At 40.3% G+C, this 56,682-nt stretch overlaps 1 protein-coding gene and 1 pseudogene across 10 annotated transcripts; one reads left to right on the top strand and one right to left on the bottom strand.

Annotated features, from left to right (window-relative positions):
- Positions 1-7,679: 7,679 nt before the first annotated feature.
- On the bottom strand, positions 7,680-15,854 carry LOC306646403 (suppressor of SWI4 1 homolog; annotated as a pseudogene). Its single transcript, XR_013766916.1, has 9 exons — positions 15,684-15,854; positions 15,159-15,317; positions 12,905-13,050; positions 10,062-10,258; positions 8,713-9,374; positions 8,488-8,611; positions 8,208-8,416; positions 7,974-8,134; positions 7,680-7,894 (listed from the first exon to the last, which is right to left on the bottom strand). The product of XR_013766916.1 is annotated as a suppressor of SWI4 1 homolog (transcript).
- LOC306646085 (uncharacterized protein) lies at positions 15,202-47,426 on the top strand. Of its 9 annotated transcripts, none has more exons than XM_079114520.1 (14): positions 15,202-15,336; positions 15,629-15,705; positions 28,043-28,176; positions 30,584-30,643; positions 30,896-30,978; positions 33,630-33,728; positions 34,217-34,302; positions 35,036-35,162; positions 36,001-36,087; positions 37,203-37,285; positions 38,052-38,178; positions 39,119-39,202; positions 39,868-39,950; positions 40,187-47,426. In XM_079114520.1, exons 6-14 carry the CDS (start codon positions 33,704-33,706, stop codon positions 42,491-42,493), a joined length of 3,009 nt encoding a protein of 1,002 aa, XP_078970646.1. In that variant the 5' UTR covers positions 15,202-15,336; positions 15,629-15,705; positions 28,043-28,176; positions 30,584-30,643; positions 30,896-30,978; positions 33,630-33,703; the 3' UTR covers positions 42,494-47,426. The 9 variants fall into 9 exon arrangements, with proteins under 9 accessions (XP_078970646.1, XP_078970649.1, XP_078970653.1 ...); XM_079114523.1 differs by lacking the exon at positions 30,584-30,643 and adding an exon at positions 25,494-25,605; XM_079114527.1 differs by lacking the exon at positions 30,584-30,643 and adding an exon at positions 25,491-25,605 and having other exon boundaries at positions 28,043-28,093.
- The last annotated feature ends 9,256 nt before the right edge of the window (positions 47,427-56,682 follow it).

Raw genomic sequence — 56,682 nt, 5'->3', positions numbered from 1 at the left:
AAGTAAGATCATAAGACAGAGTAAGATACTGAAATTCCTTGATAAAGTTCACGGAGTTGGAAGTGAAGGAGCCTAGTCACTTCTTTATCTGGGAAAGAGTGAGAAAGGAAGATGGAGTCTGATCACTCCCTCCCCACCAGCCACCTCCTGTAGGGGGACTAGAACATGTCCGCGGGACTGCATGACGGGAGGGCTGGGTACACTGGGCAGAAACAGAGCAGGGCAAAGGAGAAATAGGAGTAGGGGCTGCAAAGACCTCTGCCACAGGAGACCAGTATGGGGATGGTTCATTAGCCAGGTCAAAGTCGGAGAAGGAGGAGGGATTAAGAGGGGGAGAAGAAGCCAATAGGAGGTGTTCGGGCTTTCAGGAAGAGCAAAGATCAGGTTTAGTGCACAAGAAAGAGAAAGCTTGAAAATAAAGAATTTCTTTCCACTTGCCCGCTCACTCACAGAAGTTGTATAAGTCCCGTAAAACATTAGTATCCAAAGTGCCATTAATTGGTCATCTAGATTGATTATCCAAAGGATACTGTGGCCAAATATCATTACACAAGCAAATAAGTTTTGCTGACTCCAGGTCAGGGATTTAAGATTTTCTAGTAGACATCCTAAGGGTGAATCTGCTAGAATGGAAGACCTAGGTCCCATGGTGGAGACTGATACAGCCAAGTCAGTGTCCAACGCATCCCGAGGTCACAGACTAGTTGACTGGCGATGAGGAGGCAGCACAATGATAGGAGCCATCACCCCCGTCAACGTGTGCTGGGCAAAAGCTGAGGGGGTTGAAGACCTGGTGACAGGATTTTTGAGAGGGAAAATGAAGAGGACCCTCAACCCAGAGAGAGAATTTCCACCACAAAGATCAGGGACCCACCCATCAGATAAGGTTGACTAAGGGGGCCAGCTGTAACTGTAAAAGTCGTGGCTGGGGGAACCCCCACTCCTCAACCACTTTGAGGGCGCCGGATGATCAACAGTCAAATCTCATGTCAACAGAGGACTATTTAAGTTGACCTAGGGGAAAACTCACCAATCTGAAGGCTGGTGGTAGATGTGCAACTGATCTTCCAGGCAAATGGAAAGTGAGACCAGTGTCCAGGGGTCTGGGGAGTCATGTGGGATTCCACTCCCCTAAGTGGTGGTAGAAGAGCCCATCCGAGTCACAGCACCAATGAAAGCAACCAGAAAACCAGTCCAGATGCGGGAACTCACACAAGAGGTTTTAATAAGCAGAGTAACAGAGTGTCCGCCCTTAAGGACAAGAGAAAGAGAAAGAGGGCTAATAGTTGGTCAGCCACCCTTAAATAGCGGAAGCCCACAGGATAGTTGGACCAATGACTAATGAGGAAGTTAACAACCTAGATTGAAAAATGGTGTGTGGGCAGGGGGCGGAATCAGGGGAGAAATGGCCACAGCCTTGTTTCCTTCACTATTGGTAGTAGCATTAAGAGATGATCTGTCATCCCAGCAACTTGAGGCTGAGGCAGGAGTGCAAGTCTGAAGTCAGTGTTATCAATTTAGTGACAGCCTGTTTCAAAAAATAAAAAGGGTTAGGGATGTAGCTCATTGGTACATCAGTGTCCCTGGGTTCAACCCCAGGACTCCCTCCCTGCAAGAAAGTTGATAAATTGAACAGATTTGTTTGCAACCTCTGTTGGTCAGTGATTGACAAGAGTGGCATATTCTTATAAAATTCACACGATGATATAAGAGCCCAGGGTGGATTCTTGAGAAACTCCCATCTATGTTACTGAACATGCCAAAAATGTAAGGTCTTTTCTGGTCTTTACTAGAACTGTTTTTTTTTTTTTCAGTTTTAGTGAACAGCTCTAAGGATGAAGTCTCTCATCCCAAATCAGACAGAGCAGACTCACTTATTACTACTTGCTCTAAAATAGTTGGTTTCTCAACCTCGGCATTCCTTTTCTCTACCACAATCCACTATGTAAAGAGACATCACAAGGCTGGGATGTGGCTCAGTGGTAGTGTTTGCCTCATATGCACAAAAAACAACAACAGAATATGGGCCATTTGTGTTACCCCTGAAGGACTTAGTAACTAAGGGAACTATGTTAACTTTCTGTTACTGTAGCAAAATATAGGAATCAATCAACTTTACACAGGAAAGGTTTATTGTGGCTTAGAGTTTTGGAGATTTCAGTTCACAGTTGATTGCTTTGGGGCCTGTGGTAAGGCACTAACTACATCATGGTGGGCAAGCTTCTCACCTCATGGCAGTTGTTAAGCAAAAGAGGTTGGGGTCCCAATATCCCTTACTAGGAGACATTCCCAATGACCTAAAGCTTCCCACTAGGCCCCACCTCTTAAAGGTTCCACCACTTCCCAAGAGCACTAACTTGGAACTAAGGAGCTTTCAGCACATAGGATTTGGGGAAACATTCCAGGTCCAAACTTAAGTAGGAACCAACACAAATGTGCTAATGCTCATGTTTCTTGCTATGCACTGAGTAATAATCTCTTATGTCTCTGGCTCCAAAGGCTCAGGTCCCCTACCAACATTCATAAAGTAGTAAGACGCTAATTTCTTTTAAGTTAAAAAAAAAATCTTTATTTTGCAACATGCCAACTTTTGCCTGGGAAGATTGGGCTAATCGAATCACAGGTCGTGCCAGGCATGGTGTGTACACCTGTAAACCCAGCCATTCCAGAGGCTGAGGCAGGAGGTCTCAAGTTCGAAGACAGCCTCAGCCACTTAGTAAGAATCTGTCTCAAAGGCTGGGGTTGTAGCTCAGTAATAGAGCCCTTGCCCAGCATGTGTGAGGCACTGGGTTTGATCCTTGGCACCACATAAAAATAAATAAAAGTGCCGTGTCCATCTACAGGTAGAAATGAAAAATAAATAAAGAACCTGTCTCAAAAAATAAAATGGGCTGAGGCGGTACTCAGTGGTAAAGCACCCCTAGGTTCAATCCCCAGGACAAAAAAGAAAAATACAGGTTTTACATTCTGGCAGAGGATGACATGGTCACAGAAATGAGTTTCTGGCAGAAGGACAAGGATGCTCTGGTTGGATTTGGAGATGTAAGACAATCTGGAACCTAGTAAAGAAACATCTTTTTCCTAAGATGTTTTGCCTTGTGGTAGATAAGGGGAGGGGACTGAGGCCCCCTTTTGTCCCACATATTCAGGCAATTGAGTGACTAGAGGTAGTATTGGAACCCAGTGGTGCCTTAGTAGTTGTTCACTCGGAATACGCCAAAGAAGGAGTGAGAGCCGGACACAGTGGCGCATGCCTGTAATCCCAGTGGCCTGGGAGGCTGAGGCAGGAGGGTCGTGAGTTCAAAACCAGTCTCAGCAACTTAGCGAGGCCCTAAGTAACTTAGCAAGACCTCGTCTCTAAATAAAATATACAAAAGGGCTGGGGATGTGGCTCGGTGGTTGAGTGCCCTCGGGTTCAATCCCTGGTACCAAAAGCAAAAAAAAAAAAAAAAAAAAGAAAAGAAAAAAGAAGAAGGAATGAGGAATGGGTAAAGGGATGATAATGGATTAGTAAATTCTCCTGAGCAGCCAAGGTACAATGTGACTCTGGCTACTGAGTAAACAAATCATAGTTGAAATAGATGATGTCAGCAGTAAAGGCCTATTTGAATTGTAACTTTCTGTGTCCTGAAAAGAAGTTTCTTTGGTTGAGGTTGGTGTGAGCAGTCACAGGATGCTGAGAAGGAATGCGATGTCTTGCTCATTCCTGTGGCTCCGCTCTTCATGTATGTGGGATGGGCTTTAACATCATATTGAGTCAGAATGTCAACCCAGTTCAGTACCTTCAGTATGGCATACGAATTTCTGAAAAGAGAAAGGAGAGCCGGCCTGTAATTTTGGAAGAGGTGAGAATCTTTGTAATAATCACTCTTTGGACTCAGTGAGTCCAGGGTGTGGAGGGTGGCCTTAGGGTTAGAAATGGTTTAGGGGTCATCAGCATCATGATCGAACATGCTGGGCACAGTGGCACACGCAGAGAGCCTCTTAAAAGGCTGAAGTGGAATGATCTCTTGAACCCAGGTTGTTCAGGCCAGACTGGGCAACATAATGAGACCCTCAAAATAAAAAGGAGAAAAGCTGTGCAAGGTGGCACAGACCTGTAATCTCAGTTACTTGGAAGGCCAAGGCAGGAAAGACTGCTCGTTTGAGGCCAGCCGGGGCAAATTAGTGAGATCCTGTCTCAAAATAAAAATTGAAAAATGGTCTGGAGATCTAGCTGAATAGTAGAACCCTTGTCAAGCATGTGTGAAGCCCTGGGTTAAACTCCCAATAGGACACACACACACACACACACACACACACACACACACACACACACACACATTCTGCATAATCTCTTATATACAGGAAATCAAAAAAGGTGAACTCAGAGCCAGGTGCAGTGGTCCCAGTGGCTCAGGAGACTGAGATGTGAGGATCACAAGTTCAAACCCAGTCTTAGCAATTTAACGAGACCCTAAACAACTTAGTGACGCACTATCTCAAAATAATAAAAAGGATTGGGAGCCAGGCGCAGTGGCTCACACCTGTAATCTCAGTGACTTGGGGGGCTGAGGCAGGAGGATTGCGATTTTGAAGTCAGCCTTAGCAAAAGTGAGGTGCTAAGCAACTCAGTGAGATCCTGTCTAGAATAAAATACAAAATAGGGTTGGGGTTGTGGCCCAGTGGCCGAGTGCCTGAGTTCAGTCCCCAGTCCCCCCCCCCCCCCCCCCGAAAAAAAAGGATTGGGGATGTGGCTTAGTGGTTAAATGTCCCTGGTTCAATCCCTGACACCAAAATTAAATAAAGCTGAACACAAAGAAACAGTGACTTGAATGTGGACTGCAAGTGAATGGTGGTTGAGAGAGGGCGTTGGAAGATGTAGATCAAAGGGAACAAACTTTGAGTTATGAGATTAATTCTGGCTATTTAATTTACAGCATGATGACTTTATGTAATAATGTTGTACTACATGTTTGGAGTTTATTAAAACAGTAAATGTTAAGTATTTTCACTTATACTCAAAAAGAAGTATCTATGTGAGGTGCTGGATGTATAAATTAGCTTGATTATCATCGTTATTTCACAATATATATGAATATCAAATCTTCACATTGCATACCTTTTTTTTTTAAAAAAAAAATCAATGATACCATTATAAAATTTGGGGCCCAGAAAGATGGTGCTGGAAAAAGTAGATATTTACATGCCAAAGAATGGAGTTGGAACCTTACTTTGTACCACATGTAAATACTAACAGAAAATGGATCAAAAAACTAAATGTAAAAGCTAAAGGTACAAAACTCTTTGAAGAAAATGTGTGTGTGGGGGGGGCATGGAACTTAATGACATTGGATTTGGAAATTATTTCTTGAATATGACACAAATGTACAAGCACCAAAAGCCAAGTTTATACTGGGCATGGTGGCATATGCCTATCATGCCAGCTGCTCAGGACACTGAGGCAGGAGGATCACGAGTTTAAGACTAGCCAGTCTGAAAATAAAAAATAAAAGAGCTGGGCATGTAGTTCAGTGCCCCTGCATTCAATCCCCAGTAAAACACACACACACACACACACACACACACACACACACACACATACACACACACTCGCATACAATGAATTGGACCTTATCAATATTACAAGAGTGAAAGGCAACCCACACGATGAGAGGAAATATTTATGAATCATATATTTGATTAAGGATAATATCCAGAGTTTATAATAAAGAACTATAAAATTCCAGAATAACAGCTGGGAATGGTAGTGCACACCTGCAATCTCAGTGATTTAGGAGCTGAGTCAGGTAGACTGCAAGTTGGAGGCCAGCCTCAGCAACTTAGGGAGGCCCTAAGCAACTTAGTGAGGACCCATCTCAAAATTTAAAAATATTGAAAAAGGCTGGGGCTGGGGATGTGACTCTGGTTAAGCACCCCTGGATTCAATTCCTGGTACCAAAAAGAAAAAAAAAAAAAAAATCAAGAATAACCAAAAAATCAAATTCAAGTATGGAAAAGAACTAGAAGAATTTCATCAAAGAAGATCTAGAGATGACCAGCAAGTACATGAAGAGATGCTCAACTCACTAAACATTAGAGAAATTAAAATCAAAATCAAAAACACAATGAAGGACTGGAGGTGTGGTTCAGTGGTGGCGTGTGTGCTTAGTATGCAGAAGGCTGTAGGTTCAATCCCCAACCCTCCAAAAATAATCACAATGAGATATCACTTTATTCCAATGGTAGCTATTTTTTAAAAAGGGAGATACAGCAGAAGGAGGAGTAAGGGAGCGAGGAGGAAGAAGAAGAAAAAGAAGAAGGAGAAGAAGAAAAGAAAAAAAAAAAAAAGAAAGAGAAAGAGCTGGGTGTAGTGGTACATGTCTACAGTTACCTGGGAATCTGAGGCAGAAAGACAGCAAGTTTGAGGCCAGCCTGGGCAACTGTTCCAAAATTTTAAAAAGACTGGAGATGTAGCTCAAAGGTAGAAAGCTTGCACGCATGACAGGTCCTGGGTCCCATCCCCAGTACCCCTCCGCCAAAAAGAAGAATTAAAAGAGGCTGGTGGGAGACAGTAAAATTGGAAACGATGTGTATTGGTGGTAAGACGGTGCACGAGGCCTGCAAAACACTATGATGTTTCCTCTGAAAATTAAACAGAATTATTAGGCAATTCAACAAAACACTGCAAAATAACAACAACAACAACACAACAACAACGAATAAGGGCCCGCATGTCGCTCAGGGGTAGGATGCTCCTTTAGCATGTGCAAGAGGCTCTAGGTTGAATCCCCGGTACCCAAAAGAAAAACAAAAACAAAAAATCATTCCTCCAAAAAACAACAACAACAAAAAAACCCACTCAGTGTTCCAAGCACACTAGGCGAGCATTCGAACACTGAGCTACATCGTCAACCCTCCCCACCTTCTCAATAGTGGTTCTCAAGAGAAAATATGGATATTCTCTGGTTGTGGGACTGCCTCCACCCACCAACTTCTCCAAGCGCGGCCCAAATAAAGCTTGTGTCCTACTGCCACCTCGTGGTCACATTCCCCATTACTCAGTCTAGAAATCACTTGAACACCTTGTACATATTTTCTTCATTTAGATTCCCAATTCATTTGGAGTTTATTGTTGTATATTGTGTAAGTTGTAAAATTTTACTTTCATTACTAAGAATTGAAACTGGGGGCGCTCTACCACTAAGCTACATCGCCAGCCCTCTTTATTTTTTGAGACAGGATCTCCCTAAATTGCCCCAAATTGCCTCACACTTGCAGTCCTCCTGCTCAGCCTCCCTTCTACTTGGACCTCCCAAGTCCCTGGAGTTACAAACATGTGCCGCCCGCACAGACTAAGGTATAGGTTTAATTCATCTTCTCCCAGATGGCTAACCCGTTGTTTTAGCACTTTTCATTCCAAACTGCATTTTTGCTCCATTGATCTGAAATATATTAACAACCCAAATTTTCATTTTATTGAGTGTATTTGGAAAAACTGTTACCTGTCCATGTGCCAGTAGCACACAGTGTTAATTACTGAAGCTTTATAGTATATTTTAATATCCATAGGCATCAGTTGTTTTCAGTGTTTCCTTGGTTATTATCATATGTTAGTTTTTCCGTAAGAACGTTAGTATAAATGTGCCTAACTTCATGAAAAAGTTTTTGGCATCCTTATTGGGATTATGACACTTTTCTCAGTTAATCCTTGGAAAATACTCGATGATTTCAGTGCTATTTTGGGAATCATCACATAGTTGGCCCCAGGCCATATGGGGTCTATCCTTGGGCTTCGGAGGCCTCTGGCCACCATCCTGACCCCTGCCTCGGTCAGGCCTCTGCTCCTTCACCCGCTGCTTCTTGCCTGGAGGCCCAGTGTGCAGTCTCCACTTGGTCACCCTGGGAAACATGTCTGTGGGAAGACAGTTGTCAGGGCCCCCAAGGACCAAGGACATGCCAGAAGGGTCCAGCTGCAGGACCCTGTCACGCACCCTCATCAGGTTCCTCGCCCACTGCCCCGCGTAAATACTCAGCTTCATCCTCTTCCTCCTCCTGCTGGGCAGCCCCCTCTGCCTTTGGGGGCGCCCCTGGGTCCTCGGCATCACTGTCACCGTCGGCCCGTGCTCTCTTCATGCCCGCCAGACTCTTCTTCCTGCAGGAGAGGGTGTCGGTCAGCTGTCTGCTGTTGGGGACCCCAGCCCACTGCCCACCTGCCCACCACAGACTTGTGGGCCTCTCGCCGCTCCTGCTTGCGCTGGACGTTCTGGGCTTGCTGATCCTGCCTCTGGGCCTTGAGCCGCAGCTTCTCCTCCTTGGCTGCCAGGATGGCCTGCAGCTCCTCCTCCGTCTTGTGCACGAAACTGTGGAACAGCACGCTGCCCTCCCCAACGCCCTCTTGGATCTTAATGAGCTGCAGCGTCATCCGGGGACCGATGGGGCGGGGGAAGGGTTCTTCTTTGGGGCTGGGGGCTTCCAGAGAAGGTCGCCCCTGCCATCAAGCATCACCTCAGTGAGCCGCACAGCACTCTGCTGGGCCCGCATGTTGCCACGCCCCGTGACGGCCTGGGGCAGTTCGGTAATGTTGTGTTCACCATCAGGCTCCGCCTCACTCTCCGAAAGCCCTGCGCCCCTGTGTGGGGACACAGGGGACTTAGCAGGTGGTCCCAGACTCCAGGGACAGTTCTAGGGCCCCTTGGCTTGCACTGACTTCCCACCCTGGGCCCTCCTCACGTGGCCAGCAGCTCACTGATGTCCTGCAGGCGGCTCATGTTGGGGAACTTCTCCTGCAGGAGCTTCTTCATTCTCGACTTGCACCCACTTTGATGTTATAATGGCGGAAATCCAGCTTCTGGGAGTCGGCGTTGATGTTATAATGGCGGAAATCCAGCTTCTGGGAGTCGGCGTTGTAGTTAAAGAGAAGGCAGCGCTTGATGGTGTTCAAATCCACCTTGTGCATGTTGATGGAGGGGAACAGGTTCTGGAACATGGTGGCCATAAGCTTCACATGCATGCCATGAGGGCCAAAGCTGTTGAGCAAAAACTGCTGCTCATGCATGCAGTGCGCAGCGAGGAGACTACATCACAGCACCAGTGTATACTTGTTGATCTGGAAGGTCAACCTGGGCCTCCTGGGAAGCACATCAGTTTAAAATAGACACTGGTCTCTGTTTGGCTCAGGATCAGGAAGTGTGTGACCCCACGGGGCCCCACCACTGCCACACAGTCCTTCAGTGAGATCTTACGGATCTGTGGGTGGTGGGTGAGCAGCGGGTGAGCAGCTCCATGACCCGAGGCATGTCCAGGTTGAGCTGCCAGATGCTGTGAATGCGGTTGTGGGGCGTCAGCCTCGAGGTTGCCGAGCAGCAGTTTAGCAAGTTGTTTGGGTAAATTAACTAGAAAAGGGGCAATAAAGGCCTACAGAGAGACTATATGGAAGAGAGAGACCATACCATGTATTTTGGCAGGCTCATCAATATGAAGAATCAACTCTGGGCCCTGTGGATGTGGGCAGCCTGGCTCTCAACCTAGACCTGGCCTCTGCTCCTGGTTCTTCCTCCTGCTGTGAGCCCCACCTGTGTATCAGCCCCACCCTTGCAGTGTAACAGTGGTCCACTACACCTTTTTTAATATAGCTCTGAGGCTTATTTTTAAAAGGGACCGTGTTTTCCTTCCTTTTCCTCTTCTCCCTCTCCCCCTCCCTAACCTGAAGGCAGCAAACAAGATTACCTTGAGTTATTTGTACTCCACAGGAAGGAGATATCTGCCCAAGGATCTAGGAGGTGAAAATCTCCCAAATTATCAAGTAAATGTTAACACCCCATCTGGGCACTCCTACCTCCTGTCAGGGCACACCTTGAATGGGGCCTTTGAAGAGCTCCTTTGAAACCTCCCTGTTCCTCCTGATGGGCTGACAGATTTACAGTGTCTGGGACAGGAGTCCCCTGTGCTTCTCCTTTGCTAGCAAAGCAATAAAACTTAATTTTCCTTTTTCTCAAGACCGTGTCCTCCTTCTTGAATTGGCATCAGGGACAAGGACAGAGCTTTCGGTTACACCAGGAGGGATACTCGAATGTCTGCACCTGGCCAACCCAATGTGGTTCGAAGTGGCTGAGGCCTGAGGCCTGAGTCCTGTTGAAGGCAGAAGCCGCAAGTGGAACTGATGGCCAGTGGCCTGCTGCCATCATTTTCTGCTCTGGCCTTGCCTGTTTGAGTCCCTTTGTCCTTCCTGGTGGTGAGGCCCACACTGGCTTTGGTGGTTTCTATGTGCTTGTGGGTCCTGGAGTTGGAGGGGGGGAGCGTCAAAGGGCAGGTGTGGCCCTGGCTGCTGCGTGGGTCTGGCCCTCCTGGTGGTCTAGTCAGGGCGGTCCTCCAGTGGGAAGGACTCCCTAAGGTGAGACTCCCTAAGGGTTGTGTTCATCTGCTCTGTGCTCCTCAGAGTCCTGCAGAGCAATCTTTGTGAATTGTTCGTGAAGGAAATTAATTTCTGGCTTTCGAGTCACGTTGACTTGACCTCAGGGTCCTCCCACCTCACAGACTTGAGCATTTGAGCATGTTCAGTGACCACTGCGTGAAAGTCCAAAAGGGCTATTTTTTTTTTTTTTTCCTTTTCTTTGGTAAGGAAAGTTTCATCTGAGATTTGGACTTTGTCTTTGACGTCCTTTATTTTGTTAATTTATTTTTGTGCTGGGGTTTGAGCCTGGGCACTTTACCACTGAGTTACACTCCCAGCTCTTTTACTTTTTTTAAATTTGAGACAGGATCTTGCTAATTTTCTGAGGCTGAACTTGGATTTACCATCCTCTTGCCTCAGCCTCCTGAGTCACTGAGATTACAGGTATGCACCACTGTTCCAGGCTGATGCCCTTTATTTTTTACATATTTCTGTATATAAATATAAATATATGAGTAGGAACCTTTCTAATAAAGAAAAACAAGAATGCTCAGCTATTGGAGCTGGGGTTGTGGCTCAGGAAGAGTGCTTGCTTAGCTTGTGTGAGGCACTGGGTTTGATTCTCAGCACCACATATAAATAACAAAATAAAGGGCCATCAACATATAAAATATGTTTTAAAAAGTATACTCAGCTATTCACATTTCAGTTGTGTGATACAGGTTTATAGACTTGAATTTTGTTGTTGTTGTTGGTACTAGGGATTGAACCCAGGGGTGCTTAATTACTGAGTCATATCCCCAGCTTCATGTGGTGCTAAAGATCGGATCCAGTGCCTCACACAAGCTAGGCAAACGCTTTACCTCTGAGCCACAACACCAATCCAGGTTTATATACTTCTGATGCTTGAGTAATCTTAAATTATGTCATAGTTGACCCTCAGAGCTATAGTTGCTTGAGTGCACTCTGTTGTTTAGTTAAAGCACTAATTAATAATAATCCAAACCATGCATAACAATCCAGAACATAAGAGATCTTTGTTCATAATTGAAGAGAAGGAGTCATTAAGTTTTTCTCTTCTGGTTTTAAGTGTTGCCATTTTTAATTGTTGGCATCCACACCATGGATCATGAGATTGGTTTTAACTGTCTTGTGTGGGTTATAATGAACCGTGGATTGACACTGGATGCCATCCTGATTTTCTGAAATAAGACTTGTAGGTCATTCATGGAACTTGTTCACAGACGCCTGAGTTTGAGCATTTGTGGGTCACAGGAAAAGTCAATACTGCAGTCTGGCCGTAACATACTGGGGCATGGACTCCTAATGGTAGTATCGTTAACAAATCACATCCCAGTTTCATGGTCGATACACCATCTCTGCTCCAGGAACCAATTTCTGATTGTAGATATATAAAATGTAATTGATCTTTGTATGTTGATTTTATTAGAAGCCTTGCTAAAGAATCTTACCAGTTCTAGTTCTTATGCATTCTTAAGGGTTTTCCACATAGGCTTTCCTAAGACTTGTATTGTAACCAGAAGCAGTAAAAGCTTCATACTTTTCTTACTAGTTCTAATGGAATGTGTTTATTTATTTATTTGAACCACATCCCCAGTCCCTTTTTTGTATTTTATTTAGAGACAGGATCTTGCTAAGTGGTTTAGGGCCCCACTAAATTGCTGAGGCTGGCTTTGAACTTACAATCCTCCTACCTCAGCCTCCCCAATGAGATTGGAATATTTTATTCATCTTCACCAATTACTGTTAGCTGTTATAGATTTCAAGGTCAAACCTTTTTTTCTCCTTTTCATTTTGGGGAGGTTTTATCTTGAATGACTTTATTAAATGTTTTTCCTGGTTAAATTCCACACATAAGTGAGATTATACAATTTTTATCTTTCTTTGGCTTTACTGAGCATAGTGTCTTTGAGGCTCATTCACATTATTCCAAGTGAATGATTTTTTTTTTTTTTTTTTGGTACTGGGGATTGAACCCAGTGGTGCTTAACCACTGAGCCAAATCCTCAGCCTTTTAAAATATTTTTTATTTAGAGACAAGGCCTTGCTGAGTTGCTTAGGGCCTTGCTAAGCTGCTGAGGTTGGCTTTGAACTCTCGTTCCTCCTGCTTCAACCTCCTGAGCTGCTGGGATTACAGGTGTGCATCATGGCTCCCAGCTTTCTTTCTTTTTTAAAGCTAAACATTCTCTTATATATGGAAATGTGCTACATTTTATTTACCGGTTCATCTGTCAAGGGACATGTAGGTTGTTTCCATTCCTTGGTTATTTTGAGTACTGCTACAGTGAACATAGAAGTGCAGCTTTTTCTTTAAGGTAGTGATTTTACTTCTGTGGATGTATGAGAGAAGGGGGTTTGCTGGAACACACAGTAGTTGACCAGATATGCATGGGTTAACTTCTGGGCTTTCTATCCTGTTCCATTGACCCGAGTTTCTATCTTTATGCCATCACCACACTGTTTTGATTAGTGTAGCTTTGTAAAATAATCTGAAATCAGGAAATGTAATACCTCTGTTTTTGTTCTTGTTCAAAATTACTTCGGTTGGTGGGTGCACCCGGGGTGGGAGCCGCAGGTCCCAGAAGGCTGCAACTTTCCTGCGCCTCAGTTGGCACAGGTGGAGATGTCAGGTTGGCAGGGGCTTTGGCCTCTGATGTCTGGAAATGGCAATGGAAGTCATGGTGGAAGACAGTTCCTTTGACATTATCCAATTGAAGATGATCCATTTCTTCATGCCTAGCTTCTACCACATCTCTCATAATCTCATTTTAGACTCATTCCATTCTCTTTCTACAGTCAACACAGCAGATCTTCTCGTTTATCCTTTTTTTTTTTAAAGCATTTTTAGCAATTTTAACCTGTGTGCTTTTTCTTACTCCATATAAAAGAGGACAAATGCCCAGGAAACTACACCAACCCATTGAAAGTTTAGTCATAAACCTGGGAAAACTTATTTTGTGGATTTTACATTTACTTCTTGAGAATGTTACATTCAATATTACCACTGTGAAGTCTTAAAAGACTTGCCTTAATGATATATTCAACCCGCAACACAATACTTCTCCTCATACAGTACATGCAGTATTCTTTTCCTGAGCCTAGCAGGTTGTACTTTGACCTCATTCTGGCCATCCTGGCCCTGGAACTAGGTTCTGTTTCCTGACCTGTCTGCTTATTTATGTAGGGAAAATTAGAGAATTTAAGAAAGTCAAGCCACAGTTCATGTACTTGGAAGAAAAAAAACTATCTTTGCCACAGCAATACTACTTCGGAAACTGGTTTCATGACTATTTCAAACCTAGAACAAATTGTTGAAAAGCAAGGAGACAAAATAGTGTACCTGAAAGCAACACAATGCAGTTGAGTTAGTGATTGTTGGTGCTCATTTCCTTAGACCGGCCTCTTAGCCAAATAGAACATGAGAGTCTCACAGGCAGGACAATTGTTGAAAGGTCCAGAGAAACCTTTGACTGTCTGAGTGCCTGCCACTCTGCTCCAGGGAACTGCAGCCCTTGCTGAATAACATTCTCTAGTGCAGGTTGGAAAACTGTGTAACTGTTTAATAGATGAGGCTCGTGGATCATTTGAAAGTTGCTTTTTAGAAGACTTGATAACTTGAGAAGAATGTCTTATTTTGTACCTCTGAAATAATTTAACTTCTTGTGGGGTGCGGGGGCACATGTCTATAATCCCAGCAGCTTGGAGGGCAGAAGCAGGAGGATCTAAAGTTCAAGTCTCAGCAATTTAGTGAGGCCCTAAGCAATTTAGCAAGACCCTGTCTCAAAATAAATAAATAAAAATAATAAATAATAATAAAAAAAAAAAGGGCTGGAGATATGGCTCAGTGGTTAAAGAACCTCTGCGGTTTAATTACTGGTATCAAACAACAAACAAACTATGAAGTCAGGTGCGGTGGCGCATGCCTGTAATCACAGAGGCTCAGGAGGCTGAGGCAGGAGGATGGAGAGTTCAAACCCAGTATCAGCAAAAGCAGCACTAAGCAACTGAGACCCTGTCTCCAAATAAAATACAAAATAAGACTAGGGATGTGGCTCAGTGGTCCAGTGCCCCTGGGTTCAATCGCAGGTACCAGGAAAAAAAAAAAAAAAAAAAAAAAAAAAAAAAGCGTTCTAAATAACTATTAATTTCACAAAGGCCACTCACTGAAAACCACAGCAAAAATGATCATCAATAAACTTTTTAGTACTATTCCTGAGTATGTGAAGAATATCAGGTGTCAGCGCTATTTTACAAAACGTAGTGGGGGAGGCCGGGAATTTAAGGTAAAAAAATCTGTCAAGTGAAGAGTAATGCATATTTGAAGACACACACAAAATCAAGCTTTACAAAAAGTAGCAGTGCGCTGTAAAAATATAGGAAACAACTATTAAGAGTTTAGCATGGTGTCCAGATAATAAAAAGAAATAAGGGTTTAAAGACTGGATGAATTGAGGGCAGGAGACAGATCTTTCCACTGATTGGCAGGCGTAGAAACAATGGAAGTTCTAACTGCGTGGGAGGCCGGCTGCAGAAAGGCTTTTGTGAGCGCAGGGTGGCCGCTCCGCCTCCGGCTCTGCCCCCGGCTCCTTCCGCGCGTTGGGCAGGTCCCACCTCCACCTCCCCACGGGGTCTGGACCGTAGCCCAGCCCAGAGCCCTAGTTCTAACAACCAACTGGGGCCGCAGCCTCTTCCGGCCGCCAGCTTTCTCTCAGACTTGACCTTGAGGCCCCTGCGGCCCCATTCGGAAGGAAGCTAGAATTTCTACGTTTCTCGCCGCAACGGATTCAACGTGGCTGTGGTTCGGTGCCGTACTCGGCCGCTTCCGGGCCACAGCTTGGAAGCGGAAGTGACGTGAGGCGCGCCTCCGTCTTTTCCGGTCTAGCTCTGCGTGGCCAAGTTCCTTTTCTCCTTGGTAGTGGTCGAGCTAACGCGGCTGTGGAGAGGTGGAGTAAGGGGACAGTCAGGCGCTGGAAGGGGCCAGGGAATGTCTGGGTGTGGCCCGGGCCGCCGGGGAGCCTCTCAGAGAGGGCCGTGCAATCCTGATCGCGTCTGCCGGGGTCGCGCGTCCTCCAGTTGCGGCCGGGTCTCCCAGGCCGGTGGTCGTCGTTTGGAGGGTCCCGCCAGGGGCCGTTTGGGGATCATTCTGGAAGGGCGCGTCCTCACATCTTTTCGAACATCGTGCTTGCTTCCTCAAAAGCCTTTTAAGTAATGTTTTGAAAAAAATTTTTCTTCCAGAAAGAAAAGAACTTCCGCTGTCGGGCGCAGCTTAACGTCCCCCCTCCGCGCGGACCTGGCCATTCGGGCGCTGTCCGGTGAGCACTGGGTGTAAGTTGGCTCCAGAGGCTGCTTTTGTCTTTGACCTGGGCTGTGTCTTTGTGCGTACTGTGTGTTTGACACCTTTGGGTAGAAAGATGAAGCTTCTAGGGTGTGCGTGCGTCTGTAGGTAGCGGACTCGAGCCATCCTGCCAAGGAACGAGGAGTCTGTAGCCTTTCTCTTCGTTGAACTTTGTGCTCTGTACTTCCCCACGGAGCTTCGAAACGGGCCTGTAGGAAGGACGAGGTTTTATTGCACTGAAGTACTGTCGCATTTGAACTTAACTTGCTTTCTCCCAGAAAATTAAAATACATTTTGGAGGGAAGTTTTTTTTTTTTTTTTTTTTTCCAATGTGTGTAAGCGCGTGCGTGACCATTGTGAATGGGGGTGAATCCAGGTACTCATTCTTAGCTCCACCGCTGAACTATTTCTACTTGACAGGACATACTTTGAAAATTGCAGGCATGACACTTGAGTTTTAAGTGCGTGGTAACGCAACACTTTCTGTTAATGCTCCAGTATGAACTCAGCAGGGGTACAGCAGGCAACATAGCCAGACAATACTGTTGTTTAAATTGAATACCAAGCCACAATAATATTTGAACCAAGAAAGTAAAAAAAAAAAATCAGAACTAGGCATATTGTTGTTTTCCTATATCCTAGCTGTTCAGAAGGCTGAGGGAGGAGGATTGCAAGTCTGAGGCCAACCTCAGCAACTTAAAAGAGCCTGTCTGAAAATAAAAAAGGTCTTGGGTGAAACTCTTTTTAGTAGAGCCCTTCCCTCGCATGTGTGAAACCAGTGAAATCTCCAGGACCACAAAATAAAAACAGTACACTGTGTAAAAATTTCCCACAGTGTTCCAAAATATGCTTTTGGATGTACTATCTGAAACTTGTATTTAATTTGTTTTATTTTGTTTTGTTACTGGGGATTGAACCCAGGGGTGCTTTACCACCGAGCCTACTTCCCAGTTTTTTGTTGTTGTTTTTGAGACAGGGTCTTAATAAATTCCTGAGACTGACTTGGGACTTGTGATCCTCCTGTCTCATCCTCCTGAATAACTGGGATGACAGGCATCTGCCACCATGCCCAGCTATCTTCAAGTTTTATATTATGATATAGTGTATGTTTTTTTGTGTCTGAACCTGGAACAGTTCTTTCTCCCTTAGATTCTTTTTTGAATTTTTTTGTGGTGCTGGGGATTGACGTGGCCTTGCTAAGCAAACCATCTACCCCTGAGCCTGTATCCCCTCTCCTTGGTGTTTTTATTTTTATTTATTTATTTATTTTTAAAGAATACTCTGCAGCATTCTTTTTTTTGGGGGGGGCGGGGTACTGGGGATCGAACTCAGGGCCTTGTGCTTGCGAGGCAAGCACTCTACCAGCTGAGCTATCTCCCTAGCCCTGCAGCATTCTTTAAAAAACTTTTCTTTAAGTTGTTGATGGACCTTTATTTTATTTATTTATATGTGGTGCTGAGAATTGAACCCAGTGCCTCACATGCTAGGCAAGTGCTCTGTCACTGAGTCACAACCCCAGCCCTGGTCTTATCTTTTTGAAGAGAATTCTTTTTTTCTTTCAGAAATGAACACATTTTTATATTTTTAATTGTATTTTGGTGTATTATAGTGTCTCCTGATTTGTTATGTTTACTATAAACTGATTAGCATCTAAAGCTTGATTTTTTTTCTTCTTTTTAGAGTTGGGTGGGTATAGGGAATAAACCCAGGGGCTTTACCGCTGAGCTATATCCCCAGCCATTTTTAGGTTTTATTTTGAGACAGGGTCTTGCTTAGTTGCTTAGAACTTTGGTGAGTTGCTGAGGCTAGCCTTGAATTTGTAGTCCTCCTGGGTCTGCCTTCCGAGTTGCTGGGATTGTAGGCATGCACCACCATGCCTGGCTCTGAAAGGGTTGATTAAACCATAGAAAAAGAGTTCAGTCAGGGCCGTTCTTAGGGGGCTTATAAAAGTGGTGGAGGCTAATATATATCTAAACAGTGGGAATTTAGCTCAGCGACAGAGTGCTTGCCTAGCATGTGCAAGGCCCTAGGTTTAATCCTTGGCCCTGGGGGGTGGGGGAAAACCCCACAGAAATGTATTATCACAAAGCTAAGTGGACATGCCTCCGTAATTCCACCACAAGTTTGAGGCCAGCCTTGGCAACTTAGATCCTGTTTCAAAATTAAAAAAAAAAGTTGGGGATATAGCTCACTGGTAGAGTGCTCCTAGATTCAGGTTCTCATACTAGGGGTAAAAAATTGCTAAGGGTCTGAAAGTAGAGAGCAGTGTTAAGGTATCTCCTGTGGGTGTAGGTGAAGCTGAAAAAGGCATAATGATTAAGCTAAGGCCACAAATATAAATTGTAGGAACTAGCCATGCTGAAAGTGTTAACTGATTTTTGACTTCAAAGACTGGTCCTTTTTCCTTCTCAAGTTGTGGGAATTAGTAACAATAGGGAGCAGTGTATGAGACTTTATTTTTGTGGTAATGGTGATTAAGCCCAGGAATGGTTTACCACTGAACCACATCGCCAACCCTGTTTGAGACAGTGTCTTGCTGAGTTTCTTAGGTTCTTGCTGAGTTGCTAAGGCTGACCTTGAACTTGCGATCCTTCTGCCTCAGCCTCCCTAGTTGCTGGGATGATAGTGTGCACCACCATGCCCGGCCCCCTGAAGAGGAATTTCTGTCCTTCAAGCATTCTTAAAGATGAATAAGATTATGGTTGGACAGAAATTCAGCTACACTACCCAGGCAGTACATGATTACGACAGGGTACAAAAAGGAAGGAATGGGAGGCAGGGGACAGTGGATTAGCTGATAAGGTTTCTAGGGAGAGAAAAGGGAATTGACAAGGACTTAACTCCCAGTTTTGGCACCAGAGTCATTTTCTACATTTGGGAAAATTAATATTCAGCTCAGTGTATAACTGACAAGAAAATTGGTACCTATGTAAGTGGTGTAATTTGAGATGAAATAGGAGAAAGCATGACTTTATTTCATAAGTCGGAAATTAATTCAAGGAATTAGCATCAGTGATAGCATTGAGAAATAAGTTTACTATGAAAGTTCACTTTTGTTAATTATCCTTATTAAGAAAGTCTGTGTCCGTAAATAGTCAGAAATCTCTAGTGTTTTTCAGTCAACCTTGGTGTTCTTACTCCTACCCAAACTGGTCCTTCATTGTCCTGAATGAACGTCCAGAGTAACCACTCTTATGTGACTCCTTATAAACGTAACACTCCATAGGTAAGTGACCAGAAAACTCCCCTGCCAATGTGGGCTTCCAGTAAACGCTGAAGGAGTTGTATGGCTTTGCAATATCCACGTTTTCTTTTCTTTAAAAAATTTTTTATTGGTGCACAATAATTATGCAGAATAGTGGGTTCCATTGTGGCATATTTCATATATGAATATGACATAATTTGATCAGTTTCACTCTACATGTCTCCTAATGTTCCCTTCATCCCTCTAATATCCATAATTTCTGTTGGCCACATAAGGGTCCCAGTGGGCTAAGTGAACATAGTTAAACAATTAATGAGGGTTCTGAAGATAAGTTGGTGAGGGTACACATGTTTATTGGAAAAGTACTTTCAGAAACTGTTGGGAATATCTCCTAACTTTGTACGTATACATGCTCTGTCATTCATTGATGCGTGTCCATGTGTATGGAGATAAAAATAGTGAGTTTTCATTCTCATAGTACATGAAACGGTCATAAATGGGAAAAAGACCAGTTTTGGGAACAACAGAATAATGGTTAAATATTGGTATACTGTGGAAGACCGTTCAGCAAATAGAAGGAACAAACCAAAGGTAGATGCAAAAATATGGGTGAATTTTGCAAAGTTTTGAGTGAAAAAAGTTAGGCAACCAAAGAATGTCTGCCTTTCTCCAAGACAGGGATTTAGATAACCTTAGATAACGTGTATGTATTTGTTCTCTATTGCTGCCTGACAATTGAAGACAAAATTAGTGGGTTAGAATAATATAGCATCTTTGGTTCAGGAGTCCAGGCATGGTGTACGTTAGATCCTCTGGTCAGGATTTCACCTGGCACTATCAAGACATTGGTTGAGTTACCGTCTTAGCTTAACTGGGGATGCTTAATCAGGGAAGAATATTTGCATACTCACTAATTGGCAAAATGCATTTTCTTGGAACTATAGGATCTGGTGGATGCTGTCATCTGGAGGGTGAACTTAGCTTCTAGAGGCTACCTGTGGTTCTTAACACATGACCCTTCAGGAAAGGTTTTTATCCTCTATTCCAGTAGAGAGAGATCACTGGGGTTACATGAAGGCATGTTAGCCATAGTGTAGTTGGAGCCCCTTGGGTGGTGAAGTTATTACTTGTGTCCAGAGATGGTTACATTGATTAAGTAAGATTAAAACAATGCTAGCTGCTGTTGGTGTTTTTGTGTATTAGGAATTGGGACACCTCTCTCTTGAACTTGCAATTTTCTTACCTCAGCCTACTGAGTAGCTGAGATTATAGGTGTGTACCTCTATTCCTGGCTGCATAGTGTTTTCTTTTGAAGAGCTGTGATACATGTCACAGGGAACCCTTCAAATGAGTCTGGTGGGCAGTGGGAGTTTGGATGCTACCTATTTTGTAGTGCAAGGCTCATCATGTGTCTGCATATGGAGGGTCAAAGGGAATACGACTGGGGCACAAGCTTATTGTGATTGGTGTACAGAATAAGTTGGGTCAACATGCTGTGTGCATCCGAAATGTAGTGTCACGGGAAACAAACCATCAACTATGTTAGCACATTTGCAGAGAGCGCCTTTGCTAGTTGGGAGACCTTTGAGCACGTGGGCTCCTTAGTAGGAGGTCAGTAGGATGGTGGTGACTGAGTCAGGGGTTCTTGGTCATTAAGGGAATGTGTTTTGGGCATATGGCATGGGCATGGCACCATTAGGTATCCTCATTTCATTTGGAAGCTGCTGACTACCATGCAGCAGTTATAACCAGCATGTAAAGTTTCCTTCATTTTGTAATGTGCATCCATTTACCCCTTACACATTCCTTTTATTTGGTCTCGTGGGATCTCTGGAGAGTAGATGCAAGTTATAGCTCTGTCAATACTGGGAGAGTTGGGTTCTTTGGTGTTAGTCATTTGGAACACAAGGGAGCCTTTTTTTTTTTTTTTTTTGGGTGGTTCCTGGGATTGAACTCAGGACCTTCATGCAAGGCAAACACTCCTACCGTCTGAGCTATCTCCCCAGCCCAAAAGCTTCTTAATTAAGCAAAGATCCATGAGAGAGGTGTGCTCTGGAGGACTTTTGGGAAGTTTGTAGATACCATGATTATGGTGCTCAGCCAGCCAGAGGGGAGTGAGAGATGGTGAGATTGGTGGGTCTGTGCTTATGTTAAGTTCCTTGGGCATTATCCCTCAGGCTTCTTTTTTGGGGGGATGGGTACTGGGCATTGAATTCAGGGACACTCTATCACTGAGCCACATCCCCAGCTTGATTTTGTATTTTTATTTAGAGACAGGATTTTCCTGAATTGCTTAGTGCTTGCTTTGGCCAAGGCTGGCTTTTAACTTTCCATCCTCCTGTCTCAGCCTCCTGAGCTGCTGGGATTACAGGCGTGCACCACTGCACTCACCTCTTCTGTAACGTTTTTGTTGTTGTTCGTTTGATACAAGTATTTAAACGCAGAGGTTCTTTAGCCACTGAGCCATATCCCAGCCTCCCCCCCCCTTTTTTTTTTTTTTTTAATTTTTTGAGACGGGCTCTTGCTAAATTGCTTAGGGCCACACTAAATTGCTGAGGCTGGTCTTGAACTTTAGGTCTTCCTGCCTTAGCCCTCCAAACTGCTGGGATTCCAGGTGTGTGCCACTGCACCTGGCCCCTCATGCCTCTTAATCAGGGTATCCAGAGCCAAGATGACTTCCTGGTATTTGCCCAACTGTGTTGTTTCTTGGGTCTAGAGTTTTATTAGGACCATCCTGGCTGAGGGTTGGAAAGCAGTAACTCTTCTTTGAACTGCATGCATGATAGTTAGCAGTGCCCTCCCCCATCCCATCCCCAGGGATTGAACCCATGGCTCTTTACCACTGAGTAACATCCCTAGCCCTTTTTTTAAATTTTGAGACAGGGTGTTGCTAGGTTACTGATGGGCTCACTGAGTTGCTCAGGCTGAACTTGAATTTGTGATCCTCCTGCTTCAGCCTCCTGAGCTGTTAGGGTTATAGGCTCGTGCCACTGCACTCAGCTAGCAGTGCCCTCTAATAATGAAATCTCTGAACTCCAATTACTTTTCACTCAGTTAAACCCATGGGGCTTTTCAGATAGATTGTCAGTGAGTCTGGAGAAAGAGTCACCTCCTTTAGTACCCTGGCCTCAGGCAAGGGACTGAAGTCAGGGGAAGCCCTACAGGTCAAGTATACCAAAGGATTTAAATTTGGCTTTACCCTGTCTTAAGTAGCAGTGTGAAGCTCTGTCCTGTTTTCATGACCTCTGGGTGTTATAGGGTCATGAACTCAGGATATATAATGAGAGCCTTTATTTCCAGGAGATCCCAGTTGGTGGCTAGTCATTTGTTTAGATGGTAATACCAGGAAGCCAGGAGGGGCAATTTCTTGCATTAGAAACCTTGGAGGAACTAACAGCCATCTTTAGTCCAGGGAATCCTGGATGTATTAAAAAAGATTGTCACTGGGCTTGAGATGTAGCTCAGTGTCAGGGTGCTTTGCCTAGCAAGTACAAGGCCCTGCGTTAGATACCTGGCACTGAAAAAGTAATTGTCAGAGCCTTTGCCATGAAAACTGTTTTGCTCTTTTTGATAAAGGCACTAACAGGAGTGTCGATTTTAGTTTGGATGTAAATTTTGTAAATGAGGAATATATTGCCACCTGAACCCCAAAAGTACTAAAACATAACGGAATTATATGTCCTTCCTGAGTGCATCAACTGAGTATCCTTGGAGAAGGATGTTATCAACATAATGTCACACTTGTATTCCTGCAGAAGGTGGGTGTCATTATGATAATGTTTTTAGAGATGGCACATGATCTCTTGGTTAGCCTGGAAAAGCTGTTTTGTGTCTTTTGGATGTGAAAGCAAACGGTAGTCAAGAGGCTGTTGAAGTAGTCACTGAACAGAACATGTTAGCCAAATTTATAAGGGACCAATATTTATCTGATGTTGAGTGGATAAAATCAACAATTTTAGTCACATTACTGATAGTGTCCTTGATGAATTTAGAGCACCACTTTAAGTTTGTATATGCATCATGAAGAGTCTTTATTTCAGATTAAGAAGAAACAATTGAGATATTAAATGGAAGTAATGGAGGTAATCATTCCTTCACAAATTGAGTATTATGTAAATTTTAATCATCAAAGCCCTATTTTAACTTAACACTGGGTAATATTAACTATTTTACTTGGGTATCTAGGGTCTTATCAATCAAATCTGTTAAAGGCTTACTTTTTAGTTTGTGATTATTTCATGTATTGGAGGGTTTATTTCCAATATGACATTTGGCCCTATGGAAGATTTAAGCAAGGCTCAGATTAAAGGGAGGGATGCCTAATTTTTCCTCCATATTTACTCTAGTAAGATTTTAGAGGGTACAATATTTAGAGTTAGAGGGAACTCCAGGTGTAACTGTAGTTTGACCTCCAGATTGAGTAAATCCATATAATTATTTAATTGGGCCATTTTAGCAAATATTAAATGTTTAATGTTTAATTACCTTTTTCCCCATCTGGTGGTTTGTTCTTAAATCAGTAATCTGAGACTAGTAGCATTCTATTTGTTACCTGGCATTTGACATTTACTCAGTATTAAATGTTTAAAATCTTGCCCCTACTTTTCTGTTCCTATTTCTTTTTTGATTGGTGCTGCCTAAAGCCCAAGGCTTTTATTATTTATTTATTTATTTATTTATTTATTTTAATCTTTGAGCTGTCTGAAATGGCGGTTCTTAGTTTCTGTTGCTTGTTGATAAGGGGAAGAGAGGGAGGGTCTCAGGGCCTAGTGCTTTTGTTCAGTTGTCCCTGTGGGCTAGTCCGACCTCAAGACAGCTCTATTACTCTTTTGTTTTATAATTTTTTTTTTCTTTTTAAGTAAAATCTTTAGAATGACTTGAATCATTAGTCAGTTAAAAGATTTATTCCCTTCTGTTTTTACCTGACACACTTCTGTGTGCTTCAAATGGCCCAAGATCATGGTCTTCATTAGTTGTTTTGTTACGCCATTTTGTAGGCTCTCACCTTTATTTCTAGGGTGTCTTTCTAGACCTCATTGGTGTTAGGGGTATAGAGCAACAGGTGCAAGGGAAAGCAGTGACATGAGGTTAGCAAACACCAGTGGACCATTGCTCATGAGGCACCATCATCTCCCTGGTGAAGGGGGTGCCTCATTAGGCTGGGAGATCTAATCACTTCATAGATTATTCTATCCCCAATGCAATAGGTAGTTAAATGCCAGTCTTGCTCTAGCACTCTGCTGTCTCATATTTACCCACTGTATACCTTACCCCTTCTGCTTCTCAGCAACAAACCAGTCAGCCCAAATAAGGCCTTCAGAATATAGTTGGTTTCACTCTGACCATTCTTGGGAGTGGCTGTTGACTGTGGTTGCTCCCCTCTTGTCCTATTAAGGCTAACAGTTGTTCCCAAGGATCCCTTAGACTGCCTGTCCCCTTCCAAATTAGGGAGGGGAGTTATTATTATTTTCTTTTTCTTTTTTTTTTTTTTTTCCCCGCAGTGCTGGGGATTGAACCTGGGACCTTGTGCTTTCTAGGCAAGCACTCTGCCAACTGAGCTATATTCCCAGCCCTTGGCATTATTCAGTAGAGACAACATGGCAATACATAGCAGTACAGACATAACTCAGTGAGTCATGGAGCCTTACAAAATGGTGTTAGCCTCATGGGAGGGTCAGGGATTAAGGCAAAAGCAGTCTAAATATATTTTGTTGCGTCCCTAGTGGGTATGGCCATACCCACTTTGCTACAACTTGTATTTTTCTGTTTGGGTCTGGAGGTCTCTCCCTGCAGAGTGGCTATAAATTCTAGTGCTACCCAGAACAGGAGACTTACATTGTGATCAAGTGAGATACAGAGGAGGCAGCAGAAAAAAACATGAAATCACAGAAACTTATTACTCATACATCCCTGAGTTAAGAGGGCTGCTCTTAAGAGCCTGAGAAAAGTACAGTAGAGTGCTCAATAATGGATAGGGATTGAGAGAGAGAGGACATTTGGAATTCTATTTTATTAAGATTGGAGGGCATTGTCCTTCAGACTTTCCCACTGAGGTTGTGGATTGGCTAATGTAGAGAAGATACTTTTTGAAGATTGACTTTCTTTTGTCCTTCTGGTGTTGGCAATTTGATTTACTTGAGATCAGTAGGACATTTTTCATCATTTGAAGGAGGAATGAGTGAACCATATAGTCAATGATAACAGGAGGGAGAAGCTTTAACTAGGCCAAAGGTGACAGGGTATAGTGGGGGACCCCTTCCCCCACCATTCCAGAGGTTCTGTACTGCTGAGTACATCCCAGCCTTTTTTTATTTTGAGAAATAAACTAAGTTGCCCAGGCTTGCCTCAATTTTGTGATCCTCATACCTAAGCCTCCTGAGTAGCTGAGATTATAGGTATGTGCCATCATGCTCAGCATGACTAGATTTCAAATAACTTATCTGAAGATATCAAGAGTTGCTGAGGGGCAGCAAGTAAATGAAGTTTATGACACACCTTACATGCAAAGCTTAGCATTTGTTAATGTACACATCAAAGTATGGTCTTTTGTTCCATAGCAGGCATTGAAAATGAAATTGGAGCGGAGATAAATTGATGAGCACAGTCCACTCTGTTTATCGTCCAGATGTACCCTTCTGCACATATTGGAATTTCCTCATAATAATTAAACAGGTATCTTATTTCTGCTTCAGAAGAAAAAAAAGGAAAAAAAAAATCTCTTCTCCAAAGAGTGAAAAAATGCAGTCCCTATTGTCACTGTCTACCTTATAAGCCATGTTAATTACTCCTTAAATTTGCTTTCTCACTGAATATTCTGATAACTAAAGATAATCTTCTAAGCTTAATCTTTCATAATATGTCTATAACAGCAGGAAAAAGAATGAATGGCTATTTTTTTTCTTTTGCTCATTTTTATTTTTTCTTTGCACATTTTTTATTGGTGCTTTATAGCTGCATATAATGATGAAATTTGTTGTTACATATTTTATACATGCACACAATATAGCAATGAGTGGTTAGTTTATGTTAGTAAAGGTATGTAGAACAAGGAAAAGAAAATAAGTAAAATTGCATTTCTTGTTTCTGTAAGTGGTCTCAAGATTATACTTGATATCCATAGTTCTGTTCTTTTATGACCATATTTATATTTCCTGTTGTGCATCAGAATCTCAGTTGCTTTGTGTACCTGGTGGAGTCACTCAAAAACTTATTCCCCACGAGTCGATGTCCTCCCTTATCCTGTCTTTCAGTTGTAATTTTCTATTAGCTTATTCTGTGCAGTTTAGAAGTACTTGTGGTTTGTACACTTCCACCTTTTTCCAGTTGGGTGGTAGTACTATATTATCCCTTTGGTGTTTGGAATTAATCAATTCTGCCAATAAATTGCTCCCCTCCCCCTTTTAAAAATTTGTTTCCTCTTCATGTGTTGCCATATGAAGCCACAAAATGGCCCGGTGTCAATCTCAGCCTCCAGTGTACTGGGGTGTAATTGTGTTTCCTTGGGAAGCATTCCTTACTAAGATCTTCAGACCTGCAACATTTGTAAATTGCTGGAATTAGAAGCAAAAAATAGTTTAAGGAACCAATTCCACTTTCTCCATCAACTCTTTGTCCTGGGCATGTGTCCTTGGGGAGAAAGCACCATGTAAAACTGATTCAAAGCATATACATTGTTCTTTGAGATGGAATCCCTTCTGGTAGTCTCTTCCATTTGACCCTGTAAGTGAATGTTCAGTAAGCTATTCCACCTTTCATCAGGTAAACTCTTTCTGAGTGACAGTGTATGGTAAGACCAGTGGATGGCATGAACTTAGTCCCACTGTACTTTGTAATGAAAAGAGTTCCTTGATGAGAAACAGGGCTGTGAGTGCCATGGTTATGGGTAGAGCATTGAGTATGCAGATGGATCTAGCAGAAGTATAACCAGTTGAAAAACAGCCACATCTGGAACTTTATTCCAATGGAGAAGAATCTTAGTCACTGCGGCAGTGGATATTTCTTTTGTATATCCCTTGTTGATATTGCTCTTTATGCCCCCAACCCATGGGTTATAGCAGATCCATGGAGACCAGGGTGGTGACTCACTGTTACAAGAAGGAAAAATAAATACATAAATAAATAAATAAATAAATAAATAAATAAGTAAATAAATAAAAAGCAGAATAAATGAAAATGGAGGGAAAGAGCACTTGGATCTCTCTCCAGTTGAAGATGTTTCTGAAATCGTGAGGTAACAGGTCTCTTGATATAAATTGCTACCCCCCCTCCCCCCCATAACAATGTTTAGGCCAATGTTGCTCTCTTACCTGACTTCTATGTGGTCCCCAGACCCTTTGAAACTTTTAGCAACCTTCCAAAAAGGGAGACTTATTTAATTGCTCAGGTTCATCAGGAGTTTGTGAGGTATGTCAGACAAAGGGAAAAGAAATTAACAGTGGAGATAAAATGTTTGCCTGCTTAGCATTATGTTTTTAAAGATTTTATGCATGAGAATAAAAGGAGAAGGGGAATAATTACCTTGTGGACAAGGGAGAGGGTGACAAGAGGTTCCTGTCATCTGCAGTCACCATTCTTCCTCTTTAACAGGCAGAGACAAAATATCTAGGCTTATAGTGGCTGATGCCTAAAATAAAAATTTTAAAAAGTGAGAGTAAAGACTTACTTTTGGCAGATTTGAGCCCAAGGGGAATAACAAAGGAACATTATGCTGTGTAAATTCCACACTGAGCAAAGATAATGGTAGCTGTAGATTAGTAAGTGATTTGATATCAATTCCATAGGTATCATGAGAGTAGTACAAGGAAATGAAATAGATGATATACATACATACATAGAATATATTTTTTTGAGGCAGAGTCTTGCTGTGTTGCTCAGACTAGTCTAGAATACCTGGGCTCAAATGATTGTGTATCTCAGCCTCTTGAGTAGCTAATACTATAGACATGTGCCATTGTACTCTGCTGTGAATTAGGATATTTCAGTATAAGTAATATGAAATAAATAAATATATGGCAGATTAATTTAAAATTACTGATTGTGTACAATATAACTGGTAAGTATTTTGTTCTTATATCTTGACTAACATTCCACTCATTTCCTATTTTAACAGCTTCTCAGACGTGGTGTGCTGTCTTGTCAGACCTTGGAAGGCTGTCTTGGGGTGGGTACCTCAGCACCTTCCTTAACACACACAGTCTTTGGAGATAATACCTGTATTGTAGTCACCTTTCTCCAGGACCACAGGTATGATATAAGATTGATAATGTCCTCCTCTAGGACAATATTGAATTGTCACACTAATAGATAAGTCTAATATCTTTTAATCCTTTTTTTTTTCTTCTGGTAGGAACATATTGCTTATAAGTTATAATTATAAATTAAAACCAACAGGGACTTCTTTACTGTAGAGGCTTTAGTAACCTCTTCTCATGCCTTCTGTAGTGTCTGTATCTTTTTTTTTTTTTTTGGTGCTGGGGATTGAACCCAGGGTCTTGTGCTTGCAAGGCAGGCACTGTACCAACTGAGCTATATATCCCCAGCCCCTGTATCATTTATGATAATCTTTAGCTGTGTTGACAGAAGGAGTTGCCCTATATTCAGAAAAGCAAAGACTGGTTATCTACTGGGCTTTTCTGGAAACAGAGTATCTCAGAGATCCAGAATGGGTGATTGTCTATACCCAGCTGTACATTATGCTCTGGGTCATCAGCACCCACACTTGTCATGGCCATTGTGGTCTTTCCAGAAAATGTGGAACCAAATCTCGACCTGATATGTTGCACTTAAAGGAGAAAGTTGTTTCCCTCTTTTCAGTCCCTTATAGATGATGTGATACTGGAGGAAGTTAGCTCTTCTCTGTATCTTTGGATACCTCAAGAACCCCTTGGGATTAATTGAGAGAATAGCAGTGGGAGTTCATGGACCCTGTGAATGGCACTTGTTGAGTGTCATGCATGATTGAACTTAGAAGAATATTGCTGTTTTTCATCCCTTATCCATTGTCCCTAATAAAGGACAAAGATCCAAGAAACAGCACACCTGGCAAAACTGAAAATTCATCTTAGTGCTAGATGTGCTGAGCAACACATTGTCACATTTTCCCACTTATAAATTATTGAACCATTGCTTATGATCTCAGGAAACAAAAGATGTTGGGATCTTTTATTTCACAGATAGAAAATAAAAATAATTACACATGCCTTTTTATTACTAAGACTACAATACTAGATGTTAACAACCTTTTTTAACAGCCTTTGTTAACAGCCTTTTTTAGGGTTACAGATATTACTGGTTTTGTTTACTTTTTGAAAAAAAGTTACTGGAATTTTAGAAAATAATTTGATCAGGACTTTTCATGTTCCTGGTGGTTCCTATATAACTAGTCTAATTGACAGACACAGTAGTCTCCATAAACAATTCCTTAAAAAGTAGACTAAAACATCTCCTTCATTTGTTTATCTTGTCCAGAACTGTTTTAATAAATTGTTGATCTTACCTCTACCACTGTGTGAGAGCAAGCACTTGGAGAATACACATGCTTGATCTGCCTTCCATAGGTTTTTTTTTTTTTTAATTAATTTTTTGGGGGGTGTACTGGGGATCGAACCCATGGGTGCTCAACCACTGAGTCCCATCCCCAGTCCTTTTTAATTTTTTATTTTGAGGCAGGGTATTGCTAAGTTGCCTAAGCCTCACAAAATTGCTGAGGCTGGCTTTGAATTTGCAATCCTCCTATCTCAGTATCCGCTGGGATTACAGGCGTGTACCACTGTGCCTGGCTGTTTGTTTTTTTAGATGGAAATTTAGTTTTTAAATACATTCCATATCAAATAACTCCATGACTTCTGTGAGGCTGTTGCTAATGAGGCCCCAGAGAATGTACAACCTTGATCTAACCTCTTGCTCTTAATGTAGCGGTGAGATAAAAATTTATAAATTTGGGTCTGGGCAAGATCTGTGATTATCCAGCCCAGGCTACTAGGTGCAGAAGTGTCATAAGGCTAATCTCTGCCATGTTTCCCTTCCTGTCCTCCTGATTGTAAACTATGGATAATCAAAACACCATTGAGATCACTTTATGTATTCTATATAGACCTTCCAATAAAGGGGACTTCTCAGTAGTGCCTTACTCTCAGTTACCTGTCTACCTGTTACATGCATAAGAGTTGATTAAACTCTTATTTGACATTGCTTCTTTGCTGATGTAAGGGGAAGTCAGACATGTTTTGTCCTTTTTCCCTATTTTAGTTTGTTATGATTCACAAGTAAACATTACATGAATTTTTCATGTAGAACATTTTATGTCTTCTTGTGTTGTGGACTGGCTATTTAATTTGCATTACTTCACGTACTGTGTGTGTGTACGTATAGTTAGTGCATGTAAAATCTACTCTTAGCAGTTTTCCAGTATTTAGTATATTGCTATTCATTATAGTCATCATGATATAAAATAAGTCTCTTAAACTTAACCCTCTTATTTAATAAATTCTGTATCCTTTCGTAGTATCTCCAGACCCCTTCTCTCTCAGTCTCTGGTAACCACCATTTTATTGTTCCTGAGTTCAGCTTTTTTGCATTCTATTTATAATGAGGTCATTTGACGTTTTTCTTTCTGCTTCTGGCTCATTTCATTTACTATAATGTCCTCTAGGTTGATCCATGTTGTCACCAAGGACAGCTTTCCTTTTTTTAAGCTGAATAGTATTCTACAGTGAGTACGTATACTACATTTTCTTCATCTGTTTATCCATTGATGGACACTTGAATTGTTGGAATATCTGTTGTCACTAGTACTACAATGAATGGAAATGCAATTGTCTCAGGCATTCTGGTCTCATATCCTTTGGAAATGTACCCAGTAGAGCGATTGCTGTATTAAATGGCAGTTTTGTTTTTATTTTGGTACCAATGATTGAGCCACATCCCTGCTTTTTTTTTTTTTTTTTTTTTTTTTAATTTAAAGACAGGGTCTCACTAAGTTGCTGAGGCTGACCTCAAACTTGAACTCCTCTCCTGTCTCAGCTGCCAAAGTTGCTGGAATTATAGGTGAGTACCATGCCCAGCTTTATTTTTAATTTGTTGAGGAATCTTTGTATTGCTTTCCAAAATAGCTGTACTAACTCATTTTGAAATTGAACTTCTTATCCTATATATAATCTGCAAATCAGTTGATACTAAATATATGGATTCGCTTCTGGGTACTGTGTTTTGTTCCATTGGCCTGTGGGTATGATTTTATTTCACTATATGCAATTTTGCTTCCCATAGCTTTGTGGTAGATTGTCAAATTAATATACTGTCAAATTAATATACGACTAGCTTCGTCCCCCCTGCATCCCCAAAAATTCCTTTGGCTGTTTTGGGCATTTGAGGTTTATTCTAGGGATAAATTTTACTTGATCATTGTGAATGATTCAATGAACTATTGAAATGGGTGTTTCAGTATTTTGGTGAAAAATTTTACACCTTCATTCATCAGAAATACTATAATTATATTTTTTTCATATTGTCCTTATTGGGCTGGGGAGATAGCTTAGTTGGTAGAGTGCTCACCTTGCAAGCACAAGGCCCTGGGTTCAATCCCCAGCACCGCAAAAAAAAACAAAACAAAAACAAACCATATTGTCCTTATCTTTGATAACGTAGTAATGCTGGCCTCATAAAGTGAATTTGGAAGTATTCGTTCCTCTTCAATGTTTTAGAAGGGTGTAAAAAGGATTCCTCCTAGTTACTTAGATATTTTGTAGAGTGCAGCTTTGAGTTCACTTATTCCTGGACTGTTCCTTACAGGGACATTTTATTATTATTGTTATAATCATCATAATTGTCATAACGATAATAATGACTATGATAGTAATAATTATTTTTATTTTGGTTGTGCTGGGGATGGAGTCCAGGCCCTTGCATGCTAGGCAAATGCTCTACTTCTAGCTGCACCCCATTCCCTGGATGGGAGATTTTTGATTAGTGAGTCAGTCTCCTTGCTTAACTACTTGTCTGTCTGTATTTTGTTTCCTCTTCATTTACTCTTTTTTTTTTTTTTTTGGTACTTGGGATTGAACCCAGGGGGTGTTCAACCACTGAGCCACATCCCCAAGCCCTCTTTTGTATTTTATTTAGAGATAGGGTCTCAATGAGTTGCTTGGGGCCTTGGTAAGTTGCTGAGGCTGACTTTGAACTTTCCATCCTCCTACCTCAGCCTTCTAAGCATCTAGGATTACAGGTGTGTGTGGTAATCTTGATAGGTTATATTATCTAGGAATTTGTCCATTACTTGTAGATTGCCAAATTTGTTCGGTGATTGTTTTGTATCATTGGATTCAGTTGTAAAGACATCTCTTTGATTTCTCAGGACTCATGTATGCTAGACAAGTTCTTTGTTAGCCCAGTATTGTTTCTTCCTCATTGTTTCTCTCTTCTGTTGAAGTACTGTGTATCAGAATTGCTGTTTTGTTACATTTCCATAAATACCGTAAGGTTTTTTTTTTTGTTTGTGGTTTTGGTTTTTCCCTCCTTTGGGCCTACATTTTCAAACACCCTTTCTGTTCCATCAGTTCTGTTGTTGCTGTTCTTTATTGCACTTCTTATTTTCTTCATATGAAAGAGAAGGTTATATGAAGGAATAAATAAAAATAGAAGCAGAACTTATTGAAAAAACAGACCTACTGGTAATATCATAAGGTTTTTTCAGAAGACCCACCAAATTATCAGGTGTTTGGCAAACTTCAGTTTGGTGCTGCCTGGGCAGATGTTTTCTTTACTCTGCTTTGAGCACCAAGCGGAGGTCAGAACATAGTGTTTATACTGAGACACTGCTGTGAGGGTAAGCAGTAGTTGGAATGTATTCTGTTCAGGGATGGAACTTTGGAAGTTATTGGATCATGAAAGCTCTGACTTCATCAGTAGATTAATACATTTGATGGATTGATAATTTGAATGACCACTGAGAAGAGGTAGAAACTATAGGTAGTTTTGGCATGGTTGGAGGAATTTGGTTACTAGGGGTGTGTCCTTGGAGTCTATACTCTGACCTGTCCTCCCACCTACCCAAACCCTTCCTTGCTGCCATATGCTCAGTTAGTTTTCCTTTGCATTCTCACATTCTGCCATGATATTCTGCCTCCCCCAAGCCCAAGTAATAGAGCTACCTGTCCATAGACTGAAACCTTTGGAACCTTTAGCCAAAATAAACCTTTCTTCCTCTAAGTCAGGTATTTTGGTTACAGCAATGAAAGGCATACCAGGTATCTGTTTCCAGAGTCCTTTATGTCATTGTTAATTTAGAATATAATGATAACCACAGAGGATTAGACTTTAGGGGTACACATCAAAGTTGCTACTTGATATTAGAACAGTCACTTGTGTTTCCTGAATCTAGGAGATTTCATCATTAGTGATTATGATAATCTGTGAGGGATTGTTAGAAAAATTGGATAGAGTAATAATAATCATATATAATTAGCATATATACACATACCTAAAAGCTGATGTAGCATTGAAGATGGGGTTACTCAATAAATGGCAGTTGTTACTGATCTTGTTATATGGTAAACAATTTTTGGATAGATTCATATCAGAAGAGAGAATGTATGATGTTTGATAACTACTAAGTATTGTTTGTTGATTAATGATTGATGTAAATAGGAATCCAAGTAACCCTGTTTAAAGAGGAATAAGTATTGCCACTATTCACTTAGATTCATAAACTGCCTTGACGTGTCCTTGGAATCTCAGAAGAGCGTGATTACACGTATTTCAGGATCAGACTAACATGGATGTTACCAATTTGTCCCATGGTAAGTTCTGTTGCTGTTTTTCAGAAAATTTGCTTTAGGTACCCCCTACACAATGCATAGCAAGAGGTCTGGGACAGAACAGTCATGTTGCTAGTTCTTCACAGAGGTCTTGAAGTAGGCCAGAGAAGACTGTTTTATAAGTCAGCCCCCTGGTATGTCTGTTGAGGGAAGAGATGTTACATAATCTCATTTATGGCTAATGTTGCTATGGGGAAATGAAGTCCTCACATTTCTGAGGACTTAAGTTTCTTCCTTGTGAAGTGAGACCAGGATTCTTTTCTTGAAGGGCAGCATGGCTTACTGTCCTTTTTTCTGAGTGTAAGTGACAGAGTTGCTGTGGTGTTGTATGTTCCTAGAGATTATGCGTGTGAATTTTCCTGAGTGTGTTCAATTTTATGGGAAGTTTGAACTAGGGTGGAAGGTTGTCAACACATGAATGTGGGTTTCTGATGAGATCTGGATTATCATATCTCCCCCCCCCCCCCCAGGAGGTCTACTTCCTGTGGACCCAGTCTGTAGTCAAGAAGAAGAGACAGAGAAAAGTACAGCGGCAGATTGTTTGAGAAATGATTGGGTATGATGAATGTTTTTCATTCTACAAACTGACATTGCTGTGTACACCAAGTAGATGTGTTCTTTTAGACTTCCTGTTTTGCAACATAACATTAGGATTCATTTTGACATAATTATAAAAGCATGGATTATAATTTACTCTGACTCAGTTCCCACTACTTTCCCTTTCATTCTTCTCCTTTCCCTTGTTCTCTTCCCTCTACTTTACTGATCTTTCTGCTCACAGGATTTCTTAAGGGACATAAGGACTGAATCCCTAGTTGAATTTTCCCAGGGAATGCAGCTTTTCACATTGGTGAATGATTACTTTGAAAATCATTGCAGTATGTTAGTAATTAATAAGTAATCTTGATTCCCATAGTTCCAAATTCGCTGTCTTCTGAAAGATAAGGAAGATAAAAATATCTTTCTATTGAATACTTTTATTCATTTATCATCATTTTGTCAAATGTATGCAGTATGCTTAGGAATAACAGGGAAAAATAAAATTGACTTTGCCTTGTGGTGAAATAATTTCATGTTGGAGAAGTGCTGTTACAACCATGTGAGTGGAGTAGATGAATAGTGAGTGACTGGATACAGAGAATAGTCCCTAGGGCCATTGAATGGACTAAGTGTTAGGCAGTGAAGGAATTCACATCTCTGCTTAGGCATTGGTTCCACCATCCTTATTCTCCTATGAAAATTGGTGAAGATATTACTTGGCTTAAGACAGAATGTGTGTGATGATTTAGGATTCAGTGAGCATTGAAGATGTGACTGTGGACTTCACCCAGGAGGAGTCAACTTCAGAGGACCCAACTCAGAAAAACACACACAGTGATGGGACAGTGAAGAACTGCAAGAACTTGACCTCTGTGGGTAAGAGCGCCATTATTCCCTACAACCTCATACAGAGTTGGTATATGCTAAGCACTTAACCGTGTTGTAGGATTCATGATGTCAACTCTAAGAATGAAAACTAGCAAACACACTCTTTCCCTAATACTTTTTTTTGAGAATTTTTTTTTTCTTTGCAGTATTGGGAATTGAATTCAGGATCTTCTGTCTGCTAGGCCAGCAATCTACCACAGCTATATCCTCAGCCCTCCCAATACATTTTAATCTACTGTGGCAGTTTTTTTTTGTTTGTTTTCTGTGATGATACTGTATGTTAAACCCAGGGTCTTGCACATACTATTGACATGCTCCATCACTAAACTGTGTCCCCGCTACTATGGTGGTTCTTAAAATGTTGTCCAGTGGTTGGGGTTGTGGCTCAGTGGTAGAATGCTTTGCCTAGCATGTCTGAGGCACGGGTTCGAGTCTCAGCATCACATACAAATAAATAAAATAAAGGTATTTTGTCCATCTAAAACTAAAGAAAAAAAATATAAAAAACTGTTGTCAAGGTCCAGGTTCAACAGTATCACTTACTGTTGTTGAAATGTAGTCTTCGTCTCCACCTTTGACATACTCAGTCTCCAATTGGGATCCTGTCCACTGTATCTATCAATCCCTCCACCTTAATCTGATGCACTATAATAGTTATGAGTCACTGGTTTTACTTTATTGTAGGAGTTTGGTGGTCTGAGATTACCAAACTTTGGGATCACAGAATAAGGCTTTAAAATAATTTCACTGTTTTCATGAGAATACAGACCTGAATCATAGAAAGGTTTAGTATCTCTTTTGTGATGCATCTTTTCCTCACGTACAGGATGTCAGACACTTATCAAACCCATCCCTATGTCTTCCTTGGAAGAAGAAGAAGAGTTGATGACAGTGCACACAGGAGTTCTTCAAGGTGAGTGTTTGTGGAAAACAGCCCTGGTCAGTGATAGATTGAGTATATATATAGATTGAGTATAGATTGAGTCTTGGAAGCATATTTGGAACTTCCCAGAAGTTATCTTAACTCCAGAATTTTACTTTCTGTCCTAATGTTTTTGAGCTCATGAAACAACATAGTATTATTCTTCAGGTTCACCGTATTGATGTATGTATTTGATATTTGATGTTTAGGTCTTCTGTATATTCTGTTCCAATGTTCTGGGAGCTCATTAAACTTTTTTTTTTTTTAATAGTTGTAGATAGACAGCATGCTTTTTTAAATTTATTTTCATGTGGTGCTAAGGATCCAACCCAGTGCCTCACACCTGTACCACCAGCCTATGGCCCCAACCCATATATTATTATTATTTAGGTTCATCATTTTGATGTATGTATTTTGATATTTGATGTTCAGATTTTTCTTCCTTTTTTAAGCCCTGATAACATCCTTTTGAATTATTACCACATATTAATTGTCACAGAATTAGTTTTATATATTATGTAAATTTGTGCTGGGCGTGGTGGCCCTTAACCTGTAATTTCAGTGACTCAGGAAACTGAGGATGGAGGATCACAGGTTTGAGGCTAGCCTTAGCAACGTAGTGAGACCCTGCTTCACAATAAAAATTAGAAGAATTAAAAGGACTGGAGATGTAGCTCTGTGGTAAAGCCCCCTCTGGGTTCTTTCAGTCTAAATTAGGCATGTGTTTTGTCATTTTTATTTTGAGAATAGATACTTTTTTGATGGGGGTACTGTGGATTGAGTTCCCAAGGGCATTTTACCACTGTGTACACCCCCAATTTGTTTTTATTTTGAGACTGTCCTAAGTTGCTGAAAGTCTCACTGAGTTGAACTTGTGATCTTCCTGCTTCAGTCTTCCAAGTGGCTGAAAATACAGGCATGCTCCACCCTGCCTGGCAAGACTTATTTTATTTTTGGTACAGGGAATTGAACCCAAGACACTTCTCTAGTCCTTTTTTGTATTTTATTTTGAGACGGGTTCTTGCTGAATTGCTTAGGGTCTCACTAAGTTGCTTAGGTAGCTTTAAACTTGCAATCCTCTTATTATTTTTTTGGTTTCATTTCAGAATTAGATCTGCAACTAAAAACCAAAGATTCAGCACTTCAGCAGAATTTTTTGACTGAACATATCTCCAGTGATACACAACTGGTAAGTTTAATAAAAGTGTTTCCCTATTTTATGCATTCAGGCAAGATTGGGTTAGGGTTAGGATGTCAGGACATGAGAGAAACAGATTTTATACTAGAGAATGAAGTATCTTAGAATACAAACTCTGATAACAGTAAATTAGGGATATCCAAAATTAGTGTTAAACTTACTGTATATGTCCCCAAAATGGCATAAGAGACTAACCAGAAAGACACATTTCCTTGTAGGTAGACCTGTCTGAGGGAAAAAAGACCTATATGAGGACTAAATTTCTATTTGAATTTCTCCCAGAAAAACACACATTAATATTGGTGAGGGATTAACCTGAAAGTTTCTCAGTATTTTTTATAATCATGTGAATATTAAGTTCTCTTGTGCCTATTAGATACTTTGATTGTTTCTGGTGTTCTTATAAATAGTTAGGAAAATGAAAATGTCCTTTTTTCAAAGAATTCCCATAACTTGATTTGTTGAGTCTTTGTAGTATGCTTCAGTAGTGTGCTACAATAGAGAAATAAAATGAGAAAAGCTCCCAGTCTGTTTGTGGGGAGTTGTTTATATGTACGAGGTGCCAAAAACCATGTGATTGGAGGAGATCCACAGTGAATAAGGGTGAATGGAGAGGTTTCTTAGGACCGTTGAATGGGGGATAGAATACGGGAGACCTAACCATCCTTTATGGATATTGGTGTCACTTTCTCATTCACCATTGAATTTTGGGTAGAGATGTTAGTTGCCTCAAACTATCGTGTGTGTGGTGCTTTAGGACTCCGTGACCTTTGAGGATGTGGCTGTGGACTTTACCCAGGAGGAGTGGACTTCACTGGACCCAATTCAGAGAAACCTTTATAAAGATGTGATGCTGGAAAACTTCCAGAACCTGTCTACAGTAGGTAAGACTGCCATCATTTTTTGTAGTTTCTCAGAAAACAAATATATTTTGTAATAACTGCATTCCAGGATTAGTGATGTGAACTCAGAGTACAGTGGTACAATGGGAAGTAACAGAGACCTAGTCCCTTACCACAGTTTAATCAGCTATGATGATTCTCAGCCAGATGTCCCAGGATCAGTAGCATCACCATCACTGTATTAGAAATGTACCTTCTAGGGCTGGGATTGTGGCTCAGTGGTAGAGGGCTTGCCTAGCATGTGTGAGGCACTGAGTTCGATCCTCAGCACCACATAAAAATAAATAAATAAAGGTTATTGTGTCTATCTACAACTAAAAACAATATTAAAAATAACGTACCTTCTGAGATTTTGTCTTTGTTACCCATCTTTTAACAATCCTTCCACATGAAATTTGAACTTAAGAACCACTGTTGTAATGTTTATCTTTGAGGATTTTCTCAAAGACCTTTTCTGCACTTCCATTATATTCCTTGTGAAAGAAACATCTTGGTGGATTGTTTGATTTTAATTAAACAGTATGCTATTTATTAAATGCCTAAGACACGGGGAGTATTATGCTTTTTTAGTGGTTTTTGAATGAGTTGGAGACTGAATGTGGATTTCAGGGATCAGAGAAAACAAATCTCTTCAGGACTCCCAAAACATGAGTATATGTATTTTGAGCTGCTTAGAAATAATTTTAATTCTTATCTTAAAAATGTAGTTTACTGGAGCTGGGATTGTAGCTCAGTGATAGAATGCTTGCCTGGCATGTGTGAGGCACTGGGTTCAATTCTCAGTACCCCATATAATAAATGAATAAAATAAAGGTCCATCAACATCTAAAAAAAAATTTTAAAAATGTAGTTTACTATAATGGGAAGGTTTGCCATTTCTTAACATGGTGTCATCCATTAATGTATCCTTTCCTGTGTATAGGACGTCAGCTCTTGAAACCCAGCCTGATTTCTTGGTTGGAGGAAGAAGTGCAGTTGACTATAGTGGAGCGCGGCATTCTTCAAGGTGAGTGTTCAGGAGAAACAATTCTTGTCATTTAGAAGCTTTGAAGTATGAGGAAGCTTCTTTTAAAGAGTACCTTCAATTTGAAGACTGAGGTTCTTGGACTTGTAAGTTTTGGGATATCGTCAACTTCCCATGCACCCTTACTTTGTCCAGGTTTTTTTTGGTACTGGGGATTGAGCCCGGGGGCACTTTACCACTGAACTATATCACCCTACCCCAACCCCCGCTTTTTAAAAAAATTTGAGATAGTGTGTCCCTAAGTTGCTTAGAGCTCCTCTAAGTTGCTGAGGTAGGCCTCTAACTTGGAATCCTCCTGCCTCAGCTTCTGGAGTTGCTGGGTTTACAGGCATATGCCACCACTTCTGGCGAGTATGGTGTTTTTGTGTGCAGATGTTTTCTGCTTTCCTCCATGATATTCTATTCTTTACATTTAATTTTTTTATGTTTAATTTTTATAGGACAAATTGTTAATACATTTTTATATTTGAATCTGTATCGTTAGTCATTGCCAAATTTTAGACATAGGCAATCTACTCAAATATAAATATATCTTTGCATTATTTTTTAACATTTTTAATATGAAAACAAATATAATTGTTTTATCATTTTAACTTATTTAACCTCATGTTGTACAAAACTTTACATGTTTTTCTTTTTTCCTTCAGAATGGGAAATGCACCTTCAAACCAAAGGGACAGCACTTCAGCAGGGTGTATTTTGGTCAGATACATCAAATGGGATACAGCTGGTAAGATTCATAGACATATTTCTTAATTTCCAAGTTCAGGGAAGATTGGAAATTCCATGATGGAAGTCAGCACAAATGAGAGATAATATCAAAGAAGTAGTCTTTAACCATTGCAGTTTCTCTAGAAAGTTGCCCCAAACTTAGTGTGATACTTGGTTCTTCAGAGTTCCTACAAGTATACATTCTTGTCTAAGTCTGAAAAATCTTTTAATGTTCATTATTCCCTTTATTAATAGGCAGGAAGCCACCATGGAGAAGAACACCATGACTCTGAACAAATTGGAAAGGTTTTTAGTGAACCCTCATTTCTTCAGACATACACAAGTACTCCTAATACAGAGAACACTTCAGAGTGTAGTAAGTATGGAAAAGACTTCCTTCCACTACTCAAGAACACCTCTACTGAAGAGAAACTTTCTGTGTTGAACCAGTGTGTAAAACCTTTTACCTTGACTACAGATGTTTACCAGAAAAAATTTACTGATGATAAATCCTTTGAATGCAGTGACTGTGGGAAGACCTTTGTTAATGAGTCACACTTTCAGGCACATAGCAGAACTCACAATGGAGAAAATGTCTATGAATTGGAACAGTGTGGGAAAACGTCTACAAATTCCACAAACCCTGATGGGTGTGTTGAAATGCCCACTGTAAAAAAGTACTATGAATGTAAGAAATGTGAAAAATTCTTTACACATCCTCTTTACCTTAATATTCATATGCAAAACCACACTGTGGAGAAACCCTATGATTGTAAGGAATGTGGGAAAGCCTTTACCAAGCGCTCAAGCTTAATTGTACATCTACGAGAACACACTCGGGAAAAATCCTATGAGTGCAAGGAATGTGGGAAAGCCTTCCTTCAACCCTCACGCCTTGCTGAACATATGAGAAGTCACACGGGAGAGAAACCCTTTCAGTGTGAGCAATGTGGAAACGCCTTTGCCTCTTCATCTTATCTAACTACACATTTGAGAACTCACACTGGAGAGAAGCCCTTCGAGTGTGACATATGTGGGAAAGCATTTACACGTTCCTCCTACCTGGTGGGTCACATACGAACTCACACTGGGGAGAAACCCTATGAATGTAAAGTATGTGGGAAAGCCTTTAGTGGGCGTTCATGGCTTACTATTCACTTACGAAACCATACTGGGGAGAAGCCCTATGGATGTACAGAGTGTCAGAAAGCCTTCACCAGCTTTGCTCAACTTACTGAACATACAAAAACTCACACTGGCGAGAAACCCTTTCAGTGTAAGGTATGTGCAAGAACCTTTAGAAATTCCTCCTGCCTTAAGACCCACTTTCGAATTCACACTGGAATAAAGCCCTACAAGTGTAATTACTGTGGGAAAGACTTTACTGCACGCTCAGGCCTCACTAAGCATGTACTAACTCACAATGGGGAGAAGCCATATGATTGTAAGGAATGTGGGAAAGCCTTCAGTACATCTTCAGCCCTTGTTGAACATATAAGAATTCATACAGGAGAGAAGCCCTTTGAATGTTACCACTGTGGTAAAGCCTTGGCTCATTCCTCATCTCTTGTTGGACATTTGAGAACTCACACTGGAGAGAAACCCTTTGAGTGTAACATGTGTGAGAAAGCATTTTCAACTTCATCCCACCTTCGCATTCACATGCGAACTCACACTGGAGAGAAACCCTACGAATGTAAGGAATGTGGGAAAACCTTCCCTGAGCGTTCATGCCTTACTAAACACTTAAGAACACATACTGGGGAAAGACCCTACGAATGTAAGGAATGTGGGAAGGCATTCACTAGCTTTTCTCAACTTAACGTGCACATAAAAACTCACAGTAGTGAGAAGCCCTTTCAGTGTAAGGTATGCACAAAATCATTTAGAAATTCTTCATCCCTTGAGACCCACTTTCGAATTCACACTGGAATAAAACCCTATAAATGCAATTATTGTGGGAAGGACTTCACTGCACGCTCAGGCCTTACTATACATTTACGAAATCACACTGGGGAGAAATCATATGCATGCCAGGAATGTGGGAAAGCCTTCACTACTTCCTCAGGCCTTATTGCACATATAAGGAGTCATAAGGGGGAGAAACCCTTCGAATGTGACCACTGTGGGAAAGCCTTTGCTTCTTCTTCATATCTTAATGTACATTTGAAAATTCATACTGGAGAGAAGCTCTTTCAGTGTACAGTGTGTGGGAAAACATTTACGTGTTCTTCTTACCTTCCGGTCCACATGCGAACTCACACTGGTGAGAAGCCCTTTCAGTGTATAATATGTGGAAAGTCATTTCTGTGGTCCTCTTACCTTCGGGTTCACATGCGAATCCACACTGGAGAGAAACCCTACGTATGTAAGTACTGTGGAAAAGCCTTTACCGAGCATTCAGGCCTTAATAAACATTTACGAAAACACACTGGAGAGAAACCATACGAATATAAGGAATGTGGAGATCCCTTCATTAGTTCTTCTGATGTTAATGAACAGGAAAATTCTTTGAATGTAAGGAATTCAGAAAATCTTTTTGGAAGTCCTCTTGATCCTTAGTAATCATAATTGAATTCATAGTCTTGAGAAATCTTATGGATATAAGCAGTGTATGAAAGTGTTGAGTTTGTTCACTTCAAAGACATGAACTCATTCTGAGTATATACCATGAATTTTAAGAACATGGGAGAGTCATCATAATCTCATATTCCAATATGTAAGAACTCACTTAAGCTATGTAGAATAAGAAACATGCAGTCCCTGTAGTATTTCTTTGAGTCTTACTAAATATGCAAGCTATGGCAATAAAATGTTCTGATTTAAGAGGAGATGTTTGACGTTGACCTGTCTCACAGTGGAGAAAAGCTTTATGAAAGAAGTGTTGGAAAGTCTATTTACATTATTTAACCTTGAGTAAGTGATGTTTTAAACTGAATGGAATCCATGTGTATGTAATAGGGGATAAGCTTCACTGTGTTCTGAAATCTTGTATGGTTATACAGATGGCTTTCTGAGTGGTTCTATAGATAAATTTTGAATATACCAAGCATTTCAATATTTGTTTATTTTTATGACTTCAATTATAAATTTCTAATTTCCACTATAGTTTTCTGCTTTAAAATATCTTTAATATGAGTGAAAACTATTGTCTGTATTTAAGATCTACCACCTGATGTGCCATATACTTAAAAGTTGTGAGACGATGAATATACAGATTTAATAGATCCATCACCACATGGTTAGCCTTTTTCATTATGTCCTGAAAACACTTTCCATTGTTTTAAATTTCAAGTATACCCTACATGAGCATTAACTAAAATTACCATGTTTTATATAAGGTTTCAAGTACTTAAAAATGAGAGTTTGTACCTTTGACCATTATCTCCCCTTTTGTCATAAACCCAGCCTCTGGTAATTGATATTCCAGTCTCTGTTTTTAAGTTCAACTTTAGATTCCACTTGTGAGATGGTGCAGTATTTTTCTTACTGTAACTGACTTATTTTACCTAGCATAGTTTCCTCAATGTCAAACTGTGTTATGATATGTGATGGAATTCCTACTTTATGGCAAATTATTTAAGACCATGTTTTATCCATTCATCTGCCAGGGGACATGACACCGTTTCCTTATTTCGCTTTCATGAGTGATGCTGCATTGACCAGGAGTGCAGCTTTGAGTTAGTGATTTTATTTCCTTAGAAGCCCAGAAGTGGATTCGTTGTATTATATGGTAGTTGTATTTTAATTTTATGAGAAACCATCTTTTTCTATAACTACACCAATTTCAGTTCCCAGCAACAATGTAGAAATGTTCTGTTTCCTTCACCATCTGAGGTATCTTTTGATGTTTTTCTGAACTGTTCTTAAGTATGAGATGATGTCCTTGTGGTTTTGATTTGTATTTCTCTGATGCTTACTGATTTTGAACATTTTTTCATATGTCTGTCTTTGGGAAAATATCTGTTGAGTTCTTTGTTAAGTTTAAAATTGGGATATTTTGTGTTTTGCTACAAAATTAAGTATTTTGGATATCAAACCATTATCCCATTTGTAAACATATGATTTACGAATATTCAATTGAATTATGTTGCCTTTTCACTTTATGAATTTTTTTGCTTTACTTTGAAATCTTGTAGCTCTAGTTGTTTATTTTTGTTTTTGATGTCTGTACTTTTTCTTGTTAACTCCAAATTTCACTACCAAGGTAAATGTCAGGAGGTTTTTCTCCTACATTTTATTCTAGGGGTTTTATGGTTTTACATCCTTAGGTTTATTTTTTTAATGGTCCAGTTTTATTCTTTTGCTTGTGTATATATAAACAATTTTCTCAGTACTATTTATTTGAAAGAGTATCTTTTTCTTATTATGTGGTAATTTTATTGAAAATTAGTTGACTGTGTTTTCTGAGCTTTCATTTGTTCTGTTCGTCCATGTCAGCTTTTATGCCAGTACCATACTGTTTCTATTATTGTACCTTTGTAATAATGATTTAAAGTTTGGAATTTCTGTTCTTGTTCAAGAGTCTTCTGCTTTTCTGAGCTGCTTAGTTTTTAGTTTCTGATGAATTAAAAATATTTTTTTTCATAATCCTGTGAACAATGCCATTGGAAGTTTGAAGGGATGACATTTAATCTACAGATCATGTTGAGTAGTATGGACATTTTAACAGTGTTCTCCCAATCCATAAGCACAGGATATTTTCTTCCCCTTTTGTTTGTGCCTGCTTTAATTTTTTTCATAATGTCAAAGTTTTCTGTTTAAATCTTTTCCTGTTTAAATTTTTTCTAAAATGTTTTCATTTTTGATGCTCTTGTAAATAGGATTTTAAATTCTTACGTATTGTTATTTTAGAGTGTAGAAAACTAATGATTTTCCTATATTGATCTTGAATCCTATAACTTATGAATTTATTTATTCCGTTTTTTTTCATGGAGTCTTGTCCTTTTTCACACTTGAAGATATGCCATCTGCAAACAATTTTTACTACTTTTCTGATTTGGATGTCTTCCATTTTTCTTGGCTAATTGTTCTGGCTAGACTTTTTCCATTATTATATTGAATGGAAGTGGAAAGAGTGGGCATTCTTGTTCTTGATCTTTTAAAAAAATATGTGAACTGCTTCCCATTGTGTGTAATGATAGCTGTGGCTTTGTCATAGCCATTATTATGTTTAAGTACATTTCTTTTATATCTAATTTATTGAGAATTGTTATCATGAAAGGATGTTTTATGTTGTAACGTGATCTTTTTCCAATGATATAATTTTTCTTTCATTTTGTTAATGTGGTGTATATCACATTTATTGATTTGCATGTGTTAAACCATTTTTGCATCCCAGGGATAAATCACACACTCATGGAGTGTATGATCCTTTTAATGGTTAATGTAAGTGTAAATGAACAACTGAATTTACTCATCGAAAGATTGTTTTATTGAATAATACTTTTTAAAAAAGACATCTGTAGGCTATCTATAAGAGACTCCTTTCATCTTAAAGTATTTTTTAGTTGTAGAGGGACACAGAATATTTTTATTTTTATGTGGTGTTGAGGATCAAACCCTGTGCTCTGCGCGTGGGAGGCAAGTGCTGTACCACTCAGCCCCAGCCCCTCTTCTTTTTCTTTTAATATATTTTTTGGTTGTTTATGAACCTTTATTTTATTTATTTATATGTGGTGCTGAGAATTGAATCCAGTGCCAGTGCCACAGCCTCACACATGATAGGCAAGCACTTTTATCTTTTAAAAGGACAGAAGTTGACTGAAAGTGAGGGGATAGAAAAACAAGGGCTGGGGTTGTGGCTCAGTGGTAGAGCACTTGCCTCACACGTGTGAGGCACTGGGTTCAATCCTCAGCACCACATAAAAGTGAATAAAGATATTGTGTCCATATAAAACTAAAGAAAAAAAGAAATGGAAACCAAGCAAGAGTTGGCATAGCTTAAATGAGATAAACTGGTAATCTATAGAAAGATCACTTCATCAAAAGGATATAACAGTTGTAAGTACATGTGAACCCAGCAGTATAGCATCCAAATAAGGCAAATATTAACAGGTGTAGAAAGAAATAGCAATATAATGAGTAGAAAATTTAATACTTCATGCATCTAGCCTGAAAATCCGTAAAGAGATTTTGTACTTTAGCTAAATTTCAGGCCATATGGACCTAATAGCATTCCATTCAAAAGCAAGAGAATACCGTTTAGTTAAAGGGAGCTGTAATGGTAGGTTATACATTAGGCCATGTAGTTTTACATTTTTCACCCTTGTCTGGATGAAGATTGAAGTTTTTAATCCCATGATGCATTAGTGACATTTTCAAAGCCCCCACTAACTTTCCTTCCTGGGAATTCTATGTCTGTTTACACATAATTTGATAAATTTGAGTATACTTCAGTGACTTGTGATTTGTCTTTTTGTTGTATTTTTCTTTGAATGGGTCATTCTTCCATCATCATTTTTCTTGACTGGAAGTCATGTACTTGATTGCCCTAAGACCTTTCTAGTTCTTTCTTTTCTCAAAGAGTATACAGCCCCCTGCACCCCCCGCCCTTCTGCACATGGGAATTAAACCCAGTTACCACTGAGCTACATCCCCAGCTCTATTTTTTTTATTTTGAGACAAGTTCTTGATAAGCTGCTAAAGCTCTCACTAAATTTTTGAGACTTTTCTCTGACTTGGAATCCTGCTTCAGCCTCTTGAGTTGCTGGGGTTATAGGTGTGTGCCACTGCTTCTGGTATATAGTTTTGAACAGTCATTTATGTGACTTTGCTGCTGAGTGACAGTAGAATAAAGAGTTGCATAGTAGTTCAGAATCTCACAAGATGAAAGTGTAAGCCCACAGAGTAATGGACTTACATAAATTAGCATACAAAGTGACAGCCACATATGAGAAAGGGCACATTTTGATGAAATGTTCTAAAAGCTGGGCATGGTTGTGCACACCTGTAATTCCAGTTACTCAGGAGACTTGAGGTGGGTGGATCAAAAGTTGGAGGCCAGCCGGGGCAACTTAGTGAAGGGTCTCAAAAGAAAGTGTTCGTTGCAGAATTTTAGCAGCATTTCCCCTTGAGGTCAAGTCTGTTCTTGCTTTGGTTTTTGACAGGTCTTTTAAAAGTTTTTGTATTGTGTATTGAGTTCTGGTTCTTTTGTGCATGCTAGTTAAGTATTGTACCACTGAGTCACATCTTGCTAAGTTGTTCAGACTGGCCTAGATCTTGGAATTCCTCATTAGCCTCCCAAGTAACTGGAATTATAGAAGTGAGCTACTGTGCTTAGCTAGTGGAATTAGAACGGTCATGTATTCCTTTTACCCTTGACACAAAGAGAATTTAAGATAAGGGCTGGGGTTGTAATTCAGTAGTAAATAAAGCATGTGCTTTGCCTAAGTGGAATCCTGAGTTTGATCCCCAAAACCACAAAAAAAAAAAAAAAAAAAAAAAAAAATCATAACCATCTCACAGGCCACACATGGCTCCTTTCCTAGTAAATTCTGCTTATGATCTCACACAGCTCTAATCAAGGCATTGGTTGGATTTCAGTTGCATATATATGGCTTTAACTATGGGAGAATCAGACAATTGGCAATGTTGGTTGGAGGCTGACCTCATTAAAAGTTACCCACCTGATTGTCAAATCTGTCATGATAATTTCCCCTCAGTGCATTCAAAATTAACTCATTTGGTAGCTTAAATGCAAATGCAAAATTCCTGCATGTTTTCCATATTCAATTGGCTAGAAATAAGTTACAAGTCTTGTGTACATTCAAGAATAAGCAACGATTTAAGAGTGAATGTTGAGGGCTGGGGATATAGCTCAGTTGGAAGGCCCTGGGTTCAAATCCCCAGCACGGCAAAAAAAAAAAAAAAAAAAAAGTTGAAAAGTAGAAGTCATTGTGATCACTGTTAGAAACACTACCCTTATCCCACTGGATGCTACTTTTAGCCTATTAGATTTTGGAGAATTTTTTTTTTTTTTTTTTTTTTTTTTTTTTTTTTTTTTTTTTGTGATTCTGACTGGTCTTCACTAGTCAAACATTAAGTAAAGCTGCAAAGTATGGGGTAGGTGTGTGTGGTGTGCCAGTGTGCAGAGGGAATTGGGCTACTGCTACCCACAGAAAGCCTTGGATGCCATGGTGTCTCCCTTGGAAGAATTCTGGTAGCACGCGAGAATTGAGTCCGCTGGGTGGGTACTTGGGCAATATGGGTGCCCCTGTAGCCACAACCTGGGACCTTGAGTGTCTACATCTTGTGGGCTGAGGGCAATAAGCTTTGGGGATGCAGGTCTAACATTAGTGGGTACACAGTGGGGTTGATGTGTGCTATGTATCCTGGAATATTGTGTCATGAGGGACACTGGAAACAAGCCCTCAAGTCATATCCTGATGGTGCCTCTCTTAATGGTACGCTTGAAGCTTTGTTGTCCATGTTAGGAAGGCCAAGAAAGTGTCCCAGGACCAGAGCTTCCAGATTGTCTATGAACTGTGTGTTTCTGTGTCAGATATGGACCAGGTACTACTGGAGTATCTGACTCTGCAGCAGCTGGTTGCAGCAAGAAAAGGTTTCCTCCTTTGCATTGCCCCACCAATGTGTCAACATATTGACAAAACAGTGTATGTAAAAGATAAATGCTTAAAGATAGTCATTAATTCCTGAAGGTAAATTTGGAGTGAATTGAGTAATTTGATAATTGTTAGAGTGCAGTTTTCTTGCTCAGCATGCATATGCACCCCTGTACACACATTTGAATACCCTTTTCAATTAAACAATTTTTTTTTTTTTTTTTTTGCAATGCTGGGAATTGAACCCAGGAATTCATACTAGGCAAGCACTCTACCACTGTGTTGCATCCCCAGTTCACAAATTTATATTTCTTACCTAATGAGTTTCAAGGGAAGAAATTCTCACCCTGAGAAGGCCATATTGATTTCTACTCAAAAATCACATTTTCATTGAGTATTTTGTTACCTAACAGACTAAATCAAACACTAATAAGTTGTGTATAAAAATAAACAGGAGTGAAAAATCTGTTCATATAAACAAACATGAATATAAACATACCTTGATGTAACGAACAAAGAGAAAACATGCAAAACGATTACAGTTCTTTTTTCTGGAATTAGACGCTTAAATTGCAGTTGATAAATACCTGGTGTATATTTTCAACAACCATTTCCAAGTTTCCCTTGCCCTCAGTGAAAACCTCAGCTACTCTGAGTGATCCAAATCTTAATATCCAAAGGGTCTACATCCTCTATATGCCTGCTTGTTCTCAGTTGTAACTTCTCATTAGCCTTTTTGTTCATTATGGGCATACAAGGAGAGTCCTTACTGAGACTATATAGCAGTATTTTCATTTCACTTTGATAATTGGGTCTGTCAGTCCAGAGGCAGATTAATCTCTCCACCTCTTCCCCTCCCCCACCTTCCTTTGCCTCTTGGTTTATGCGTATTTGAAGCCCAGAACAGCTGGGGGGGTTATCTTATTTTCTAATGTATGAGACTATAATTGTGCTCACTAGAGGAAGTGTTTCCCATTAGGAACTAAGGTCTCCAAACTAACAGTGCTCTGTGCCGCTGGGATTGGAAGTGATAATTCTCTTAAGGAAATAAGAGAAGTCTCTTAAGGAAAGTCAGTAAAGCACTTTCGTGAGTACACACTTGGTGGTGCCCATAGACGCATATCTAGGAGAAAAGCAAATCCATCTCCTGTACATGAGTCTATTCCAGAGATGAGGAATCTTACCTATTCACCTTCCTGATGGGAGCCTATAATAAGCCTGCTACCAGGTGGCTCCCTATTCAAGTAGAGAGTGCTGACATTTGGATACTTGGTAAGTTTTCTACTCTTAGCTGATTAGGTACAGAGCGGTAGTGTCAACTGTGCCAACCTTGGTAAATTGAAATCTATATTATTGAGCCACAAATATCCTTCTGCCTGACATTATAGTTATTCCTGGGTCCACGGAGCAAGCTCTGGGGTGATTAGGTAAGTTAATGACATCTACACACCATACCAGTCCATCTATTTCCTTTGGTGGCCATTTATATGGGACACAAGTACCTATACAGCCTATCCTTTAAGAGAGCTATATCCCTATACCTACACTTTTTCCTAACCTTTGTCATCAGTCTTGTTCCTTCCAAATTCTAAGCCATCCAGTGAAAACTTTGGCAACTGTGATGGTTCATTTTGGGTATCAACTTCACTGAATTGATGGGTGCTTAGAGAATTGGTAAAGCACACTTCTGGATGTTTCTTTAAAAAATTCCTTCTTTCCTTTCTTGGAAGTACTGGGGATGGTCCTAGGGCCTTGCACATGCTAGGCAAGTGTCTACCACTAAGCCCATTGTGTAGCAAGTGTCTACACCCCCTGCCCATTGCTAGGTATTTGCTAATGTTTTTGAGAAGATGACCTGTGAATCAGTGAAGTGAGTGAGGAAGACCCATTCTCCGTCTGGGCAGGCACCATCCATAAACTGGGGGTCCTGATGAAAGAGAAGATATTTTCTCCCTCCCCTTTTCTCGGTTCTTCCTCCCTGAGCAGGACACATTTTCTCCTGCTGTTGCCCTTGAACGTAGATTCCAGTTGCTTCCATCTTTGGGCACTGGGACTTGTACCAGTGGTCATCAGTGGCTCTTGGGCCTTTTGACTTGGACTGGAGGCTGTACCATCTGTCTTCCAGGCTCTGAGTGCTGTGGCATCTGGACTGAGATTTCACTGTGGTCTTTCCTGGCTTTGAAGTTTGCAGGTGGTCATTGTAGAATTTTTTCAACCTCTTTGATTGGGTAAGCCAAGTCCCTAATCACTCCCAACATACAAAAAATTAGTTCTGTTTCTCTAGAAAACCCTGCCTAACACAGCAGATAATTCATGAATCAGCATGTATGTGTGCTTCTGGCCATTTCTCAATGCCAGGGTCAGAGGTCAAATTTACTTCTTGGTTTTCTGCTACTGGGAAGATTTTCCATTAGTACAGGGTCATTGTTCAGTGGAGCTTTAGTGCAGATATGTCTGGGAATTTGGCTTCACGTTGGTCCTCTGGGCATCAGGAATACCTCGGGAAGCCATAGGCATCAATTGATGGAGAACATGCAAGGCAAATGGAATGTGTCAACTGAATCTTTGTCAACTGCTCATACAATTTACTTGCACTCACAGAAGCTGTTAAGAATTCAGTGATATCTATGCAATTTTCATTTCATGATAGGTTGCTACTATATATGCCCAAATTAAAGGCTTGGTGGGGCAGACAACATGCTGTTCATGATGGGAGCTTACTTCCTTGGTCATTTGGTGTTCCATGATTAGGTGCTCCATCTCTATAAGTTGCCAGTAGTAACATCCCTCATTTCTGATCTTATTTGAGTCTTTTGTTTTTAATCTTAGGCTAGCAGGATGTTTATCTTATTTTTTATTTTATATTGTTATTTTATTCAGTAACCACTGAATTTTATTGAACCCAGAACGTCACACATGCTGGCAAGTGCTTTACCACTAAGCTACATCCTGGCCCTTTTTATTTTGAGACAGGGTTTTGCTAAGTTGACTAGGCTGGCCTTGAATTCATGATCTTCCTGCCTCAGACTCCAGAGTAGCTGACTTCAGGTGTGTGTGCAGCTGGTTACAATTTTTTATATTGTATATCCCTTAAGAACTTGTAGCTGCTATTATTTCTATTTTTTAATTAATTAGTTTATTAATTAATTTTGGTACCAGGGATTGAACTCAGGCGCACTTAACCACTGAGCCACATCCCCAACCCTTTTTTTGTATTTATTTAGAGAGAATCTCGCTTAGTTGCTTAGGGCCTCACAAAGTTGCTGAGGCTGGCTTTGAACTGGCAATCCTCCAGCCTAAGCCTCTTGAGCCACTGGGATTACAGGTATGTGCCACCATCCCTGGTTATTATTATTTTTCACAATTTAGTCTTTTAATCTTCATAATAACTAGATGATACTTGAACAATCACTTCTGTCATCCAAATCTATTTTTTTTTTCAGCATTTAATAGTGATAATGGTATCTGCTATGGAGTTTTGTTAGGATGGTTTGTGTGTGTGTGTGTGTGTGTGTGTGTGTGTGTGTGTGTGTCCCTAGTGTAACTTTGAATGCATAGAAATCCTCACTAAACAGTAGTTGTTGTAACTCATATGCATGTTATAGAGTATACTGTTTTCAGTGGCTTCATCTTTTATTACCAACATAGAACTCATGTATGATTTTTTAAAATTGTTAAGTAATATTTGTTGATTAATGATCAATAACTAAAGGAATCCAAATAACCCAGTAGTCAGAGGAACTGAAATTGCCAGTATCCACTTAGATTCCCATGACCCTGACATGTCCTTGTAATCACAAAAGAGAGTGTTCAGACATCAGCTTTACAGGATGGAACCCATCAGTTTGAATCTATTCAAATTGTTCTGCTGATACTATTTTTCAGAGAATTTGCTTTAGAGTCCCATTGCCCAGGATAGATTCAAATGACCTGAATAGTCACACTGCTTATTCATTTCAGAGATGCTGGAATGGGCCACAGAGGTTTGTTTGGTAAGTCAGCCCTGGTATGTGTGCTTTGGCTGTAAATGCTGCATAATCTCAGTCATGAGTTTTATCACAGTCATCTTTCTCAGGGCTTATGGTTCTTTACCTGTAAAATGATACTATTATACTTCTCATGATGGGTGCACAGCTCACCATGCCTTTTTCTGGCTCTGGGTAAGGAAGACTGCTCTGGCATCATATGGCAATAGTGTGTATGTTTGTGGATTTTCCTAAGTGTGCTGAATTATATGGAATTTCAAACTAGGATGGAATGCCTTCCAGGTACATGAATATGGAATTATGGTCAGCTCTGTGTTCTCAGGCCTTTTGCTTTTCCAGGAGGTCTACTTTTCTAGAGACCCAATCTGCCTTCCTAAAGAATAGACAGAGGCAGAAAGAAAGATGGCTGTCTGCCGAATGATTATCAGGTATGTGGAACATGTGTGCTTGTATGGAATTATGCCCTTGCATCCAATGGATGAACACATTTCCCTCTACTTAGACTTTCCAGAGCTTCTTAAAGCAGATAAAGCTTCTCTCAAGCACTGAGTCTTAGTTGGATTTTCCCAGGGAGTGGATCCTCTTATAATTGGTGAAGAATTACCTTGAAAATCATCCCAGGATTTCTGCAATTACTAATTCATCTTGGCCTTTATAATGCAAACTTGTGTTTCTGATTTTGTTGAGTGCTCTGACAGATGACAAGGAAGATGAAAGTGTCCTTTTCTCACAGAATTTATTTATTCATCACCATTTATCAAATGTATAAAGTTTGTTCAAGGGCATACTTTTATAGAGGGAAGTAAGGCAAGAAAGAGCTCCCACTCTGGTGTTGGTGAGGTAAGTTCATGTTTGAGATGTGCCATTAAAGCCAGAAGAGTGCAGAAGATGAATAGTGGGTTTGATATGAGGAGTCCGTAGGGCCACTGAAGCCTGGGGTACACAATAGGAGAACCCCGACTCTCTGTAGGCATTAGATCCCTTGTCCTCTTCCTTCAGTGAACTTTTTGTCTCTTTTTTTCCCTTTCCTCCTTCTCCTCTTTTTTTTGGTGGTGCTGGAGATGAAAGCCAGGACCTTGCACATGTGACTGCTGATCTATTTACCCCCAGCCCCAAGAGTCCACCTTCAACAAACCTTTTGTGAATCTCTGCAGTAGGGGCCCTGTCATCTGTGTTTTAAAATCTATCCACATGAATCTCAAGCACTATAATATTTAAGAATCACTGCTGTAGTTCTTATTCCCACAGTAATAAATATCTCCTTATTTCCTATTTCATTAAAATGTTATGTTTTGTTAACGTGTACATAAGCATCAATTTGGGTTTCAGAGTTCAGAGATAATCAACGTATTTGTGAAACAGAATATTAGCATTTAAATAAATTTAATCAATTCGGTTTTTTTTGGTGCTGGGAATCAAACTTGGGGGCCTCCCTCATGTTAAGTGCACACTCTACTACCGAGCTACATTCTGATGTTAGCATTTTAAACTTCTTATAAATAATTTCAATGCTGTCATTATAAGTAAACTTCCTGAACCATGGGAAGAGTCACCATCTCTTACAGGAGCCTCTTCCATGAATGAATCATTCCTTATGTACAGGATGTCATCTCATCAAACCCAGTCTGATCTCTTGGTTGGAGGAAGAAAAGTTGACTATAGTGGAACAATACATTCTTCAAGGTGGTTGTGGAAAATATTTCTTGTCATTGAGATGTTCAGTGTGCTTGAAAGAATAATGAGGAAACTTTTTTTTCTTTTCTTTTTTTTTTTTTTGGTGGTGCTGGGGATTGAACCCAGGGCCTTATGCATGCGAGGCAAGCACTCTTCCAACAAACTGAGCTATATCCCCAACCCATGGAAACTGTTTTAAATGCCTTTTGCATCTGAAGGGTGAGGCCATTGGATTAGAAGTTTCAGGATCTCTCCAAATACCCAGAGAAATAAATATCCAATCAGCACCCAGAAAGTTAAGATTAACATGATTATTAAAATACTGAAATAATTTTCAGGTAACCTCTCACCAATCTATGAAGCATGGCTTTCTAGGAAATTCAGTAGGGACTAAGTCTTGGCAAAGATATTTTTTTGCTCTAAGGAGCTCTGGAGACAGGCCTACTTGATGACTTTCTGTGCATGAGTATACCTTTCCTTTCACATTCTCACCAGAAATTATTTGCATTATTGAAGATTGCCATTCCAACTAGAGTGAAATGAATCTCCATGTAGTTTTGATTTGTATTTCCCTGATTGTTAAGGATGTTGAACATTTTTTTCATATATATGTTGACCATTTGTTATTTCTTCTTTTGAGGAATGTCCATTTGGCTCTATTGCTCCTTTCTTGTCTGGGTTACTTGTTTTAATATTTAGAATATGTAAAGAATTTAAAAAAATTAATACCTTTTAACTTTTTTGGCCTACCATTTTTGTTGCATAAACTCACATGTTTCTGTGTTTAATTTCAGCATGAGAAATGCACCTTAACACTAAAGGGACAGCAATTAGGATTTTTTTTTTTTGTTAAAAATATCAAAAGGGTTGCAAATGGTAAAGTTGACAAAGAGATAATTCTTATTTTCCTCTTTTAGAGAAGATTGGGAATTCCATGATAGAAATCAGCACAAATGAGAGATATTTGAGAGAAGTATCTTTCTCCCACAGGTAGTAGTGTTTCTGGAGAGATGCCCCAAACCTACATGAATCTTTTCAAAATTACAGCAGATGTCACAGAATTCTTCCAGTAGGATTGATTAGTTCACACTGAAAGACATTCAAAGGGCAGGGACTCTACATGTTATGAAAATGGGAAAAATCATCATCATCATCATCATGTTTCTCTCCTGAAATGGGTGGAATCTATTCATCAGTCTGAAAAATGCTTTAACCATTATTTAGGGGAGTAGCCACATGCAGAGAACTTGGCAATCAGTGTGGAAAGGTCTTCAGTGAGCACTCATGCTTCTCACCACACATGAGTGTTCAAAGGATAGGGAACAGTTCTGATTCCCTATCCTGGAAAAGATTTCAGCCAGGCTCCAAATGTTACTTACCAGAAAATGTGCACCCAAGACAAATCCTTTGAGTGTCATGCCTGCAGGAAGGCCTTTGTCAATCAGTCACACTTTCAGGCCCACAGGAGAACTCACAACAGAGAAAAAGAATGCAGATAGAGGTATTGTAGGAAAGCTTTTACTCACTCCACAAGCTGTGTGGTGCATGTTTAAGCCCACATTGTAAAACTATCCTGCAAATATAAGGAATTGGAAAATGTTTTAGATATTTTGTCCACTTTAATATTCATAGGCAACCCCACACTGAAGAGAAGCCCTTTGAATATCCAGTGTGTGTGGACACATTCATGCATTCCTCCTCCCTTCACAGTCACATGTGAGTGCACAAGGAATAAATCCCTATAAATGCAAGACCATGGTTACGTTTCACTGGGTTATAGGGCTATGCAGATACACTGGGGAGAAACCTTATACATGTAAGGTATGTGGGAAAGCCTTCAGTTTCCTTGTACCTAAGTAAACATGTAAGAATTCACATAGGAGAGGAGTCTTAAGTGGAACGAGTGTGCGAATGCCTTTACTACAGCACGGGCCTTAATGATCAGATGAGAAACATTTGGATGACTAGGAGGGCCTTTGTTTCTTCCTCCTATCTTACTTTTCATTTGAGGACTCATACTGGAGAGAAACCTGAATATACAAGTGTGGGAAAATGTTAACATGTTCCTACTGCCTTCACATTCACGTGTGAATGCACACCAGAGAAGAACCCTATGAATGTAAGAAATGTGGGAAGGCCTTTACTGTGAGCTTGGGCCTCAATAAACTTGCACAAACACATACTGGAGAGAAGCCCTAGGAATATAGCAAAGCCTTCCCTGGCTTCTGTCAACTCACTGATTTCATATGAAAATTCACAACGGTTAGAAGCCCTCTAAATCTAACACGATTAAAATCCTTTAGGAATTTATGTGTTAAGAAGCACTTGTGAATTCACACAAAACCATATAAGCATACAATTGTGGAACAAGTGTACTGCCTTTACTATGGCATGTACTGACTCACACTGGGCAGATACCGTATGAGTGTAAAGGATGTGGGAAAAGATGTTAGTACATCTTCAGGCCTAATTGAGCATTACAGGAGAGAAACAGTTTGAATATGACCAACATGGGAAAAACTGCTTC

This window comes from Sciurus vulgaris (assembly GCF_902686455.1).
Source record: "Sciurus vulgaris genome assembly, chromosome: 16".
Lineage (NCBI taxonomy): Eukaryota > Metazoa > Chordata > Mammalia > Rodentia > Sciuridae > Sciurus > Sciurus vulgaris.
The sequence above is the reverse complement of the archived record's forward strand: the minus strand, read 5'-3'. Positions and strand labels throughout refer to the sequence as shown.

Bases quoted from the DNA above. Each gene is read 5' to 3' on its own strand.
- LOC306646085 (XM_079114526.1), top strand. From the start codon at position 33,704: ATGGATGTTACCAATTTGTCCCATG. The intron at 34,303-35,035 runs GTATGATGAATG...GTGATGATTTAG, and splicing joins ATTGTTTGAGAAATGATTGG to GATTCAGTGAGCATTGAAGA. The intron at 39,951-40,186 runs GTAAGATTCATA...CTTTATTAATAG, and splicing joins CATCAAATGGGATACAGCTG to GCAGGAAGCCACCATGGAGA.